The sequence below is a fragment of the Mesoplodon bidens genome (assembly GCF_964165515.1).
Source record: "Mesoplodon bidens genome assembly, chromosome: 16".
NCBI lineage: Eukaryota > Metazoa > Chordata > Mammalia > Artiodactyla > Ziphiidae > Mesoplodon > Mesoplodon bidens.
In genome coordinates, this window is record NC_138173.1 from 59,119,165 (window position 1) to 59,191,253 (window position 72,089).

At 41.3% G+C, this 72,089-nt stretch overlaps 1 protein-coding gene across 2 annotated transcripts; it reads left to right on the forward strand.

Moving 5' to 3' along the window:
- Window positions 1-18,672: 18,672 nt before the first annotated feature.
- MAL2 (mal, T cell differentiation protein 2) lies at window positions 18,673-45,678 on the forward strand. 2 transcript variants are annotated; one of them, XM_081258724.1, is made up of 4 exons: window positions 18,673-19,020; window positions 32,742-32,912; window positions 40,653-40,808; window positions 43,433-45,678. In XM_081258724.1, exons 1-4 carry the CDS (start codon window positions 18,889-18,891, stop codon window positions 43,502-43,504), a joined length of 531 nt encoding a protein of 176 aa, XP_081114850.1. In that variant the 5' UTR covers window positions 18,673-18,888; the 3' UTR covers window positions 43,505-45,678. The 2 variants fall into 2 exon arrangements, with proteins under 2 accessions (XP_081114850.1, XP_081114849.1); XM_081258723.1 differs by lacking the exon at window positions 43,433-45,678 and adding an exon at window positions 41,889-42,404.
- Window positions 45,679-72,089: the final 26,411 nt, after the last annotated feature.

Sequence of the window (72,089 nt, forward strand, 5' to 3'; positions counted from 1 at the left end):
CTCAGACATTAGCCTGTACCTGAGTACTTGTTAAAATGCAGATCACTGGGTCTCAGTCCCACAGTTTCTGATTCAGTAGGTCCAGAGTGGGCCTAAGATTTTGCATTACAAATAAGATGATGCCCATGTTGCTAGTCCAAGGGACCACACTATGATAATGACTAGGGCATTCAGTGGAGACTCCAGAAGGGTCATATCTGAGTTGTAAGATTAAAGTAGGACTAGAGTAAAGGCTACTCTAGACTCACTCTAGCAAGACTTATGAATATCCCTGAAAAGTAACAAGTCCATCCACAATTAACAGAATTACCTGTCGCAAAACAAAGGAGAAAAACAAAATGTAGACGATGATATAACATTGACAATGTTCACCAACCAGGCAAAAATTACTAGCCACACCAAGAAGCAGAAAAATGTAACCCATAAGCTAGTGTCTCTCAACTGAAACAAGCACAGAAATGAAAAAGATGATGAAATTAGCAGAGAAGAGTATTACAATAGCTATTGTAGATATGTTCAGTATGCTCAAGGACTAAAGGAAAAAACATAAATGTAAAAGAAGAAAAATGGGAAATATATTAAAGAACTAAATGGAATTTCTAGAGATGAAAGATACAAATGAAAAATCACCAAAACTCAAGAGAATTAAAAATATATATCCAGGGCTTCCCTGGTGGTGCAGTGGTTGAGAGTCTGCCTGCTGATGCAGGGGACATGGGTTCATGCCCCGGTCTGGGAAGATCCCACATGCCGCGGAGCAGCTGGGCCCGTGAGCCATGGCTGCTGAGCCTGTGCGTCCGGAGCCTGTGCTCCGCAACGGGAGAGGACACAACAGTGAGAGGCCCGCATACCGCAAAAAAAAAAAAAAAAAAAAAAAAAAAAGATATAAGCAGTCAGTCAAATACGCATCAAGAAGAAAATCAAGTAATACCAGCCAAAATGCAAAGAGAAGAGGAAGACATTTTGTAATAACAAACAACAGTAACAAAAACTTTGGGCTACTGTCATTGACAAGGAATTTGGGATGAGACATCATTCTGCAGCAAAGAAAAATGTGACCTAGAAGAATAAATCTCTTGCTGTAAAAATCCTGTCCCACTTACATCAGGCATACTGTATTCAGTGAGATACTAACAAGGAGAAAATCTATCACTACCTCACAAGGTTACTGGAAAAAGAAAAAATAAAGAGCAGATATGTGTGGGCCGGATGCACCCGATACAAATAGGTGCAACCCTAAATACATCACTTCTTTAGCTTAAATAATCACTTAAAACTGTATCAGACTTTCTCTTAGGCAGATACAGCCATGAAATGTAAATGTTTCTAAAAACCTTGACCTCAAAATAGTTTAGAAATCAGTATAATTTTAATTTTTGTTACTAATAAGGGTGAATACTTTTCATCTGTTTATTAGACCTTTTGTCCTTATTTTATGAATCATTTCTTCATACCCTTTGCCATTCATCTATTTAAAATACCATTTTGACTATCAAGCAGTTTTTTAAAATGGCATCATGTAATACTAGTTAGCAAGCAGTGAAACTGGCATTCTCATCCAAGATTGTGAGAGTACATAACACTTTGGGAAGCAATCTGATTTATGTATCAAGACAGTTTCATATCCTTTTACTTAATAATATCACTTTTAGGAATATATACTAAGAAACTCACCTGAAGCACATAAAAATATTTAATGAACAGAGGTATTCAAAATATGAAGTATTTACAATAATGCAATACTGAAAACAGCCTACAAAGCCACAACAGGCAAACTAACCTCCCATGAGTTTTCTAAATACTATGAGAAATGCTTATATTTTCTAAAAGAAGAAAGAAGTTCTTTAGATGCTATTATCACCACTGTGCAAATAAGCATAGGAATGTGACTGGGAAGAAAAAATACAAGCAGTGGCTGATAGGATTATGGATGACTTTTTTTCCTCTTTAATGTGTTTTCCATATTGCCTATAAATGAATGTGCATCATTTTTTTTTACTCTTCATAAGTTTCTTTAATTGGCAAAATGTACACCACATAAAATTTGCCATTTTAACAATTTTTAAATGTACAGTTAAGTATCATTAAGTATATTCACATTGTTGTACAACCATCACCACTATCCATGTCCAGAACTTTTTCATTATCCCATACTGAAAATCTGTACTCATTAAACACTAACTCCCCATTCCCTTCTTTTTTTTAAACATCTTTATTTAAGTATAATTGCTGTACAATGGTGTGTCAGTTTCTGCTTTATAACAAAGTGAATCAGTTTTATGTGTACATACATCCCCATATCTCCTCCCTCTTGCATCTCCTTCCCACCCTCCCTATCCCACCCCTCTAGGTGGTCACAAAGCACCAAACTGAGCTCCCTGTGCTATGTGGCTGCTTCACACCAGCTATCTATTTTACATTTGGTGGTGTATAAATGTCCATACCACACTCTCACTTCATCCCAGCTTACCCTTCCCCCTTCCCGTTCCTCAAGTCCATTCTCTACATCTGCGTCTTTATTCCTGTCCTGCCCCTAGGTTCTTCAGAACCATTTATGTGTATCATTTTTACTGAAACACATTTTCTATCATGAAACCTGAGATGCCATCATTAGAATTGCATTTCTTTAGATCTTGAAGTATTAGATAACCAACTCCCATATACAGATGGCTTAGTGATTGATGGATGGATGCCTGACTAATATCAATGGCAAGTGGAAAGTGGTAGGTAATAGGTTGGTTGTAGAAATTTTGTGTTAGAGGATGTATCAAGTAAGTATCCTGTGTGCAATTGAGAGAAACATACTTTGGCTCTTTTAAACTTAAAATGATTTTCTTAAAGGATACTGAGTAGCTCACTGAATCTCCAGGAGAACCCAAGAATAAAGGTAGTAAGTGATGCACCCAAAAATGACACTGAAAATCATTCTAAATCCCTGATGAAGACATCTCTGCTGCCTCCTCTGGGCTGCTTCACTGCCCTTTGCTTCACAGATAATGAAAGCTACCACTGCAGCCACTGCAAATTCAGTATTTATGCTACAGAGACAGTTACTCTCATCAGGATAGAGTCTGTATGGTCTCAGCTTCATTTTAACACTAGTTCTATGTCAAAGTTGGAAATGAGTGCATGTAATAGGTGGTACCTATGTAACTTGCTCCATCCCATCTACAAGGGAGATTAGAAAGTATCTAAGTACCACGTCTTCTTTATCCATTCATCTGTCAATGGACATTTAGGTTGCTTCCCTGTCCTGGCTATTGTAAATAGTGCTGCAATGAATATTGTGGTGCATGTGTCTTTTTGAATTATGGTTTTCTCAAAGTATATGAGTGCGATTTCTGGGTCATATGGTAGTTCTATTTTTAGTTTTTTAAGGAACCTCCATACTGTTCTCCATAGTGGCCAGCGGGAACTGGCTGTATAGCATAGGGAGCTCAGCTCGGTGCTCTGTGGTGACCTCGATGGGTGGAATGGGGGGTGTGGGGGAGGGAGATCCAAGAGGGAGGGGGTATATGTATACATATAGCTGATTCACTTCATTTTATAGCAGCAACTAACACAACATTGTAAAGCAACTATTCCCCAATTTAAAAAAAAGAAAAGAAAGAAAAAAAGAAAGTATCTAGCATTTTTAGCTTATACAATGGGAGGTGGGCTCTTTCTCAATGAGGGATGAAGTCCTGAAACTTAGGAAGGCGATTTCTGTACTGTTGACAAAAATGAGAACAAATGTCCACAGCAGTGACGTATCGCTCAGGACTTATGAGGGAACAGCTCCATCATGGTGCCCTAGAGACCTAGCATGCATCCATAGAGGCAAAGGCTTGAACCACAGCTTATCTGAGTCTTAGCAGAAGAACATGTGGTTCCCCAGGTACACGAGGAGATGAAAGGTCTCTAAGAAACAGCTACTAGGGCATCGACCATTTGCCTTCCCATCTCCCTCCTTGCCTCCTGGGTTTCTAATGAAGTGTAGGACTTTTGCTCCACCCTCCTCAGAACTGAGATGCAGAATAGAAAACTCATTAGCTGTCACCTAGACCTGGCTCTTCAGCAGCAGTGTATTTCACAGCGTGGGTTTCTTTCATCTGCTCCTTTTGTTTTGATGTCATCCTTTTTGGTGTGTGGGACAAAGATCTGGGGAGCTGACACCTTTGGCTTACTCTTCTGATTGTTCTCTGTGTAAGTAATAAACTGTCTAAATCTAAAAGTGGTTTATTGTATCTTTACGTGTCATATCAGTTAGTCACCGTCCCTGGCTTTCCCTTGTATTATATGTGTGCCCAACCCAAACCTACTCAAAGAAGAGGAAATGAATTGACCCTTTTAACTGAAAACTGGATCCCAGTGTTCAAATTAAATTATGATGCATTCTCTCTCCTCATTACAGACTGTTTACCTCTGTTTGTTATTGCTTTTACACTATCTAGTGCCACAAGATGGTCCCAGGGACATCCAGGTTCACAAAATCTTTAGAGGTAATAATCCAGTGGAAACAGAATTTCTCTTTCCCAAACATTCCAATAGGGGCCACAAGACTGAACCTCACAGGACTGATTTGAATTATGAATGAAATATGAAGATAGGCTAAGCCTCTGCCATGTTCTTACCCTTGTAGGCAAGAATGGTATTTTCCCTGCCCAAGCTACATGGACTGAGATTGGGGAAGTATAGCTCATTAAAGGAAATGTAATTGCCTATTACCAGAGGGGGAAAGGGATGCTAAAGGGATCTAGGTGGCAAGCAGCACTATTTACAATAGCCAAGATATGGAAACAACCTAAATGTCCATTGACAGAGGAATGGATAAAGATGATGTGGTATATATATATATGTATATATATATATATATATATATATATATATATATATATACATATATGTATATATATACAATGGAATATTACTCAGCCATAAAAAGGAATGAAATAATGCCATTTGCAGCAACGTGGATGGACCTAGAGATTTTCATACTAAGCGAAGTAAATCAGAAAGAGAAAGACAAATGCCATATGATATCCTTTATATGTGGAATTTGGAATACAAGACAAATCAACATGTCTGTGAAACAAAAACATACTCACAGTTATAGAGAACAGACTTGTAGTTGCCAAGGGGTGGGGGGGAGAGGGGAGGGAAGGACTGGGAGTTTGAGATTAGCAGAGGCAAACTATTATATATAGGATGGATAAACAACAAGGTCCTACTGTATAACACTGGGAACTATATTCAATATTCTGTGAAAAACAATAATGGAAAAGAATTTGAAAAAGAGTATATATGTATATATGTATAACTGAGTCACTTTGCTGTACAGAAGTTAACACAACATTGTAAATCAACTATACTTCAATAAAATTTTTAAAAAAAAGGATCTAGGTGGCAGAAAATTATGATGGTCTAGTCATAGCTTCACTGACGATGGAAATCAAATCCTGATTTTGTTGCTGGTTTTGGTCTCTATGCCAGGGAGCACATATCTGATTGGGCAATCGTGGATCACATGGTCACTCCTTAGCCAAGGAACATTAACCTTTGTATCAATGAGGGAAAGGCAGTTCCTTAAAAGCAAAATTAGGCTGCTGGTACCAGGAGGAGGGACAACGGATGCTGAATGGTCCTGCAAAGACCTAGGTAGTAAGGTGCTCAGGTAGAATCTGTCTCTGCCACAGCTGTCCGGGATCCCCATACCTAGGGTGATGTATGTAAAACAGTGCTGCACAACCTCTTCACAGCCTATTTTCAAACACTTCTGTTTGCATTGAAAGGATTAAAAGGCACAAACCAAGGTTAAAGTGTCCAGAAGTCATTACAACGCAAACACTACGACAGGATCAGAGGTACCACACACTTTCCTGGCCTGTCCCTCAGGCCCCGGCCCCCATCTGGGTGAGACTGTTTACTTCCCCGAGAGAGTGCCCTTTTATTCTCACAAGATAAAGTTGACTTTTGTCCCAGTACAGAAACTTTTTGTGAGTTTAATCCTACGCTACACCTCCTCCCTCTTACAGCTCTTCATCAAATCCCACGACCCTCTCAACCCAAGGTTCCACTTGGCAGAATTGCTAAGACAAAAACAACACTAGGGAATGATTCCTTGTATTCCTTGTGTGTATTATGTGTAGGTGCTGCTCTAAGACTTCACGTGTATTATCTCATTTACTGCACAATGTGGGATTTTGTGCTGGTCAATTTTAGCTAAGCTGGAACTTCATTTCCTGGAGTCCTTTGCTTATAGAGTTCCAGGTCAAGATTGGCCACAAGAAAGATTTGGGTGAGATTTGGTGAGGTCCAAGTGAAGCAGCAGCCACTGTGCTCTGTCATCATTGATTAAAGGTGATGAGGGTTAGAGGCAGAGGTGCTGGTGGATTCCAGTCTATTCTTGAGTTTTCCTCTTCCATGCCAGCTCTCCATCCCAACTGCTGACCCTGCTGACCAAAAGAGACCACAGGCTAGGGTTGCCAGATTTAGCAAATAAAAATACAGGGAGGTCAAGCTACATTTGGATTTCATATAAGCAGCAATTTTTAAAAAAGGTTTAAGTATTGATATGTCCCATACAATATTTGGGACATACTTATACCAAAAAGTTATTTGTTGCTTATCTGAAATTCAAATTTAACTGGGCATCCTGAAGTTTACCTGGTAAACTGTCATAGGCCTACCTCAAGCGTCACTCCTAGAACTCATAGAGGCAGCAACCACAAAGAGTCAACAACCTCCCATAGACTTTTTTTTGCGGTACGCGGGCCTCTCACTGTTGTGGCCTCTCCCACTGCAGAGCACAGGCTCCGGACGCGCAGGCCCAGCGGCCATGGCTCACGAGCCCAGCCGCTCCACGGCGTGTGGGATCTTCCCGGACCGGGGCACGAACCCGTGTCCCCTGCATCGGCAGGCGGACTCTCAACCACTGCACCACCAGGGAAGCCCCTCCCATAGACTTTTATCAGCTGGAGGTGCCCAGCTTCTGGAAAACTCCTCCTCATTCACCCAAGCTGGGGAAGCTGGTTAACAACTTTTTTCTGATCTTTTCCGACATTTATTCCCCTAATTCTTCCCACGGCGTGTAACAGTTCCTGCAGTGCAGTCTTTATTCCATAGCACTCACTGGAATCTACTCCCTGATTAAATGCTAACACTCATTCTGACATTAGGAGGAAGGTGCTATTATTATTCCTTTTCGACAGGAAGAGAAACTGTGACATGACACAAAGAGGTAAAGGTACTTGCCCAAAGTCACACACCTGCTGAGCGGTGGAAGTGGGATTTAAACCCAGGCATTTTGATTGACTAGCTGCCTTAATTACCATAATTTATTGTCATAGCAGAATTTTTATATAGAGAGAAGTATTATATAATTTCCTTAAAGGTATGTATAGACAGATACAATATATATTATGCACATTTAGTATACATCATATATACATACAAAATATAGAATATATAGCCTATATGACAGATAGCATGCATTTCAAATATTATATTTCACATGCATACAAACTATGTAACTAATTAGATATAGATACAGATATTCAGCTTATATATAGAATTTAGCTCCAAAACTTCATAGAAACTGATTTTTCAACTCTTTTCACTGGTGGATATCAAAATGCCACCTGTGTGTAATTGAAAACATACATACACACGTACATACTGTCAACTGTATACATTTGGTATTTTGACATCCATTAGTAATGACAGTTGAAAAACCAGTTTCTATAAAATTGTAGAGCTACACTGTCACTTTTTGTTTAACAAAAAGGAATGAGTGAAACTGGTTTTTTGGGTAATACTGGTGACTACTGGTGACTCCAAAAAAGAAAGAAAAAGACTGAGCTCGTTAATGTTCAAATTAGGATGCGTTGGAATTGAGGTTAATACGTACTTGGTGTGGGAGGATCCCTGAGACAGTTTCAGGCTGTGAAACAAATCCAGTGTTTAGAAGAAAATGATAGATAATTCTACTTAATGAGTACACAGACTAATTATTGTAATGAAATATGTTTAATTAAAAAGAAGTCTGGGGCTTCCCTGGTGGCGCAGTGGTTGAGAGTCTGCCTACCGATGCAGGGGACACGGGTTCGTGCCCCAGTCCGGGAGGATCCCACGTGCCGCGGAGTGGCTGGGCCCGTGAGCCATGGCCGCGGGGCCTGCGCATCCGGAGCCTGTGCTCCGCAACGGGAGAGGCCACAACAGTGAGAGGCCCGCGTACCGCAAAAAAAAGAAGAAGAAGAAGAAGAAGTCTGCTTTCTAATAATTATACTGACTGTACACCACTTTGGAAAACCACAAAGATTGATAAAGACAATACACATAAAGGTTGCAGGGAAAGTTTACACAAGGAGGGTAAATAAGTGTGTTTATAACTGTCATTTAAAGTTAGCATTCTATATAACACTCCTAGGCTCTTTTAATATACTTTAAGGCAATGCTCAGTTGAACAGAGAAAAGAGTACTTGGAAATAAAAGAAAGTTGTACAAATATCATTTTAATACACTTTAATGTGACTTTGGAGAAAATACATTTTCATACACATTTGTAGAAAAGTGTGAAATTCTAAGACTTTTCATCCAGGATACTGGTGCTAAAATCCATTCATGGAATCAAAAGATCAACCAAGCCCTTACAGCTCCAATTTGCGGTGGGACTTAGGAATAAGGTATAAGCACATTTTCATGCCTACTTCAGTCCCAGCACCACTGATGGCTCAGTGGACAGAGTGTACTTACTTAAAGCAGCTGGAGGAGAGTAGAACTGGGAGTTTTGATCCAGGGCTACAGAAATGTGACCCCTTCCACCTCTGATTCCTATGAGTATATAATAGTGTGCATGTCTGAGTGTTGGAGTATGGGTAGTGTTATCAGACATAGCTTCAAGAAAATTTTAACCTGGAGGATAATCCATCATGATTCATGTCCTGGGCATTTTCTGCCCTTGAACCACCCACTTCTCTTGCCTCTTCCTGAATGGTGGGATAGAAGCAGTATTGTTCTGGAATCAGTGGTGTGCTGGGGCCAGCCTATACCTGCTCATCAGAGCTGACTGCCAATTTTTGAAGAAACTTGCAGGCTGCTTATTACATATAGCCATAATTAAAATTTAACTTATGTAAACTTACAGGTAGATAAATTATGCTAGAAATACAGGTAACAAATACTCAACAATTCCTAATTATTTTGCTATTTTTTATTATCTGTGCTCCTGAGATTACCTCCACCTATCATACCTGTACAGTGAATATACAATGTGCTGCTGCACACCTCTTTATAACTCCACTTTCAGTGACTTCACGTTGGTAATTTGAAGTTGACCCCGGCAGAAATATTTGCACCATGGAAATCAGCATGTGCTACAAATCAGAGCTCCCCTCTGCCCTGGATGGTTGTTAAACACTTACCAGCACACTGGCTAGAGGCCATTCTGGGAACTAAGTCATGATGAAAAAAGCCTGCATTTGGAGGGTGGCACTTGAGCTCTGGTTGCTGTGTGGAGAGGAAGAAAGTGATAACAGGTGAGTCTGCAGAAGAAACCAGATGTGATCTAAATCTGTTGTCATTCTGCAGAAGCTAGGCCGAGAGAAATCAGAATCCTGGCTAGGAGCTGTTGAAATGAGAACTTAGAAAAGCAAAAAAAGCAAGAAGGTCTAAAGAATTGGGTGGGTGGTGAAACCACAGAAAAATGATTGAACTAAGTAGATTAGCAGGTTTTATAAGGTGGATCCTAGGCACAGACAGGGAGGAAGCATTAAAAGGCAGGGAACAGTGATCTCCACATTTACCCTACATCATTTCGAACAAAACCCTATTTTTCTGAAGTTCTCTCTTCCTTCTCTATTCAAAGCTCTTAAACCTTCAGTGTTTGACCTCACATTAAAAAAGAAAGAAGCCAGATTAAAACAATTTACATGAAGGTGTCATTAACATTCTTCAATACTAGAGCAGATGTTACACACACACACTCATGAATACACACCTCTGTACTCACACACACCCCACATACAGGTCAGCTAGAAAGCATTCACTGGGAAAAACTATTGGATATAGAATTAGTGGCATATAGTTAGGTTCCCAGTTGTTTATTCATTACAACAAGCCCAGATATGACTCAGATGACTCTAAACCTTGAGCCGTGAACTTGTAAGCTGCATGAATATCACTGGCTTTTATACATTTTTAACTTTTAAGCACTGATTCTTCCCTGGTATGTTTCCCCGCTGCAGTGGTGCAGAAACTTAGCTTCAACTGTATCCTGCCTGTTTAGTATTTATGGGGGGTGGGAAACAGTCTCTGCTCCGGGTGCTGGGGTCCAGACCTTACAGTTCCAGGTATATGATACACCAAACTAACAGTAGGAGTTTCAATATCAGGTTTATGCCTGGGAAAGCATCAGTCAATCCTTCAACCAAAGGTTGAAGCCCAAGCCTTGCATTTGACTAGGATTGCTCACCCTAAGAACTGAGGTGTCACCAGCTACTATGGAGTTTGCAGGGGGCCAGCTCCTTTCCTGGGAGGCTAGTCTGCAGAGTACTGTTCTTAGACTCATTTATCCTTATTTCTCATTGCCATATAGCCTGGAATATAAGAGATTCTGGGAATGTAAAAGATGAGTTCATCAACACATTAATTAGTCTCTATTGTACGGAAACTCAAGGATTTTTTTTAAAGAAATGTCTTCTGCTGCCTATTTCCTAGTCATTTTAGAATATCCCATCCTCCTACCAGAACGATTATTAGCAAATTAATACCCTTTTATGAACACCTAGAACAAGAATAAAAGATTTTTTTCCCCAAGTGCCAACTTTTGATTTATCACTGATGTCTGTCATGGGTACCAGGTAGTAGGTAGTATAACACGTGCCAAATATTTGTCATGTTACCTAACTTTTCTGTCAATTGTTTTTCCTCACTTCAAAAAAGGCATCTGTTTGTCTCCTTAAAAACCGCAAGCTACAGATTTCTGCTATAATCTTTCAAAGGGCTATGCCTTCATATGTACAATAATTAGAGGAAAATTAGCTTAATAGGCTATATCTATCCTTGGATAATTTTTTAGTAAGGTCAGATCTGATTATGTCTAAGATTTGAAGAACACTGATGGCACAAATTCGCTGGGGAAATATTTCTTTCCCACTTCCGTGTGTTGAGTTGCTCAATGCAAAACTGGCCGTTCAAAATGGTTTTATTGGTTTTTTTTTTCTCTAAAATATTGGCAACCCTGTTCTCTCTTGTCTTTGTAAACATTAACCCATTTCTCTACTTTATGGACTGTAAAGTCATTTTCTATTGGAGAAATTTAAACAGTTACCAAAATGAAGAACCAACATTATATATATATATATTTCGGGAATAATTTCTATGATGCATACATTATTACTAATGATGTTTAGTACTTAATAGCGGCTTACTATGTGTCAAGTACTACAATAAATGCTGTACATATATCAGTCAATCTGCAGAATAATACTGTCGCCCTATAGAAGTGTAGTTAAAAACATAGAGACCAGGGACTAATGATAATAAATGACATTCTGTAAAATATAAAATTAGAATATTTTCCCATAAGTTTAATAAATTTGTATACCCTCCACCATGCTTAGCAAAATAATTGAGTGCTCACTACATATTTATTAGATCACCATATTTGTAAGCATTCTACAATTAGAAGTCATATCTTCTATTTCATTTTACCTCACAATAACCTCAAAGGTAGATAAATACAGGAAAATAACCCACATTTTATGGATGAGGAATGAGCCTCAGGAAAGTTAATTGATTTGTCCAAGATAAGCAAGTCTTTTCACTCCAAAGTTTTCTAATTTTACTTCCTCACCCCACTGCTTGCCCATTTATTGTTGGATGGTTTCAGCATTTGAGTGTCAATTTATTCTTCACCTAGAACCCTGAGTTACGTCTTTAAAGCTTGTGCTTCATAAGTTTAGTCCTGTGCTCTAACCTTGCACTGTCCTTATAGAGTTATTAGGATAAAGTTCATAGACTTAAGCATGGCCTAGAAGGCCCTGGAAAGAAACCAGACCTTTCCCTAACTCCCTGGCTTCATCTCAAAGTCTGTGGATTTCACTCAGTTTCTGAACCCCAGCTCCTTCTCTCCTTCTTGAAGGAAGGTCTTCACATATGCTCTTCCCTTTGTTTCTAACAACACTTTTCTCCTCCACCCTTAGGTCAAGCCAGCTTTTATTCAGCTTTCAGGTTTATGATTAAGTCACTTACTCATCAAAGGTTTCCCCAACTTCCCACATTAGAAGACTCTATAATTTACTTGCATACACTCAATATATAAAGAAAACATCTGTCAAGGTCTTTTGGGCTGTGCTGTAGATGAACCAATTCCCTATTTGGTCAATTTCCTGAAGTATGAGTTATAGTGAGAGAGAGAGCCCGCCTCCCATTATGGAACCCTCACGTTCTTAGATTTCCTTTCAGCTAGAGTGCAGATGGATGGACTAGGTTTAGCAAATTATATACATCTGCTTCCAGGTTCAGATGAGAAGCTAGTAACTCAAAGAAGCCTAAACCAAAGAGGATTTATTCCAAAGTGGCGAGAGTGGCTATGCTGACATCCAGTTTTGAGGGTTCACAGAGGCATCCATAGCATTGGTGCTGATGGTAGAATCCTTGATCCAGTTCTGCCAATGTAAGGCGTGCCAAGTCATGGATTCCAGTGATTAATGGGGTCGCAAGTAGTGCCCTCACTGGACTAGGTCTGCAGCTTAATTGGGGGCATGGCTTTGGCTATGCCTCCACCTTTGTTGCCATCCACTGTCTGAGAGCGGTTTCCCAAGCTTCCCGCCAGACCTGTAGACTATCACTTCTTGTCGATAAATAGGTTCATTGTCTGTTGCTTGCAGCTTAGGACCCTGAAAAAACGTTCTTGTACTTTATAGCCTTATGATTTAAAATAAATACTTATTTCAGCGATGTCCGCCTCCTCCACTGAACTCTAAGTTTGAAGAAGACTTGTATTCCATCTATTGTATGTGTCACTGCATCTCTAGTGCCTAGCATGGGTTGGTCACACAGTAAATAGACAATACATGTGCTGAAGGAAAGAGTGAATTAACATGTGCAAAGCACTGTGCCTAAATGATAGAGAGGGTAGGAGACTAGGGCATACAAAGGAAAATCACAAACATGACCCTCGATAGGAAAGATATATTTAGAATGAATTAATGTGTGTGCATACACAGACATCTATCTATGAATGTGCATGTGTGCATAGGTATATGTATATGAACTAATGAATGATGAGTACATAAGATAGAACATGAAAGATGTTGGAAAGATGGGTCAAAAGGAGAACTGAAGGCATTGTGAAAGATCTGACTTTCCGGAAGAAGCTTGAAGCATAGATTCAAATGTTGTAGGAGGGATTATTCAAGGAACTGGACAATCGGAGGTGTGAACAAAGGCACAGAGGTTGGAATATACAGAGTTATAAGCAATTTGCCATTTACCTAGAATTTCCATCACTTATTTTTAAAACTTTGTTATACAGTGCACAAATATTTAGGAGTTTTAAGTCCTCAGGATAAATTGACCCTTCTATCATTATGAAATAACCCTCTTTAGTTCTGATAACTTTTTTGGCATTGAAACCTATTTAATCTGATATTAAAATAGCCCCTCAGGTTTTCTTCTGATTACTCTTACCATGGTGTGCTTATTATACAATATTATTGAAAAGCATTTTTACTGCAAATAGAATTTTAGGTTGACAGTTTGTTGTTTTTTTTCCCTATCTCTTTTTTTTTTTCTTTTAGTAGCTTATGGGTGGTGTTCTATTCTCTTCTTGCTTGCATTGCTTCCAATGAGAAGTCTGAAAGTTTCCATTCTTTGTTTCTCTGTACGTCATGTGTCTTTTATTCTGGTTACTTGGAAGATTTTCTTTTTTAAAAAAATTTATTTATTTTTATTTTATTTATTTTTGGCTGCGTTGGGTCTTTGTTGTTGCACTTGGGCTTTCTCTAGTGGCGGTGAACGGTCCTGCTCTTCGTTGAGCAGGCTTCTCATTGTGGTGGCTTCTCTTGTTGCGGAGCACGGGCTGTAGGTACACAAACTTCAGTAGTTGCGGCACGTGGGCTCAGTAGCTGTGGCTCTCGGGCTCTGGAGTGCAGGCTCATTTGTTGTGGCGCATGGGCTTAGTTGCTCTGCGGCATGTGGGATCTTCCCAGACCAGGGCTCGAACCTGTGTCCCCTGCATTGGTAGGTGGATTCTTAACCACTGTGCCACTAGGGAAGGCCTGAAGATTTTCTCTTTATTATTGTTTTTAAGAAATTTGATTATTATTTTTTGTAGATTTTTTCATGTTTCTAATTCCTGGGGTTCACTGAATTTATTAGATTGAATTTACTAGATCTGAAACTAATTACAAATATATTAAAACTTTTGAGAATATCACACTGCTCACTATGCTGTTCATTTTTTAGTCTTTTTATTTTACTCAGTGTGTTTCATTTTATGTTCTATTTCTACGTCTTCATATTAACTGATATTCCCTTCTGTGTCCAAACTGCTGCTAATCCTCTGCAAAGTATTTTTCATCACAGACACTGTAGTTACCATATCTAGAAGTTCAGTTTGGGTCCTTTTTACATGACATGCTCAATCTCACTCTATTTTTTTTTTTTTTTTTTTTTTTTTGTGGTACGCGGGCCTCTCACTGCTGTGGCCTCTCCCATTGTGGAGCACAGGCTCCGGACGCGCAGGCTCAGCGGCCATGGTTCATGGGCCCAGCCGCTCCGCGGCATGTGGGATCTTCCCGGACAGGGGCACGAACCTGTGTCCCCTGCATCGGCAGGTGGACTCTCAACCACTGTGCCACCAGGGAAGCCCTCACTCTATTTTTTTAAGTATGGAATACATTTATAATAATTGTCATAATGTTCTTTCTACTAATATAATCATCTGTATCATTTCTTGGTCTGTTTATCTGTTTATCTATGGTGGATTCTTATCCTAGAATGTAGCTAAGGGGTATGAGACAAGTGAAGATATAATATCAATTTAGTGAAGCAAGTGTTCTACGTGGAGTGAGCACATCAAGTTAGGGAAACATGCTGGGTGGGAGGGGACCCTACATAATCTTCAGTAGCCAGAGAAATGCTGCCATAATGAATTTGCCTTTAAGACCCAAAGGAATTATCCAGAAAATAGATATGGGGTAGCATGGTAAGAAGAAAGCATGTTCCATTAGAGGGAAGACAATGTGTAAAGGTCTGGAGGCAGGAGAGTTATTGGAACTGGAGGTGGATTAACAGGTCTGGTGGAGGTAAGACAGTGCATCAGAAGCTATACCCCAGAAATACCTTGAATGCATTCCAGGGTGTTTGAAATGGATCCTGGGACAGTAGGGAATCCTAGAGGAGTTTTAAGTAGAGGTGTGATTGCAATCAACTTTGTGTTTAGAAATCATTCTGATAACAGTGTAGAAAATACAAGAGAGGGAAACAAGACTGCTAAAGTATTCATCATGAGAAGGAATAGCATCCTGAGGTAGAGTGAGAACATGGGAATGGAGAGATCCCAATGGATATATCCTGGAGAATAAGATGGTAGGACTGCCAGACCTTATAACTGGTTAAATACGTGACCATCAAGGGAAACACCCCGATGTTTGTGTGGGATAACTGGATTCATGGTCCTGTTTTCAATGAAACAGGATTACTGTTAGATATCCTAAAACTCCTTGTAAAGTAAGAGAAAGTAGGGAAGGTTGGAATGGCTTAGATTTGTTTTCATACATTGAACATATTGTCTGCTTGTGCCAAGCACAAAGACAGGCACAGTGAAAGAAGGTATGGGTTAATAAGTGAGAAAAATAGCGGGGAGGGATGATGGAGGAAATTGATACCTCAGAATCCCTAAGTCAAGATTAGGTAACATGAATTAATAATGGAAACAAAAGTCTTAATTATGACATTTTTTCAGCCCCCCTGGGCAGTGTGAGAGTAGAATCAAAGAGCAGATGCAGATGATGGATTGAATCCATGATGCAGAATATGGGGCAGTGTGGATACATTTATAGTAAAGTATAAAATGGGAGGCAATATCTGGGACTATTACAGTGTGGATAAATTTATAGTAAAGTATAAAATGGGAGGCAATATCTGGGACTATTATACGTATCTCTAAAATGCATTCTCATAAGCACAGGATGGATAGAAACCAGAAAAGCCAGAATGGGGCCAATGAGAGAATTAGGAGGGAATGAAAGGCTGGAGGCCAAGGGACTGAGAAAGGAAGAAGAGTTACATGGACAGATGTCAGCATTCAAGGGAATAGTGCTGGTGAAGTGCCAAGCAATAAGGTGGGTCCAGATGTGATTTCAGCTCATTGAAGGAAGCAAGTGGTTGTAAGGCAAAATTGTTGAAAGTGTCATGAATAGGAATGATGACATTCCAAAAAATGGGGTCCAAAGGAAGTCTGTGAGCAAGGTAAAGGTCATGTTGAAAGTCAGTAAACCATGGAAACAGGATGGGGAAAGAGCAGAAAAGTGAAACTGTGAAGAGCTCACAGTCGACTGTGTGGAGGAAGAGAGAGATATGGGATGAGTGCTTTTCTTTGTTTGATTCCAGAGCTGTTGCCGTCCATTAGAAGGAAATTGGTATCATCAAGAGTAAACAGGTTTTGGGGGCTTCCCTGGTGGCGCAGTGGTTGAGAATCTGCCTGCCAATGCAGGCGACACGGGTTTCAGCCCTGGCCTGGGAAGATCCCACATGTCGCGGAGCAACTGGGTCCGTAAGCCACAACTACTGAGCCTGCGTGTCTGGAGCCTGTGCTCCGCAACAAGAGAGGCCGCAATAGTGAGAGGCCCGCGTACAGCAATGAAGAGTGGCCCCCGCTCGCCGCAACTAGAGAAAGCCCTCGCACAGAAACGAAGACCCAACACAGCTTAAAGAAAAAAAAAAGAGTTAAACAGGTTTTGGTAGTGGTCATGAGAGTGGAAAATCATTCTAGAGAGGAATGCATTTTTATTATTGTAACATTTTAAAATAATATGTTACAATAACAGGAGAGGCCTCAACGATATTTTTTTTAATCCACTGGTCATCGTGGAAGCAGGTAGAAAGCAGGTAGAGTCGGGGATGTTGGGGGATGCATGGTGCAGCAAGGAGGGTGCTGGAAGGGACACAGTGAAGTTTTCCCCTTGGTGGTAATTTTTAAGACAAGCACAGTTGAGGCTTTTCTGAGTCACTGAGCACTTCTGGGAACTTCAAAGTCATTGTAGGCTTATTCATTGACATTCTGGGGGTCCATCAGTATAGCTGCGCATCTTCAGGGTAAAGAACTTGAAGAGGTCTTCCTTTTGGATGTACTTTGTTTATTGAGAGCTGTTGGGCAGAAAATAAAATAAAATAAAACAATCATGAAAGATCATTCCCTGACAATCTGGATCGAAACACAGAGAGGGTTCATTGATCAACAAATGAAATTTCCTATTAAATAAATACCACACATTAAATGTCAAGAAGGAGTGATTTTTAGAGGTGGGGAAGATCAGAGACTTACACAAAACGTTTCACTCACACCCTGTTTTGTGGTATCTACCCCGATGCTGCCACCACACCTATGAGTTTCGCTTATTAAAATAATAAAGAGATAGAAAGACTAAAATCTGATGACCAACGCGTCCAGCTAAACACAGTTCTTCAAAGGCTAAACCTGACAGACAAGATTAGTATTCAACTTGGAGAATGTCTGGTGATGTTGCCTAATACTTTTTCCAACCTGCTCTACATGTGTATGCTGCTGGGTGTAGTTTTGCTTATTTTCAGCTGATCTTTGAGAAAATTAATCTCATCTCCTTTATTTCACTTATTAAATGTGGACGTTAAAACCAAACATAAAATGGGGATAAACTGGGGCAGGGAATCCAAACGATACACAGAATCCTTAAAAAAAAAATCTGCCTTTTAAGCGTTTAAAAGACAACAGCAATTCGTAAGTTTCAGACAGGTGAAATCAATAAGTAAAGTTTTATGTGGAAAATATAACCTATGCAACATCATGTGTACACAACAGTGTGATGTGTGCATGTGTAAAAATTAGAAAAACAGTAGTCATCATATCAGCTGCCATTTGAGGAGCACTGACTATGAGTTTCCCCTTTTTATGTTATATCATGTAATTCGGGTATCCATACGGAGTAGCTAACCTCAGCCCCATTTCACAGATGAGCACACCACTGGCGCGCACAGCATTTGGTTACCTGCCCGGCATACACTGCCACTAGATGTTGGAGCTGACCCATCCGACTTCAGTAGGCGACACTGTTCTAGTGGTGTTTTTAAAATCCCACAAGAGTCCCATTTTAAGCTGATCCACTCCACTTTTTAGGTGTGACTGATGACCTTGATTTCACCTTCTGAGTCACAGCTCCAAGACCAGTCTTGCAGTTAAATTGAGGGAAGTAGGGTATGGGAGCTGTGAGAGTTGCGGGGAGGACAGGTGGAAGAGAATAGGTGGAAACCAGGGGAGGGAAAGAAGGAACAAATAAAGAGCGAAGCGGTGAGCCGGGCGTCGAGACGCTCCAGGAGCGCTGGCCGCTGGCCGGCAAAGGGCACCAGAAGAGCAGAGCAGGAAAAACCGGGCCAGGTGGCCGCCGCACCTGTGCACGTGACCCGCGCGGGCGCCGGGGCGGAGGCGCGCTCACCTGGGCCCACGTGACGGGGCGGGGCCCCGCCTGGCCGAGGACAGCGCTGCCACGCCCCCCTCCCGGGCGGCGCTCCCGGAGCCCGCGGACCCGAGCAGCGGCGGCGGCAGCAGCGGCGGCGGGAGCCCGGGAGGCGGAGGCGGGCGGAGGCGGGCGGAGGCGGGCGGAGGGAGGTGGCGGCGGCGCGCGGAGACGCAGTAGCGACAGCGGCAGCATGTCGGCCGGCGGAGCGCCCGTCCCGCCGCCCCCGAACCCCGCCGTGTCCTTCCCGGCGCCACGGGTCACCCTGCCCGCCGGCCCCGCCATCCTGCGGACCTACTCGGGCGCCTTCGTCTGCCTGGAGATTGTAAGTGGGGCAGCCTGGGCGAGGGTCGCGCCCCGGGTGGCGAGAACTAGCAGCGGCATCCCGCCCCCAGGCTGCGTCCTTCTGCGCGGCCCCCAGCTCCCGTCCCCCCGGCGTGGCCTTCTCCTGCGCCCCTCCCGGGGTCCTCCCGATGCCCAGCGCAGCCCGCACCCGGGCGACGGCGCCACAGCCCTGGCCCTCTCGCCTGGCACCTGTTACGCTGGCACCTGCTCCTCCGCTGGCGACAGAAATGGTCCCGGGAGAGCGAGCAGGAGGCCCCGCGGGGCCGAGGATTGGGGACTTTGAGAGGAGAAGGCTCTTTGGAGTTGGGGTACTGTCAGAGACCCCCGGCGGTTTGGCCGGGGGCCGCGCTGGGCTGGAGCGGGTGCCGGCGCTCTCGGCCTCGCCTGATGCTACCTGCCATTTTGTTGGGTGCTGCAAGGTGGAGCCAACGACCGGGTGACCAGGAGGCCGCCAGGATGTGCAAAGAGGGGGCAGGAGGTACCAGGAAGAGGAGGAGGAGGGCTAGAAGACGTGGGCTTTTTTTTTTTTTTTCCCTTTTGCCATTATGAGCGCCCTTTGGATTGGGGAGAGAAGCAGGGCTCAGGAGGCAGGACAGGGAAAAGGTGAAGCCCATACGGTGCCCTGGGCAGTGTCTAATCAAGTGGGCTGAGAATGGTAGGGTAAAAGTACAAACGTGGCTGTCAAGCTCCTCGCCGCCTGCGTGTGCGCCTTCTCCCTTCCGAGTCTACCTGTGCAACTCCAAACCCTCTCAGCGCACTGGTCACCCGGCCTGTCGTGCAGGCTTCTTGGGCTGCAGACGTGAACTTTTTAAAAGGCACTTTAATGGAGTTGGGAGGTTGTGAAGCTCGCTGGGGAAAATGTGCAAATATAAATTGGGCAACCTGAGGTTGCATCATGCCCTGAGAATGGCAAATACAGAGCGAAACGTTTGCCAGTCAGTGACTTGCCTGCAGGCTGGCTTTGCTCGGTTTGGGGTTTTCATATCGTCCCCCTCACCCACACCTTTGAGTTTGCATAACCTGGATTTGGGTCGCTTCGGTTTCACTTTTGTGCTTGTGGGGCTGGAACGCCTTGTGAGCATTGGTTTTCCGCCCTATTATGCTCAGGCACCCTAAGTTAAGTTTAGCTCAGATTTGAATCTGAAAAAGGAGACAAGTGAGTTACAGGCTATGACATCAGTAATCGGATCGTGACTGCGAGGCTAGGAGAAACTGGTTTGAGTCTGATCCCAGTTCGGAAGCATCTGAATGCTTGGGCTGAGGTGCGGGCATCCAGGTGAGAAGAGCGGGGAGAGGGTGGCCTTGGGTGGGCAGCCCCACTGTGGGGAGGGAGACGGCCTGAGACCAGTGAAGCCTGGGAAGAAAGATTTTATAGGTTCTGGGCTCCCTTAGTTCCGTGTTCCTCAGACTCCAGTTGTTTGCCTACCTCTGTTAGAAGTTTTTGCCTGCCGTATTCACCTGTTCTAGAATTTACAGATTGTGCACTTTAAATGCATTCACCTTCTGAGCTTCAGTACCTTACCTTAGCCTCATCCTAAGCAATAAAAACATGAATTCTCAAATTTGATATACTGGTCATATTTTTCTAATATTTATTCAAATAGATACTTATATGTTTACATATATATGTACATATGTAAAAACTGTGACATACATATATGTATATATATGCAAAGAAGGCCTAGCCATGTGCTATCAAACCAAATGCCATCTCAAGAGCCACCGGTGATCATGTGACACTTTTGGAAACTCCACCTAATTCTGAGAAAAAAAGCGGAAAGTGGTTTATTCTATTTCCTCCCTCCCACCCCCATATCTCTTTATTTATCTAGCCCATTGGTTAGTTCTCAACTCCTGCTATACTTAATTGCTTGGGCAGATTTTTAAAATACTGTGGCTAGGCCAAACTAATTAAATCAGACTCTCTGGGGGAGCATCCGAGTCCATTAGGTTTTTTAAAAAGCTCCCCGGAGGTTCTAATGTACGGTCATGTCTGGGAACCACCAAGGGAGGCCTTTTCGGGGCTCTGTGGACAAGACAGCTCTCTTGCAAATGTGAATCCTCTCCCTCTGCTAGAACTTCTGCCACTCCCCATCCCAGGGGAAACCCCAGGCTCACAGAAGTATCCAATCCCTTCCTCTCGTCTCTTCATTTCCTCTGGCTTCTTAGCCCCAGAACACTTCTAGGATCCTTATCTAGATAGAACAGCATCACTTCTGAAAGCCATTTCCGTTTAATTTTCACTTTTTTTGGCCAAATATCTCGATAGGTTTCAATCATAGGCCTCCATTACCTTTTACTTGATATCAACCTCCTTCCTTCCCAACCCAACCTGCAAAAAATAAAAGGCCCAGAATATTCCAGTGAAACTGGTGACCTTAGAGAAACAAGAGACCACATTAGAGCCACACTATAGCTCCTTCTTGGCCCTCATCCTGCTGTGCCACTTAGAGCTATTGGATCATGTGCTTTAAGAGAGCAGAGGTGGAGGCCACCTTGGTCCCCTCTCTCTACCTAGAACATCCACACGGAGGAGATGCGCAGAGATATAAGCAAAGTAGACAGTTTTGAAGCACTTTGGTCCCGGATTTCTTAATATCCCTCTAATTTTCTGATCCCTTGAAATTGTTCAGTCTCCCATGGCTCCTCTTCAGAAATTTCTCTCTAAATTAAACGTGAGAATTCACCAGAAGCAGTTCTAAGTTCTGGGTGATGTCCTTTCTGGGGACCCCTTTGTTTTAGCCTCTGCCAGTGTTTCTGAATATGCCCAAACTCCTTAATTTTGACTTTCTATAGAATCCATTTGTCCTCGCAATTTCTTTATGTCCCATTGCTGTCTAAAACTGAACACCTGAAAACTGCATCTGACAAAGATGCTGGGCTATCTATAGTTGACTAAGCTAATGAAACCATGATCTTGGAATTCACTTCTCGCACTAACCAGTAACTTTGCTCAATAATTTAGTTTCAATTTGCCTTGTTGTACCACATTCACAATCTCTCAAGTGTCCGGCATTTGTTGGGGAGATAATTCAAAAGATACAGATATTGCCGGCCTCCAAACACCAGGTAAAGTAGTTTATAGCACTGGCTTTATAGGTGGAGATATTGCAACTTCACATGCATGGTGTGGTTTTCTTGAGACAGGTATGTTGTACTGCTAGACACCTAAGTTGTCTACCTCTGGGTTTTTGCACTCAGCTATACTTACCAATATGTGCTTGCTATGAAGAGTTTAATACTAAGTTAGTTTTGCAAAGTGAAACCTTTTAGTTTAAGATGGAAAACATTGCCTTCAAAAGTTATCATTTTCAAAATCTAATGTTTTGATTCAGTGTTTCCTGAATTAATGTTTTGTAAATCATTCATCAGGTGTTTATTGAATACCTGTTGGGCGCCAGACACTATTCTGGGAACAAAGATACTTAAACTCTGCCTCGCTTGAAAGAGCTTATAACCTAGTTGAGAGGATAAGCCCCCAAGATAACTACCATTCAGGGAATAAAGACACAACAATGGAAAGTGAACTATAGCTAAAGCACTTTCCAGGCAGGTGTATTATAAGAAAATGACATTGGAACATCTGTGCTATTGGGCTAAACAAGCTATTTCTGGTCCTTGACCTCAATGAGTATTATGCACAAGAAGGTTGGAAGTAACAGTATTAAACATGGAAAAGAATAAAGGTCATTATTGAATTCAGTGTGTTTCACAGTTTCAGTATTTAGGAAACTGTCTACATCCCCCATGATATTCCTGAACATTTCTCTTTGTGGGAGATGGTCTAGGACTCTTATTCACAGGCTTCTAACTGCAGTGTTTTGGATGCGACAATCATTTTCATCTTTTCAACAAATAATTAATAACCTGCTATGCATCAGGCCTTATCTTATGCCCTGGAAATAGGATAATTAACATAACTCCTGCCCTTAAAAGAAAGTCCTATACAGTAAAGTATAAATCCAAGAAAGAATTACAGTGCTGCATTTGAAGTGATAAAATTGGTTTATGGGCTTCCCTGGTGGCGCAGTGGTTGAGAGTCCGCCTGCCGATACAGGGGATGCGGGTTTGTGCCCCGGTCCGGGAAGATCCCACATGCCCCGGAGCGGCTGGGCCCATGAGCCATGGCCACTGAGCCTGCGCGTCTGGAGCCTGTGCTCCGCAACGGGAGAGGCCACAGCAGTGAGAGGCCCGTGTACCGCAAAAAAAAAAATAATAATAATAAATTGGTTTATGAAAAGTACTATTGAAAAACAGGGTGGAGTACATCTGGCCACTGGGAAGGCCAGGACAGGCAGCTTTAATGGGATGGTGACATTTGAATTTAGCCTGAAATGATGAGTAGAGGTTCATTAGACAAAAGTGGGAAAGAGAATTCCAGGTAGAAACAAGGGCATGTGCAAACCCCAGAGACAAGAAAGACCATGGTATGAAGTTCTGGCAATGGTTGGTGTTTTTCTGTGTGTGTTTTTCTACATGACTTATGGGAAGGTGGCAGGTGGAGGAAAAAGATCAGGTAGGGTTCAAGGTGTGGTTTGCTGAGAAACGATAGGCCAAGGCATAGCATTTGTTTTTGTCTGTGATGGGGAGCTGCTGAAGGACAGGGATAACTTGATCAGACTTGCAGAAATCTTTGAGTAATGAAGTTTGCTTATGAAACAGAGAGATTGAAGGCAGGAAGATCAGCCAAAGGGCTTATTGCAGTGCTTTGGATGAGGGGTGTTGAGAACTAGAAGCAGGACAAAGAAAAGAAGCAGAGAAGAGGCACAGAGGTGATATTTAGAAGGTCAACCGCATGTGTAAAGTTTTGACATGGCCTGAAATGATCGTAGACCAAACTTAAGTATAAGATGTAACACAGAGGACTTACACCAGAAAAACAAAATGTTAATGAAAGGATGATGGGGAAGGAGGGGCTGTGCAGCAGGCTTGTGCAGTCATGCAGATAATTCTATGGAAGGGATTTCAGGTTATTTTCAACCTGCAGCTTTGACTGTAGATGGACTAACACGTAAGTGTTCAGCTGCATAGAGTTCTCTCTTCTCACCCAGAAAATAGATTTCGGTTGCAAAGGGACATTGTGTGTCTGCAGTGGTGAAGAGGGGCCATCTGTGGGTATGTTTTCCCTGCTTCAAAGGGGTTTTAATTCTATAGGTAAAATTTTTACTTTGCGTCTGGGTTAAAAATCTCCATCCATGTGAAAAAAAGTCTTTAAAACTTCATAAGGAAAAAAGTGCCCCTGCCAAAGATTATTTTCAGCAATCATTTTCCCTGGCTGGCAGTTCCGTAAGAAATAGAAAGAACTGAAACATGGAAAACTTCAAACCAAGTTGTTGAAAACCTTGACCTTGAGCTCCAAAGCAGAAGGTTAAGGAGAGGAGATTTGTCTTGTGGCGCCTGATAGAAATGTCGTACCTGGTGGTAGGAGCCATGGATGTGGCATATCTGCATTGATATAGCTGAATAGGAAAGACTGTGTAATGACATGGGACAGGAACCAGGCAGGTGTAGCCAATCCCATGCACGTTCAGTACTTAACAAATGCTGTGTGATTGTTCTGTAGGACAAACTGAACAGTGTGAAAATATTCTAGAGAAACTGACTGGAGCCGGGAAGAGCAGCTTTGGAGTACGCCCTCTTAAATCTTGCCCAACTTTTTTTTTTCTTCTAGCATTTTATTTTATTTTTTAACTTTTTATTGAAATATAGTTGATTTGCAGTGTTGTGTTAGTTTCACATGTACAGCAGAGTTCATTCATTTACAGCAGATTCAATTATACATATATATGTATATATATATGTATTCTTTTTTTTACATTCTCTTCCATTATACGTTATTACATGATACTGAGTATAGTTCCCTCTGCTATACAGTAGGTCCTTGCTGGTTCTCTATTTTTTTATTTTTTTATTTTTTGCTATACGCGGGCCTCTCACTGTTGTGGCCTCTCCCATTGCGGAGCACAGGCTCCGGACGCGCAGGCTCAGCAGCCACGGCTCATGGGCCCAGCCGCTCCGCGGCATGTGGGATCTTCCTGGACCGGGGCACGAACCCATGTCCCCTGCATTGGCAGGCGGACCTGCAACCACTGTGCCACCCGGGAGGCCCAGGTTCTCTATTTTATATACAGTGTGTATATATTTTAATCCCAAACTCCTAATTTATCCCTCTGCCCTTTCCCCTTTGGTAAACATAAGTTTATATCCTATTTCTGTGAGTCTATTTCTGTTTTATAAATAAGTTCATTTGTATCATTTTTAGATTAGACGTATAAGCTGTATCATATAATATTTGTCTTTGTCTGGCTTACCTCACTTAGTATGATAATCTCTGGGTCCATCCATGTTGCTGCAGATGGCATTATTTCATTCTTTTTTTATGGCTGAGTAATATTCCATGTGTGTATATACTACATCTTCTTTATCCATTCATCTGTCAGTGGACACAGGTGGCTTCCATGTCTTAGCTATTGTAAATAGTGCTGGTATGAACATCGGGGTGCATATATCTTTTCAAATTATGCATTATGTATTATGTATCTTTTCTCTGGATATATGCCCAGGAGTGGGATTGCTGGATTTTTTGTAGCTCTATTTATTTTTTTTAAAGAACCTCCATATTGTTCTCCATAGTGGTTATACCAATTTACATTCCCACCAACAGTGAGGAGGGTTCCTTTTTCTCCACACCCTCTTCAGCATTTATTATTGCCCAACTTTTAAAATGTCATGACTCCTCTCCAGGAGTTTAAAGTTTGACCTGAATTTCCTGTGTCCTATTTTATATGAAAAGGGCCATGCCCTTTCGTAGTTGCCATAGATGACATTCCTAACTTTTGTATAATAGCTTTCAGAAGAAGTAAGGTAAAAAGAAAGAAAAGAGGCAATGACTTGTACAGTCCTTGTTGATACTGAAGCATGGGCACGCGTGAACATTTTTAACCTAGGTGATAACTAGTTACCTATAAACATGAAAAGAGGATTTTAAACATCAAGGGAAACTATAAATAAGAATAAACAAGGGCCAGAGCGTACTTCTCCCTTATAATATGGGCTTTCCATTTTAAGATTAATATCAGCTTGGTGGCCATGGAAGCACCAAGAGATGGCATCCAGCCAGAGAAGTCTTTCTGGAAGACACAGTACTGGAGTTTAGTTATCCAGCGAAAATTCTGATGGCAGCATGCTGAGCAGAAGCATGGGCCGGTGTAATCGACACACTGTGTGCAGAGGATGAGGGACAGAGGCTGCAGTGCAGAGACAGGGTGGCAGGGAAAGGAGCATTGCAGGGGAGAGGGTGAGCTCGGAGAGGCGGGCAGGAGTATTCACCAGTGCTCTAACCACTGGACTGTGGTCACATCATGAGTGACTTTACACTTCTGAGGGCTGCCTTGCAAACACATCTGTCAGCTCTTGTGTCTGTTGACTGAAGTATGTTCCCACTTAAAAACGTTCTTTGGAATACAAGTTGTGTGTAAAATGGAGTTATAGGTAATCTATTCACTAGAAGATAAATTCTCTGAGCATGTTTGACACCCTTTAATCCTATTGTTTCATTTGTAGCACCCATTGAAACAGGAGGGGTTATCAAGAAGATAAGGTATTCTGAACTTCTGGAGGGCCACAAACCCCTTTGTGATTCCGATGAATATTGTAGACCGTGCCCTCAGAAAAATGTATATGCACTTATCTACCCAATTTGATATGATTTTGGAGAATCAACCCTCAACCCTGCCCCTGCCCCAAGCCAATCCATGGCAAAAGCATAGAAACCCTGCTCTAGAATAAACACGAGACTTTGATGGGGACGAACTAACATAATGTTAAGAGCATAAGCTCTGGTAGCCAGTTGCCGGGTTCAAATCCCAGGTCTAACATTTATTAACTGTATAACTTAGAGCAATTTATTAATGGCTCTCTACCTTGATTAACTTCTCTATAAAATGGTAATAATAATAGTACTTAGCCCTCAGTGTTAATCTCTCAGTGTTAATCTCAGAGGATTAAAGTGGTACAAATAAAACCCTTAGAATAGTGCTTGAACACAAGACCTAGATAAATGCTAGCTCGTATTTCTGTTACCCTCACCAGCTTCGACCTCTTACTCAGATTAACTCTGTAAGCCAGGTTGGGAGACATTTTTTCCTCTAGTCTTTCTGATTTGTTCGTCCTCACTGATTTAAAGTGATGAAAAGCCCAATATGTAAGCAGTAGGAGAATTGGAAAGAGAGGGTCATTATGTTATACACAGAAAGTTCTAAGTATTGAAATGTTTCTCCTTAGGGCAGTCTAACCAGTCCTTTATACCTTCAGCTTCACTTACCTTTCCCTGGTTTCATTCCAAACACTGACTGAAAATAGGTCAGAGTAGGAATTGGCCTGTTTACTTAGTGAATAATAAGAGTATACTAAGATGAAGGTGTCCAAGTGGTTTGAAAATTATTAGCCAAGATGTCGGAGGGCATGTTTTAAAAGCACGCCATTAGGAAATAAGTGACATTTGAAGAGAAAAAGGGGGTTTGCAAAAGGAATCCTTTGGGGACATAGGAAGACCATCCAAATAGGACTCAATCTGAGAAGTCTGTAATCCACGCAGCCAGAATCGCTGCTTGCTCAAGACCATGGTTTCCCATGGGGTTACATATTTTTGCCAGTCCACAGTGTCTAGTGAAAACATGTTTTAGCTCCAGCTCTGAGGGTTCAGTTCGGTGTGATATGTGGATGGATAATACTTCCATGGCTTTCTTATGGGAAGGCTTCAGCCAAGGTACACCCTTCCGCCCTGCAGGAGCCAAACTGAAGGGATGAGCATACGCTACAGTAAGCCACAAAGGAGACCCGTGGGTTTTGGAATGGGTAGCAACTTAATCACGGCAACTCGGGATATATTTGAGCACTTGAGGTGTGTGCCAGGTTCACCTAAATTTGAGCTCAGGAGGTGAGGGGTCACAGGGGAAGACTGATATCTACTTGAAGACGTGTTTGCCTTTGCATTACCTGGAAGTTGGGTTGTCTTTTTGTCAGAGCTTGAGATTCAAAGTCATGAGCCCTGACTTGGTTCCTTACAAAATTTCAAAAGGTGGTGCATTTGGGAGTTTTGTGTGTAATTATCAGACTTTTTAGGACACCAGAGAGTGGTGGAAGGCCGTGATAGACAAGGGGTCAGAATGTGGATTCAGTTCACCGTGGCTGAACAGGAATTCCAGCCTTCTTCAGGGTGTGTGCACTCTGCAGTTGCTATGAAACGTTATCAACTATTCTCCCTCAGATTTTAACCATTTTTGTGCTCTGCGTTTCACTTCTAAAAACAGGCTACCTCCAGAGCCACCTCTACTGAACAGGGATGCTGATAATTAACATGAGTGGTAAATACTCTGAGCTTCGTAATGTGCAGAATTAGGTGAAGGGAATATACTAAGCATTGGTAATGTTATTAAAAGCTCAGTTTTTAAAGTTGTAGCTAGATTGGGAAGCTCAGGAGAAAAGGTAGCTCTTGGCCAAAAGAAAAGGTAGCTTATCGTGAAGTAAGGAGAAATAACTGTGTCAAGGCCCTAGGGACCCATTCACCAATGTGACAGTCTTGCGACGAGGAAGGTGGCTCTCCAGCGTGGGATTATCTCTCTTCCCTGGGCCATCCTCTATGTTCCAAAGCTCCTGTGGTAAGGACGACTTAAATCTGTATTTCACGGCATCTCTGATCTAGGGGTGTAGTGTGTGTGTGTGTGTATTTGGGGCGGGGGAGGCATCCATACACCTTCCTGCCTCCCCTGCCCCCTTTCCAGCCACACACACACCACAAATGGGGAGGCAAGTCTGTTCTCTTTTCATATACACACTTAGTTCCCTTTCCAAGCCTTTGAGGTTTGGGAAGGGCTGTAGTTTTGAGTCCGACAAGAAGAGTTCATCTCTACTGTTTCACATTAGCATCCGTTGTCACAGCCCTCATCTGCCTTGAAAGCCTGCTTCAGAAAAATAAATAAATAAAAGTTCATGAAGAACCTAGGGGTAAGACGGGAATAAAGACCACAGACCTACTAGAGAATGGACTTGAGGATACGGGGAGGGGGAAGGGTAAGCTGGGACAAAGTGAGAGAGTGGCATGGATATATATACACTACCAAACGTAAAATAGATAGCTAGTGGGAAGCAGCCGCAGAGCACAGGGAGATCAGCTCGGTGCTTTGTGACCACCTAGAGGGGTGGGATACGGAGGGTGGGAGGGAGACGCAAGAGGGAGGAGATTTGGGGATATATGTATACGTATAGCTGATTCACTTTGATAGAAAGGAGAAACTAACACACCATTGTAAAGCAATTATACTCCAATAAAGATGTTAAAAAAACAAAACAAAACCTGCCTCCCCTGCCTTCCTCCCGTTCTGTTTCTTCTTCCCTCTCGCAGCCTCTCGGAGCACACAGTGTTGAGCCCTTTTTATAGCACTCGCCACAATCTGCTCCTGAATCAGATTTGATGGTGTCTATTTCTCCCTTATTAGAGCTCCTGGAGATAGAACCTTGCCTTTTTTTTTTTTTTTTCTCAGTGTCCTTCTGCAGTGCCTGGCAGCAGATGTGAGGCTGACCAGTTTGGGGTCCAGTCCAGGTTTATTACATGTTATGTTTAATTCCAAGGGATCATATAGCCTCTTCTTCAGAGGTGTGAAATTATCATAATCTCGATGTCATATAATTATGCTTATCTATCTGAGTCTGCCTGTCCCTAATAAACTGTGGCCAATTGTTCTTTATTATTCTTTATACTGGCACCTAGAGTTTCAATGAATGATTCTTGAATTAATAGATATATAATAATGATGTATATTTCTTAAACAGTATGTAATGTAGCTTATTTGTGATGGGAGAGTAAGAAAAGTCTACCAAGAAGAGGCTGAGAAAAAAAGAAAAAATGGAAGATCTTATCACCTTCAAATATTTATTAAACAGTATGAAAGAGTATAGAATCTTTGACCAGGGACACTGTTTCTTTCATAAGCTACTAATAAGGTTGTGGTTACATTTTTTTTTAATATGCATTATTACCCATGACTTAGATTTCCTTCCTAAAACTTTCTGGGTTGATTGTTCATATTTGATTTAGAATAAGGACTTGAGATATACCACCACTATTATCAATTTATTAGATTGGTGCTTCTGTTATCATTGCTCAAGTGATAATTTATTAGGCTTTCCAAAATGTTTTTCAAAGTACTAATGAATTGTATGGGCCTTTTTGAAAGAAACAAATTAGTACTTGTATTTTTAACTTTTAGTGACTTACACAGTTTGGATATTATCTAGCAAGAGTCACATGATTATTGGTTTTTAATATTTGGTGCTCCAACTGTTCTCACATGGGAACTAGGAGTTTGTTCACTCAGCAAATACCTGAGCACCTTCCATATGCCAGGCGTACCTGCTTCTGTGATATCGCCTATATTGTGTGGGAGGCTGGGGGCCGGGGGGAATTGATTCCCATTTGCCTGTCGGTGTCTCCAGGCAGGTGTACCATAGCCTAGGTTTTTGTGTTGCCAAATGTAGCACAGTGCCTGACTGAGAGTTAGGAAAGAATTATTATGTAGATTAATAAATGAAATGGGATGCAAGCCATTAGAAGGCAGCATGCTGCCAAGAAGACCTAATAGTACAGTTGGACTGAAAGCCAGGGGCATCAGTTACAGTGTTTCCCATCAACGTAACAAATCCGTAGTAGGGAGCTTGCCCAGAGGGCAGAGGGGGGCGGCCTGAGCCTGGGGCGGAGCTCAGGAAGGACCTTTAGGTTGACGTGCACTTCAGGAAGAGCTGTGCATGGGAGTTTCTCAGATACACATGGGGAGGGAATGACGTTCTGGGCCAGCATCTGTCAGGCCACTCAGATGTGAAAGAGCTTTGTCTCCGGACTGTTAATTTCTTTTTCTATAATGTGAGATGTGAGGGGTTTAGTGGCAAGAGGCAAGTATGCAAAAGGCAGGTTTGCTCATAAAGGTCCTGGAATGCCATGCAGAGGGTGTGTAGCCTTTATCTCTCTAGTGGTAGTATGGACGAGGCTGTTGCTGTCAGGTTCGTAAAACTGCCTGTCTTCACCCCTGACCACTTCTCCTCCTGTGTCTTCTCGCTCACTCCCAGCTGTGTCCCAGCCAGAAATCTGGGTATTTTCCTCCTCTGTTCTTTTGCTGTCATGTCCCACATCTGATCAGCCACCAACCACCCTCACGTCTACTTCACAGTTTCTCTCTGAGCCACTCACTTCTGTCTGTCCTCAGCTCCTTGAGTCTACTTTACACTCTGTTATCGTGACAGTCTCCGCTGTGGTCCCTCAGTCCTTCGCCTGTTCCCCTCCAACCCATTGTCACACTCCAGCCAGAGAGAAACTCCTAAATACAAACCTGATCATGCTCATTCCTGCTCAAGGTGATCTGAGGCTTCCCATTGCCCTTGGGTGAAGTTCCTCTCCTTGACCTGACCTTCAGGACCCCCCACAGCGGCGTGTCCAGCTCACACCTCTGGCCATTCTGCACATGGTGCCCGCTGTTCCTGTCACCCTGAGCTCTGCCAGGCTGTTTCTCAGCTTCCCCAAACCATCTTAAGACTCACCCCCCTGCCCTGGAACAGCCTTCTTTGCCCTCTGCTGCTCTCCCTGGCCCTGTCTTTCGGGTTGTTGCTTCTAGGGAGTGTTTCCTGACTTTTCAAATGTGGATTTAGAGCCCTCATTGTGTGGACTTTGCCCAGTGTTTGCCCAATTGTGACTTGTGTGAAGCAGCGTTTTAGTGACTTGCTTAATTTTCTCTTTTCTGTAAGAGACCGTGAATTATGTGATGGTCGAGACCATTGTTTACCGTTTTATTCCTAGCACCTGGCACAATGCCCGACAGTAGGTATTTGTTGACTGTTAGATCTGTGAATATCTCAAGTATCTCTTCTCATGCCCAGTACATAGAAGAGTGTCACTACATGATGGAAGATTTTATTGTTTACTGTCATGTACAATAGCTGCTATTCTATATGTAGGCAATAATCTCACCTGTACAAATAGGTCATGATAAGGACTGAAACGTGGCCATGAGAAGTGACAAGTTAGGAAGTTATGGCTGATCTTTGTTAATAGCCTCTCTGAGAAATGGTGAGAGCAGAAGCCAGTGGACAGTGGTTTGAAGAGTAACAGGAAGGAGAGGAGGTGGAGGCCCAGCAAAGATGAATTTGTAAACATGGTGTCTGAAAAGGGAAACCCTCAGAGAGGGCAGTAGTTAGGGAGGCAGCAGGATCAACAGAAAATACTTTCCCTTATTTATTTTTTTACTTTTTATTTTATATTAGAGCACAGTTGATTAACAGTGTTGTGTTAGTTTCAGGTGTACAGCAAAGTGATTCAGTTATACGTATACACGTATCTATTCTTTTTCAAGTTCTTTTAAAGGAAAATACCTTTAGATGGTGAAAGAATACTGAGCCTGGTCATAGGCTGAGGATGAGAGTCCAACAGGAAGGCACGTGCAGAAATAGGCGTGGAGTCAGATCAGGTCCCAGAGTAGAGGTGCTGGCCTGCACCTGAGAGAAGAAAGCTCTCCAGTAGAGATAGAGACAAGTCGCTGGCCGGGTTGCAGGAACACGTGCAGGAGTCTGGGGGGGAGCAAAGGCGGTGGTAAGCCTGATGCAAGCATGTTCAGTTCTATGGCCCAAACCTATTCCCGTGTTTCGTTTTCCCTTTAGGTGTTTGGGGGACTCGTGTGGATCCTGGTCGCCTCCTCCAATGTTCCTCTACCTCTGCTGCAAGGATGGGTCATGTTCGTGTCTGTGACGGCTTTCGTCTGTTCCCTCCTCTTCCTGGGCGTGTTCCTCTCTGGCGTGGTGACTCAGATTAATGCCAACTGGAACTTCCTGGTAAGGGATAGTTAAGTCTCTTTCAGGAAAATGTGAGAAACATAAATATCTCATTCTGTCCTGAAATGCTGATGCCCTGTTCTATCTGTTGCCTCTAGTGGGAGGGAAAAGGTCAGAGCACCGAGGCTGCTGTGCTGCCATGTGGCCGGCCTTGCTGGACAGCAGGGTCCCAGCTTGTTCAGTTCCTGTGGTGACAGAGCTGAGCCATCTCTCTGTTATTCCTTTATGAGTTAGGTGACCTTTCCGCAAAGACTGTTTTAGTTCATACGACAAATGAATCACATTGCAGTTATTGAACTATTGAACAGATGCCTTTGGGAGATGGATGCTGTGCCATACATCTTAAGATTTTCCATTGATTCCTGCTTCAGAGATTAAATACATATATTCTTTTCAGAAAACAAGTAGCTCTGTATTTTACTCTCCAAATACTTAGAAAAGGAAAGGGGATATTTTATATTTATTTTCCATGCCTGTCCTAGACTAGCAAGAATTGATACGTTTTGAGAAATGAATTTCCGATCGACACCGTTTTAAAAATTATGACACCATTAAATTGGGTCAACTTACTTTCCCTTTTTCTCATATAAGATAGGGAGCCTCTTTCATGTTCGTGGTTCTTCATTCTCTGGGACTGTCTCAAAATGGTCCCCAGTGGAGCATGAATTCCAGTGCATGGTGGACAGGGCTTTAATGAAGTTCATGAAGAACCACCATTAGGTTTCCTTCACACTTTGGTGGTTAGGAGCTTAAATCAGACCTTTAGTCGGGCTTTACATGTGTTCCTTTCCGGTGTGGTAGTATTTTATTCAGCAGCAAGGAAAATATTTGTTCTTGTCTTATTTATAGACCATAAAGAGAACCATCACCCAAATGTTATCAGCAGTGAAGTCTAAGCACGTGTGGCTGTCCATTCAGTCAGCCCGGGGCAGATGGCACGGGTTAGTGTAAAGCTAAGGAGGAAGAGTGTAGTGTGGTGCTTATAATAATGCACAGGCTTTGAGATTCGTCTGGTTTGCTTACTAACCATGTAGCCTTGGGCAACATATTGAACCTCCTTTCTTCCTCTGTAAAAACAGTAATAATAATACCAACCTCACCAGATGCTGTCAAGGAATAATGGAATTCATGTAGTATAAAGTGCTCAGCTTTGTGTCTGATTTATAGTAAGTGATCAGTAATCATCATAAGTCCTTAAACACGCTGAGGCTTGCAGTTTGAAACTTTGAAAGTCCTATTTCTTAGGTTGCTGATACAACGTATTTCTGCATTTTTGCCTTGATTTCTCATTAACGATGAGAAAATATTTCTAATAATTACTCAAGTGACGAAGATCAAAAATCCCTATTTAAGTGACATAAGATGCTTAATCTCCTTCTTCTAAATGCCTGGCTTTCCTAAAATAACGCATGAATGAATCACTCAGTCCCTAATGTTGGTGAGTGCCACCAGGCTCTTTTAATATCAGGCTTGAAGATGGTATTTGGCCAGTATGTACCAGTAGTAGTATAGCCCTACTGGTACTTTGGTACTGGTTAATACATAGCCATTTCCCCAATCGACTGCCTCTTCCTAAGTGCTGTGCTCTCTCTCACCCTGGCCCTTTCTTTGAGACCTTCCTGGACCTCCTAATAGCCCAGCAACTAAAGAGTTAATATCTGGAAAAGTAGTGAGTCTCCAGGATCCTGCAGCGCTCAGCGTTCTGTCTAACTGGTTGATGCACACGCCTTACCAATGTTTAAACATTTTTCCAGTATCACTCCTGGTTTTATTAGACATACGTCCATGCCCTCTTCTTTCCTTTTGCTTACATTGAGTCTTATCTTCGGTATTGAGTATAAGCATTAATATTAGGTTTCCTAAATTTATTAGGTTTAATTAGGTTTTCTAAATTTGTATTTCTTTCCAATTTGTAGCATTGTATCTGATGTTCAGGCAATAAAACGTTGGTGTTTTTTTTTTTTAATTAAACCACTTTATGAAAGGGACAATTGAAACTGCCAATCTGTTCCATAGGTCACCTGCAAAGTTTATCTTACAGCTTTCTAGCTGGAGTAGTCCACTCTTACTGAGGGAAAAATGGGGACAGCGACACACAGGACACAGTACAGTGGTTGTTATACCAATCTTGTCATATGGTGGACATACTTTGTGATTTTCTACATACTTAGTCATTTTCGACCGCATGGCTGCTTTTGATAGATTTTTAAATTTATCTTGTATACTCCCAGCCAGGTACATTTATGAGCCATGGAGTTGTCACCAGATGGTAACAATTTTTAATTGCTGCATTCTGGAATTGTTTGACATTAATTGCTCAAAAAATTATTGCTCCACACCCACCCCGTGATAACAGTTTAATGTCGCCTGTATGCCGTGCATGAAGGAAGAATGCGTGTTGATAAAGAATTTATTTTCTCTAAGTATTCATTGTGAGATATTACCTACAGTATGTATAGCTTCTAGTTTTTATTGATCATGAGATTAAATTAGTATTCATGGCTGATGTCCTCAATATTTTTTCCCAAGCTTTCTAGTGTTGGTGTAAATGGTGAAATAAAACTATGATATGTAATAACATATATTAAGTGCTAAAAACTTGCCCCCTTCTAATTTGAGGAAAGCAGCAGATTTTAATTTTGAGATGCTTTTTCTTCATTGTTTTTATATGGGCTGGCAATAATACCATTTCACCTAACTTTAAACTGATGTCATATTTATTTTTCCCTTTTTGGAAGATGGAGTGTTAAGGAAAGGTATATGTTAGAGAAATAAAAGATACCAAAAAAAAAAAAAAAGGGCCTTGTACAATTAAACATGTTTCTTCCCTTTCTTCCCCAAAAGTGTAGCTGGCACACGTGACCATCTGCCTAGTGTGGAAATCACTTAATATTTTTAAAATGTCCTGAGCTATGTTTTCTGTCCCCACATTCATTTACCTATTTGACCTTACAGAAAATGATCGTTGTCCTCATTTTTACAAATGAGAAAACTACAGCTCAGCATGACTATTGTCCCTTTTTCATGCTGCCATTGTGTAAAACGGGATCCCCCTATATACAGCGTGGCCTTTTTTTTTTTTTTTTTTTTAATAGTTAGTGAAAGTTTGACCTTGAGCTGAGAAGCAGAACATGGGCTGGAGATAAGAATGTGGGAAAGAGTTACCTGCTGCTGAAAATATTCAAGGCATGCTTGAGGCTGAGTTTACTTGAGGTGACGACAGGTGAGCTGCACTCTGGGGTGCAGGGAAGATTGGTGTTGGGAAGATTGGCAGAAAAGCAGGAGCATGTGACGGAGACTCAGAAAGGGGATGGGGTCCTCTGCTAACGGGGGAGGGCCAAGGGCTTCGGACAGGTGGTCCATAAAGGGTGGTCCCTGCCCTGCAGCACCAACATCGCCTGGGAACTTGTTAAGAATGCAGATTCTCAGATTCCACCCAGACACATAGAGTCAGAAACTCTGGGGTTGGTGCCCAGTAGTCTGTGTTGTAACAAGCTCTTCAGGTGCTTCTGATACACACTAACCTTTGAGAACCTCTGGCTTAGAGCAAATAATCTGCATTGTCCAAAACAATGAGTGAAATTGTGAGTGAGGAAGACCTTCGTGCACACATCCCACACATAGCAGGAATTAGAATAAGATGTCCAGGGTGGCCAAATATAAATGTGGGTGTAGCTCTCCAGTGGTGGGGGATATTTAATGAGCACCTAGTATATGCTTGATCCTATGTTAAGACCTAGAAATACAATGGTGTACAAGACAGGCCTGGTGGTGGCTCTCAAAGAGTTTGTTGGAGTAGACAGTGGCAGTGAGGAAACGATTACACAACTGACAGAACAATTACAATTATGTTAATGGCCAAGAAGGGAATAAGAAGAGTGTACGTATCCTCTCTGGGCCACTGGGAGGCAGACTCTAAGATGGATTTAGAAGTATAAGAGTTTTTTTTTTTTTTTTTTTTTTGAGGGAAAGGGGAGGAGATAACACCTGCAAAAGAGGGAGGCTGTAGGATAAAGCAGAAAACTCTTAGAGAGTGATAAAGTCTTGGCCAAATTAGTGAGAAGCTCCAGAGCACAGCCTTCCCTTTAAGACTCTTGTGTTGGGGGAGAGTGGCCAGGCACCAGTATCTGCTCTGGGCCATCACTGGCTGAGGGCGGCCCAGGAAGAATGTGACCTTAGTTTACACACAGCAGCAGATCTCAAATCCACCGAAGCCAAAGCTGTCAGCTAACCATGCTCCTCGCAGCAGAACTCAGGTTCTTTCTGGAAGGGACACGTGTGCAGCGCGTGCCGTGGATGCTCCAGACCTGTGCTTGCACCATGTGGTTCCACTTCTCCATACGTGTTTGGGGCCTCGCTCCTCCGGGGTTCCAGTGTGCCTGTCTTCCTGAAGCAGAACTTAAAAGGGGGAGGCTAGAGGGACAAACTGCAGCCCCTCTGACTGGAGTTGGTCTCAGAGCCACAGCTGGTCTTGGTCACCTCCCCCCTCCACTGACCATTTTAAACTCCCCTTGTTCAGCACTCAGGTCTGCTGGTCTCCAAGGTTTACCTGGTGGTGTAATGCAAACCCTCCCTCGTGAGAGAGTGTAAGCCCCGTGGTAACTTTATCCTTTCAGGCCAGTATTGCTGCAGTTCTCCATTTTAGTCGCAGTTGGGCAAGAGAGTTCTAACAGGGCCCCAAGTAGATCACCCGAGTTCCACATAGACTCCTTCCTGCCCTCCTGTGTGTCAGCAACCCTACCTTCTCTTGTCAAGATGGTGACGCCTCCTCTTGCCTTTTGATCCCTGAGCACAAAGAATCCAACGTACACAGGCAGCAGCCATAGCTCATAATGCAATGGGATGCTTGCTGTATCCTCTAGCAAGAGTACATGCCCTGGGGACCAGGACCTCTGGTCATGCAGAGCCCAGAGTTGTGGGGACAGCAGTCACAGTCTTTCATCAGGTCAGTGGGAGTGATGACCGTAAGAGGAGAAACTCCTTCCCCCCTTGGTTCTCACTCTTCCAATGAGGTCACACCACCATATTGAAAACTCTTTTTCACCATGTCTATCGCATTCCGAAAGATGGCCACACATCCTCACAGGGTAGTGCCTCCAGGTGTGCCTTCAGCCAGCCATCCTGTCGTGCTCTCAGGCCAGTGAGTTCTAGATGGTGCAGCATACAAGACAACTCATCGTCGTGGGCCCATTCCCACTCCTCCTCTGCTGAGAAGTTGGTCCCTTGGTCAGATGCTGTGTTGAGTAGATGCCTATAAATCAGGCATTCTGTAAGTCCCTGGATAGTCTTGGAGGCTGAGGTTCTGCAGGGAAGAAAAGCAAATCCATACTCAGAATGAGTGTCTGTTTTTTTTGAGAATGAACCATTATGTCTCCCAGGGAGGTAGGAACTGAGTTTCATCAATTTGGTACCAGGTGTGAATAGTGCCATATCAGGGTCTCAGAGTCAGTCTCTGTTGCTGGCAGTTTCAGCATTAAGAAAAGGCGGTAGCTGGGTCAGCTTTGGCAGTTGGGAGTCCGTGCTATTGGGCCTTGACATAGCCTCCTCCTCCCAGCCGTGACCACTCTGTTCTTGTACCCACAATGCCACTCACTGGGTAGCTAGTGGCAAAGGCTGGTTGCATCAGCTGGCCAGGTCATTTTCTCTACATGCCATCCCATGGTGGATACTTCTGGTGGGCGTGACCACGTAACAGAAAGGTCACACTTCACACTGTATGCTTAATCCCATATGTCCATCTTCCTGCTCCATACTTCCTTGTCTCTAAACTTGTAGCCTTTTATTCTCCACGGCCCTGACTACCCTGCCAGACCATTCACCACTGACCACAAGTCTCTGTATGTTCTTAAATTGGGCCGCTTTGCTTTCTTAACAAAGTGTATGACATGCTGCACCACTCATCGTTGCATCCATTCGGAAAATATCCCCTAACCTCTGTCTTTCAAAGCCAACCCTGAGTGTGGCTATGATGCACGTGTAATGCAGCTGCTGTACCTTTTCACCTTGCAACAGCATGGCGTGCCATCAGAAAAGGCACAGGTGTTTTCTTTCTCCTTCATCTGGACCTAAGGGCTCCCCTCCCCCATGTGGCCATAGGTGTGGGCTGAGGAAGGAGGGCGGTCCCATCCTGGTGGGTGACATGGGGGCCTGCGCTACCTGCTCACGCAGCAGACTTATGCCCTCTAGCCCAGCTCAGCTTGATCTCTGATGTGCCCTTCCCATCTGAAGAAGCAGTGTTCTGACTTTATGAGTTGGTGGCTTTGATAGAACTCCATTCTTAATGAGCAGTTCCAGATACTTAGTCACTTGGTGTCTCAAGATCAAGTGTTTCTTCTCTCCGATGGCCCAGGAGGACACCGGGAGCTGCTTTTCCAAGACGTGTAATTCCCCAGTACAACTTACATGCCTGACTTTAGAACCCCAGGAGCCTATGTAGTGATATTGTCACCACCATTGCCATGAGTTCCTTACTACGTCTTTTCCTCCATCACTCTAGAGTGCATAGGACCCAAAGGCTAGTACGGATAGCTGGATAGTATGACCCAAGCCATACAGAGTTGGGCGCGTAAGAAGTTTATCGGACGGTAACACCTATGAAAGCTGAAGGGGGAGGAAGCAGGACTGGGAAAAGGGAAAGCCTTCAGCACAACGCAGTTCTGATACTCCTGTATGATACTCCTGTAAAGGAGGAAGGAGGCAAAATTAAGCAGGAGTAGGAAGGTGGTATTATTGGGGGGGATGGTGTGGAGGGCTAGGGGACAGGCGCGAGTAATTGGTTGTGGGAAGCCTCTTTCCGGTCAGAGACGCTACCATGCGTAAAGAGTATCAACCCTGAGGTATAGAGTGATTTCTAGGGACCAAGATGAGACCAGAGTGGCTGATAGTCAAAGAGGAAAGAGGGTGGCATCAGATGAGGCTGGTGAAGAAGGCATATCATACCAAGAGTCGCCGGCCATGTCACCAAACGCTTCCCGTTCCTTTTAAGATGAAAGCTTCAAATGGAAACAACAAATGGTGATTGTAAGGTGTATACTAATAAATGGTAAGTACCTGCTGTAGGAACTGTTAACAAAAATACACAGCGGTGTGTTGATGGTATGTTAACTCACCTAAGACGATGTGAATTTTAAGAGTTGTGTGTCACATCAGTGCAGCGAGAGATAAATAACTTAATCACAACTGAGTTTTGTATGAAAATTTCCTCTGCTTTTTGTAGAAGTATATGTTTGTTTTGTTTTTTAGAATATCGGGAGATATGGTATTGAATTCAGTGATTTCATAGGCCCATAGTGTATGGGATGACAATCTAATGGGTAAAAACAGTGATTGCTCAAAAATAAAATGATTATAAAATGTGTATATCATTATATAACTATATAATATACATTAATAAAATATATTTATATAGTAACTCTAACAAGATGTAATTAAATGCTATCTTACTTGAATTTTAAGGATAAGAATTCTATGGTACCTTAATCGAAACTGAAATTATATATTTTATTCTAAAATTCAGTGGATCTGAAGGTTTGCCACTGGGCCAATTACAACGTGTCAGTCGATTTTCACTGGGATGCTAACAGCCTGACCTTGCTGAGGGAGCCAAAATACATGGCAAATGCAGTTAAAGACTGTTTACGTATTCTAATTTTCCTGAACATAAACTTCATTTGAAATAAGGAACGGAAGAAAAATCTCTTCTTTTCATTGTAGCTGTCTCCCCTTTCCACCCTCTTTCAGGATCTCGCTTACCATTTTACAGTGTTCGTCTTCTACTTTGGAGCCTTTTTGCTGGAAGCAGCTGCCACATCGCTACACGATCTACATTGCAATCGAACCATGGCTTTGCAGCCACTCTTGAACGATCACCAGTATAACATCAACGTGGCAGCCACAGTAAGTGTTTGATGAATACAGTTTACCAGCGCTTCCCCTCCCCTGTCAAGGTCTCCAAGAAAGCCCTTTGGTAACAATAGTTTTCTTTAATAATAACCATCAGCATTAGACATATAATAGCTGTTTATCTGTACAATAACCTTATGAGCCAAGTTGTTACCCCAGTGCTGTGGATGATGAAACGGAAGCACCAGGAGGCTGACATTCATGTAAGATCATACCTGTCAGTGGTAGTAGTTGACCTTGCACAACAAAGTCTACTTTGTGAATAGAATTAATTGTGCTTTCTACTTGGTGTAACTTCAGACATGGTTAGGGAGATTTGTCCTTCCCTTTCTCTCTCTAAGTGAAGCTGCCCTAGTAAACCTCTATATGCTTCAAGTTCTACATTAATCCCCATTTCATCCATCCACTCCAGTAGAAGTAAATCTTTAGTTTCTGAGTTTTAATGACAGAAACTAAATGCATGAGCCATTCATTTGTGACATTCCATTGAGTTCCTCACTTTTCTTTTTATTTCAATATACCTTAGAGAGAGGAAAACTCCTTTTCTCTAGTATTAGGTATCAAAAGTGGTCATTCATGCAGGGGCCAGGCAGCCCAGTGTGGGTGAGTGAAATAAGCTGAGCTGACTCACAACAGGGGAACAACCTCGCTGATCAGATCATCAGATGAACAAAAGCATAAGCGAATTCCTAGTCAAAACAGAAACTCTCTCCTTTCGGGTGTATACTCAACATATAATTAAAAATGCACCAGGCTTTCTTTTTCTTTTTTTGATGGGGATCATTAGAGATAGAATTTATCAGAATTCCTGTGCTTATAAGGCACAAACAAGAGCAGTACTATAAACAGAACTGGGGGGAGCCACATGTATGCAGCCCCCCAGGATTCTGATATCAATGAGGATAACATAAATTCATAATCTGCCACTGCAAAGAAGACATGGAGGACAAATGTAACTACATGTGAGCAACTCAGAGTGTAGTTAAGATTTACACTTTGAGATTTATCATTTAAGAGTATCATTGCTGGGCTTCCCTGGTGGCGCAGTGGTTGAGAATCTGCCTGCTAATGCAGGGGACACGGGTTCGAGCCCTGGTCTGGGAAGATCCCACATGCCGTGGAGCAACTAGGCCCGTGAGCCACAGCTACTGAGCCTGCGCATCTGGAGCCTGTGCTCCGCAACAAGAGAGGCCGCGATAGTGAGAGGCCCGCGTACCACGATGAAGAGTGGCCCGCATTCGCCACAACTAGAGAAAGCCCTCGCGCAGAAACGAAGACCCAACAGGCCAAAAAAAAAAAAAAAAAAGTAACAAATGTTCAAGTACAATTGGTGTCTTAAAAAAAAAAAAAAGAGTAGCATTGCTCAAGAAATTTTGAAATGTCCTGAAATTTTATAAATCGTGTATGAAATTTGATAGGGGGTTTCCCAAATTTGACAAACCTACACTGTTTGCATGTCATTACAAATATGGTATAAAACTGAAATGAACTTTTCTAAGTTATTGAAATAAAAATTTTGATCAACCACGGAAGAGGAAATACTAGATTTTCTCCAAGATTACAAAATCTCTCTAATGCCGTTGTCTTATGAAGAGCACACTGTCTTGTGAAAAGGATATCAAAGAAAGTGGGTTTCCAAAAATAAGATGTATCAGGCAGGTAATAAAACAAAAATATTGTTGTTTTAGATTTGGGAATACTTGTGACATTTGTCAGCTTTTCAGAATTCATGGTTGTTGTGATTTCTTGTTCTAATTAAATATTCACATTTGTACTTTAAAATAAAGTGGTCATTCTCATTCAACAGAAAATGCCTAGATCAGAGATGTGTCAGAGAGACAACCAGCAGAAGAAGGGTGGGGAAAATAGCAGAATGGTAATTATGCTGTAAAAATGTTCTGTAGGTGGATCTGATATTCCTTCTCAGAGCTCTGGTTTCCTTGTAAAGGATTCCTGTACTACATATAATGTTTTACCATATTTAACTGCTTTGGTAGTTTTCTATGAATCATAAACCCCAAAAGGGTGAGGACAATACCTATCACTTGTTTATATGTACCAAATGTACTGATGTATGCATAGTTGGTGCTAAAGAAATCCTTGTTGAATACAAAGGACAGTGATTCAGAGCTAAATACAGACTTGAGGACTATCTCCCACACCAATCTGATGATTCATTTCTGTGGGTTTTCTCTCTTCAGCTCTAAGGTCACTTTCCATTGTCACAGAAATGATTTGCTACATCCTCAAGTCCTGATAGCTGCACTTTGCTTGGCTGTGAGATCACTGTGCAAATAGACACCTCATCGTGAAGTTTTGAATATATACCATGTTAGGGGTTTCACCACTGCTTAACAAGTGAGTCCAGTATGTGAAAAAAGGCTCAACCTAAGGCTGTCCACAAATGAGAAAATTATTAGAGGCTAGAATGTTTAAAAGAAAGGTTAATGGTGTGAGGGGATAAAATCATCAAGAAAAGAGAGGAATATAAACGATTTTCATTAGCGTTGAAGTATCTTTAAGTAGGCCGGTCAGTCTTCAGACAGTTGTTCCTTTGGACGAATGTTTTCTTCAAGTCAGAGTTATGAATCTGATGTGAATTGTTTCTTTTTTCTTAGATTTTTGCCTTTGTGACGACAGCTTGTTACGGTTGCAGTTTGGGTCTGGCTTTACGACGATGGCGACCGTAACACCCCTTACAAACTCCCTGCCTGTGTGTTAGTTTCATTTGTGTACTTTTTATGTCTCATCAATTTGGATACCGTTTTGTCCAGCTATAACAGCATCCCCAAAGTAATTTGTTTAGTATATGGAGAGAATCTAAGTATAAGTTTTGGTTCATTTCATGGATGGAATTTTAGTATGATGTTAAACAGAGAAATAGCCTTTAGTTTTACAACTGTGTCTTTCTCTTTTTTTTTCTTATTTTAAAGAAAATTTCCCTTTACATCCATAAAATACACAGATATCGTTCATGAAAAAAGGGGTATCTCTTGTGTTTAGGTACTGAGTCACCTGAACCTTAATTTTAATAGGTAACTAAAACTCCTGAAGAAAAACACATTTCAAATAAACTTCCCACTGAACTCTGTGTTTTAGTGTCGGAGATCGACACTCTTTAAAGGCCCAGATAGTAAATATTTTAGGCTTTGTGGGCCATTCAGTCTCTGTCACAACTACTCACCTCTGCTGTTACTACATGAAAGCAGCCATAGACAGTAAGTAAACGAGTAAGTGTAGCTGTGTTCCAATAAATTTTTTTATTTACAAAAACCGGCAGCAGGCTGTATTTGGCCTGTGGGCTGCAGGCTATCGTTTGCAGACCTCTGGTGTAAAACCTTGGTTATGGGTTCTGTATTTTATTGAACTGATCCTGAAAGGTATAAAGCGAGTTAGAGAAGCCACATAGTATTTAGTCTCATGCAGTAATTACATTGCCTTTAGGTCAGCGGTCAAATACTTACCCTTGAAGGGGCTATAGTTTCTCAAGCTAATTCAAGCAGAGTCTTGGGTACAGGAAAAAGTAATTTATGAAGTGAACCCTAGTTGCTTAATCCACCTAAGAGTTTCCTAACAACTGAGCAAACTGCTCATCTGGCATCCTTAAAATGAGGGCCCCAGAGACCACTAACCACTCCTGGAACTGGTATCTAGCTCCTGATGTCTTACTTTGGGTTTATTTATGCTTCCAATACAGCTGTTTACCCTGTGCGTGAATATACAAATATTTATGTGTGGATATATGTAAGGCCTTACCCAGTAGAGCTCTCCAAAGGGTGAACTTTTTACTTCTAATTCTTTTACATGACTCTGAGTTAAATTTGAATAGAGTACGAAATATAACTTGAAGTTGTAGATCCTCACATGTTTAGAGAACCGTCCTGACATCTACTGAATATGAATAGCACAGAAAAGTATTTTAACCCGCCTCAGAGACCCTGGTTGTGGTAACATGCCAAAATGGCTTGAAGGGGAGAACAAGTTAGAGTTGGGCCCCCAGCTCACACCACCCGCCCAAACAGGATACTTATCTCTTGCCTCAAGAGGGCTACCTCTGGGAAAAGAGGGCTTTTGAATATTTTATACTTTCAACCCTTTGCTTTTTGGCTGAATCATCCACTACAAGTGCCATGTATAAGCTGGGCTGTTAGATTTCATGGAACATAGAACAATCCTGAATGAGTAGCATCATCAATGCTCAATGATCAAATCCTGTTTATGTGATAATCCCTTAGAAAGAAGAATCTGATTAGGGTTTGGTTTGTGTTGTAATTACAGAGATAAAAGGTATATTTACTATGTGGCAAGAGGATATCAGTCTTGTGACTTTGTACTGATGTCATAGCTTTTCTATAATATCCAACTTCCTTGGTTTTTCTAGCTCCATGCCACACTCTTAACCCTGAATTATGAATTGTATATTACAGAGTCATATATGTGCCATAAGGATATATTGTCCATTCCGGCTGGAATTGTTAAAAGTTAGTCTGCTAGATTTAGTTGTGAGATTGTATTTTTGTTTCCAAGGTATAACAGGTCCATGCTTGGTGGCATTAAATTAAATGATTTCATGAAACTGCTTTGGTGACACTTCTGTAAACGGATTGCTTCTAGAACATTAAGAACCAAGCCTAAAACTCGATCTAACTGTGAATACTTAGAATTGTAAATTAATCACGATCTAGATTTGTGAGTTGACTGACAAAGCACTTGAACAAAAATTATGGCATTTGAGAATTTCTTTATATATCTTAGCTGTAAAAATGAGGAAGTGTTGGTTGGTTTTAAAATCTGGTAACTCCATGATGAAAAGAAATTTATTTTATAAGTGTTATGACTCTAATAAAGTATTCATTTGATAATCTTTTGGGGTCATCTATTTTTTATACAGTTTACTTTGAAATTCAGTTAAAGGTTTGATATGAACTTGACAGATTTGGAGCTTCTAGACTCATAATATATAAGAGTTCTGCTTTAAACATTTCTATGTAAAAAGACAGTCTCTCAGGAAATGCCAGTAAATCTTTTTTCTTTGGTGAAGGTTCAGGAGGTGAGTCTTTGGAGGTAATATTATAAAGGAAGTTTAAATTTACTCTATTTTATTTAAAAAGCATTTATATAGGTATAATATATGCCAGGCAGTGTTCTAAGCATTTTTTCAAATATTAACTCATTTAATCGTCATCGTGACAACGCTATGGAATAGATATTATTGTTGCATTTTAAAGACGAGGGAACCAAAACAGAGACCTTAAGAACACCCAGGGTCACATTCCTAGCAAGTAGGAAAGCTGGGATTTAGACCTCAGCAGTCTGGCTGCAAAGTCCAGGCTCTTCATGGTTGTGTATCACTCAGTTCTCCCGGATTTTACGTATATTATATATCCAAAAATATAACCCTTTTCTCCCAAAGAAGTTTTTAGAAGAATGTTGAATTTACAAAACTGTTTACGACAGATGTCATCTTTTAGAATTTCTTTTTTGTCACAGCCAAGGGCTCATGAGTTTAGCTGTGAGAACTTAGGCGAAACCTGCATGATAGGGAAAAAGTTAGGCCGCTTTGGTCTGCAAAGTTCTCCAGAGCGCTTAGCTGCCTGGATTATTTTTCTGGTCCATTAATTTTGGTTATGGACTATGCGGCTTCAGTCTGCTCCATTGCCTTGCGCCAAGTCAGTCCTTTCCTGAATGGGCTTGGCTTTCTGATCACCCCCTGGAACTGACATCAGAAGGGTTCTCTAGTCTGAGATATACCATTAGACCTTTACACATAGAGTATGAATTTACACCTCTGCCTAGGTCAGAATCTGGAATTCTGGGTCATAATCACAAAGGTTCTATCCTCAACATCATGTTTCAAGTTTGTGACTAAGTGAACCAGTGTCTTAGGTGGCAACTTAATGTATTCATGGGGGAGGGGTCCAGGGTTTTGGAGAGAGGTGATCATCTTTAGAACATACGTGTGTGTGTGTGTGTGCGTGTGTGTACGTGTGTATTTTAATGTTTTGAAAGCTCAGCTTTTTAGAGGGAGCATGTATTAAGCTGTGCCCCAGGCAGTAGGTCAATACAAGTTCCTCTCTCCAGAGCCCTGTTTTCTCGAGTTTTTCATGGCTTGCTTCCTCACCCTGTTTGGGTCTGAAGTCAGTTGTCACCGTTGCAGGGAGGCCCTCCCTGAGAACTGAGTTTAAACTTGAATCTCACACCAGCACTCCCTGTTCTTATTTTCTGCATTTTCTCCATGGCACTTATATATGTTCAATATAGCATGTATAACATATATATTTTGTTTATTTTGTTTCTCCTCCACTGGAGTGTAAGACTTACAGAAAGGAGTTATTTGTTTGGTTTACAGCTTTATGCTCAGTGCCTAGAATAGAGCATGGCAAATAGCAGGTACTCAGTAATTATATATTGAATCAGAGAATGAATGAATATTAACGAGAATACCTTACTCTTGTGTTCCAATCCATATATTCTATAAAAGTGGATCTTATCAGCACTTGAAAATTTCTGGTATGAAATGGCTAGGTGTTTTTCACCTAGCTCTGAATCTATTTCAAGTGAATCTTACCCTTATAGGTTGTCTACTAATTAAATATATATATCAATATATTACAAAAATGTTATATAATCAGTCTTCTATAGCAGAGAAAATAATAACATATAAAAGTGAAATATTCCATGTAAACTCACTAGGTCTTTATTCAAACATTTTCAAAGATGTCACTGTGCACTCAACTGACTTAGATAATCCTGAAAGCATCATCAGAACTAAGAACTAATTGTCAAAGACTGTCATTTTTCTATAATTATGATGGGAGTGGAGGGCCGTGGCTAGTAGTTTTGGCCAGAAATTATGATAGTTACTGTTGTAAACCTAACAAGAGGTGGAGGTATCTGTATAATGTGGCATTTTGATTTTTCATGTCTCCCAACCCCAAGCTTTATCCTTGGATATGTATGTATGAGAGATATTCTAGATGAAGGCTATTGTTGAATTCCCTGTATATTATTGTTTAATGTGCCATTCTAAATAGCCCTGATGTCCTGAGTCAATGTTCAGTTTAGCTGAAGCAATGACATTCTGATGCATCAGTATACTGGGCCGCATTGCTTTTTCATGAAATTATGCATGTTATTGATCGTTAAATATGCTATCTTGCTGAATACATTAAAACTTCTGTGTGGAAAGTTTTTGAAGTGTGAGTAAATTCATTTATTTATATACATAAGCATATAAAATATTTAACAGTGGTTGAATAAAGATTTGTTACTTTTAGGCAATTTATTTTAACAGTTGTCTCAATTTTTGAACATAATACCCTATTTATGTCTATGAAATGTATGAACTAGTGTCAACCTATATTAAATATTAGTAAAGCATTTTAATTTTAAATCATAAAACATAGTTAAAATATTTTCTTTCATCATTCTGTGTAAGATGTTATCTTCAATATTTCTTAAGGTGCATATGCTCATTTTAGAGGCCACAGAAATGGATCATTGATTTGGAGGTCAGGAAAGTGGATTTATCTCCTTTCCTAGTTTGACAGACGTGTTAAATAAATGTCTTATTTAGACACTTATTTAGATAAGAGAGAGAAGGTGTCTATTTTAGGGTCTGGCAGCCATAGGCATTGACTTTTATCAATACCTTTGCTTTGGTTTCCTGGTGAGATGATAGCTACTCCATTTCTTCTGAGTGGAAAAGTTGTCTAAATCTCAAAAATTAACTCTAGGCCAAATAAACTTTTATGGGACAAATAAATTCTCGGCACATGGGTATGCTACGTTCTCTCCCAATGCTAGTTGAGTATGAGTTGCCGCAGACAGTTTTTTTTATAGTTATGCTTTCAGTGTTGATTAGGAAAGTATAATTGGCACATCAAAGGCATAGTTTCATGGATATTATTCAGCATGAAACTAAATAAACATTCAAATAGGAAAAAATGTTCCATTAAGAGCTGTATGGTTTGAGGTGAGTCCATTTATCCAAGCCTACATTCTCATCGATCAATGGGGAGCATATTTACAGACCTGTGGCAGTTGGCCCTTTGGGAAGAAGAAGCCAAGACAGAGTCAAAAGTACAAGCAATTGTTGGAAGTAATGCCTATGAAAGATAAAGAGGAAAGGGAAAAGGAAGTAACAGTAGGCAGGAGGAGTTCCAGACTGGGTTCCAGCTCTGAGAAAGTCTCAACCAAACGCACTACGGAGCTCCAGCACCAAGGTTGCCCGTAGAGGAATCCCACACTAGCTAGAAGAGATGAGCCCTTGTACCTACTCCAGGCATGGGCTGTGGATTGCCCAGAAAGAGTAGGACCTCAGATCACTGCCTTAAAAGCTAGAGGAAGATTGAAGGCACCTGCAAGTGGAGGCTGTCAGAGACCTGCTCTCCCTGTGGATGGCTCTTTGTTGGAATTCTGAACTGCACCCTTGGTGACTGCCACTTTCCATTCCTTGTGCCAAATAAATCCACCTCTCCATGCATGTCACAGGAGCCACTTCTCCAGGGTTCCTGTGGGCCTCTTGTCCTAAGGGAAGAATTAGAGCAAGGAAGTCAGACAAACTACTAACCCCAGCACTGCAGGTGGTCTTGGGACCATAACCGATGCTCGTAATCTCTGTGATTATCCACCTTGAATTTCCCCCAGCAGCTATCACCTTCCTCTCCAGATCTTGGTCATCTCTCCAGTATTGGGACCCAAATCCTCATCTCTGAGGGGTCTGCACCATCCCCTGGGGTTAAGGGATTCTTTCTTATACAGTCTTATGTTCTTCTTTTCTTGATCAAGCATCCTTCAAATCCAGTGCCATTGGTACACTGGCTCTTGCTAACACATGCTAGTTAATTTTTGCAACTGCTTTGGGGTAAAAATCTCTTTATTCTTTATCAGACCCAACATGAATTCAGCTGGGCTACCCTGAAGGAGATGTCCAGGAGAAGGGTGGGGACATGTCCTCGGCCAGAGGTCTCTGCAGGGGAAAGTACTAACTCTAAATAAGGAGAGATGAGTCACCTCTGCAGCTCCAAGTATTTCAGGGAATTCCAGAGGCCCACAGTCTTTGACAGTATCTGTTCAAACATGCCCATCCCATGTTTCAGTGTCCCAGGCTTTCCTCACCAGGATGCTGACCTTAGTGTTACAGATTTGCCCTGGTGGAGCCTCCTTTGAAGTTCAGTAAACCTGTCAGATCTTGAGTGTGTGCCTTTAGCTGCGTTTTTCTCCCATTGTTTCATTCCATGTGTTATTTCCTCTGTGTTTTCAAAGGCCTGAATTATCATATCACCCAGAGTATTCCTCTCCATTGGGACATTCTCCTATGTTAGGGAGATTATATTTACCCAATAAGATGTTTGTGTTTTTATTTTATCAGTCTGACTATTCTTACAGAATTGAATATAAATGTATAATTGTGCTTGCTCCTAATCCAAAAAAGCACTATTTCACTCTAGGGTATCATTGCTAAATTTGCTAAGATTCCAATAACTAACCATAACATGTTTTTAGTCCAGAGATTTGAGTAGATTTGGTTTCCAAACATAGAAAAGAAATCCAGATGACTCACTAAAACAAAGTTGAGGAAAGATGTAAGGGCTTCCCCAAATTAGCATCAATCTCCTTCAGACAATTCTGTGTCACCTGAAACCATTCACTCTTAAATCTACTTATGGTATTTGTTCATTTTGTTTTGATAGTGAGCACACTCATCTTGATAAATTATAAAAGGTCTCCTCCTGCCTCTTTCTTCTCTCTTTTCTTTCTCCTCTTCCACTTTTGAATCTATTGGTTATTTCAGGTAAGTCTGACAAGGGTATTTAAATTGTTTAAATATTTTATGGTGGTTAATTCAGGGGAATGCAAATAAATTGTTAGTATATTGAATGCATTCACTAGCTTTTTAAAAGCTAACCTAGTTTGGTCATTTATGTCACTGACACTGGATTTCTTTTTTGTCACTTGTGTCAATGGAAAAAGTAGCAGCCTGATTTAAGAGACTATTCATTCATCCACTTATTCAACACATATTTATTGAATATCTTTACATGTCAGCTATGGTTCTAGAGGCTACAGAGACAGGGAAGAAAGCAATGTCCCTGTCCTCATAGGGTTTACATTTTATTTATTTATTTATTTTCTTTCTTTAAAATTTTTTTTAATTTAATTTTATTTATTTTTTTCTACAGCACATTTTAATGTGAGGAGAGAGACAATAAACAAATGCAAAGCACATATATGAAATGTTAAGATATTCATGAGTGCTACGGAGATAAACAAAACAAGGTAAAGAGTATAGGAGGGTCAGAGGAAGCAGAGTTATCATTTTAAATAAGTTGGGTAGGGAAAGCCTAGCTTAGAGGCAATGAGCAGAATCCTGACGCTAGGGGAGGGATACAAGCAGGTGTCTAAGGGAAAAGGCCTTAGAGATTTGAACACTCCCCCCAAAGGACTGAGTTCAGGGCACGTCTGGTGTGATCCAGACTCAGCAAGGAGGGTAGTGGGTCCAGAGAGAAGTGAACAGGAGGAGTGGGGTGAGATGAGGCAGGAAGCAGTGCTGGCGGATGCAGCTTATATAGGGTCTTGTATTCAAATGAAAAGACTCTACCTTTTTCTGTGTTGGTCGCGAAGCCATTGAAGGGTCATGAGCAGAAGGGTGGCATGATCTGACTTAAGTTTTAACAGGATCATGCTGGCTGCTGGGCTGAGAACGGGCTGTACCAGAACAAGGGTGGAAGCAGAGCCACTCGTTAAGGGACTATTGCAATAAACCAGGTGAGAGAGATGCTGATGGTCAGACCAGAGTGGCAGCAGTGGAGGTGGTGATAAGTGGCTGGACTCTAGGCACGCTGTGAAGGTAAAGGCAGCAGAGTGTGTTGATGGTTTGGGTTTGGAGTGTGAGCAAGAGAGGAAACAAAACTGAGATCAAGGATGAAGTTGCCATCTTCTGCTTTACAAGAGACTATGGGAGCCAGTGGTTTGGAAGAGAATGAAATGTTAGGTTTGGGCCACGGTATTCGTTTTCTAAGGCTGCTGTGTTAGAGTACCACAGACTGGTGGTTTAAGACAGCAGAAATGTATTCACTCACATTCTGGAGGCCAGAAGCTTGAAATCAAGATGTTGGCAGGACCCTGCCCTCTCTCAGACTCTGATAGAGTTCTTTCTTGCCTCTTCCTAGCTTCTGGTGGTGACTGGCAATCTTGAGGTTCCTTGGCTTGCAATTGCATCACTCCAATCTCTACCTCTGTCATCTCAAGGCATTCTCTCTGTATGTTTGTCTCTTCTTCTTAAAAAGACACAGTCACATACATACACTACCAAATATAAAATAGATAGCTAGTGGGAAGCAGCCACATAGCACAGGGAGATCAGCCCTGTGCTTTGTGACCACCTAGAGGGGTGGGATAAGGAGGGTGGGAGGGAGATGCAAGAGGGAGGGGCTATGGGGATATATGTATGCATATGGCTGATTCAGTTTGTTACACAGCAGAAACTAACGCACCATTGTAAAGCAATTAGACTCAAATAAAGATGTTAAAAAAAAAAGACACAGTCACATTGGATTCGGACCCACTTTAATGGCCTTGCTTCACTTGATCGCATCTGCAAAGACTCTGTTTCCAAATAAGGTCACATTCACAGATATACTGGAGGTTAGAACTTCAGCATAATTTTTTTCAGGGGGGAGGGACACAATTTAACCCATACAGACATGTCAAGTTTGTTTCTAAGTTTGAGATCCCTTAGGTATCCATGTTGAGAAGTGGTTGGATATACACGTCTGGAGTTCAGATGCAAGATCCAAGTTAGAGATGATAAGGGTTGTCAACTCTGGCACCCACTCATTTACAGAATAAGTCTGGGAAAACTGTACAGTAATCATAATTTCCTCCTCTATAAGATTGGAAAATACAATCCCTTCCTGTAAAAGGCTATTGTGAGAGTCTAATAGGACAGTGAATGTGAAGCTCTCTAAGACGTTTCAAGTACCGCCGAGCAAATGAATCAAAGCCCCTCGTATTTTGTAGATAGCTCTGCGTGCAGCTATCATTAGTTGGAACAAGTATTTTCAGAGTATAACATGCTTTAGTACATCACTGGTTGTATTTAAAGCTAAAATGTCAGCTTGCTTCAGGGCAGCTGTTGTATACAAATAATGATAAATTATACGTTGGTGGAGATTCTTAAAAATAAAAGAGAAGAATTCTAGAGCAGTTGCTGACGTCAGGGCTTTTAAAGTGTTGACATTTCCTTAAGCAATGCCCAAAGGGTGACCTCACCACTAAGGTAAAATCAACCACCAGATGAACCTCTCAAGTAGAAATTCTGGATTATTCCTAGGGAAAGTAAGAGAGTCTTTTCAACCATTCAAGATATACATTGAGAACCTATTTTAGGACAGGCATTGTACAAGAGATGAAACTATGATGAGTAGGACCCAGCAACTGTCCATAAGGAGGGGGGTCTATAAATAAATGTGCAATAAAGATAGAAAAAGCTAATTTTAGAGATAAGCACAGGATGCTGTGGAAGCACGAGAGAAGGCTAACTAACCTGGTTGCAAAGGGGAGAGGTGTTAGAATGCTTCTTGGTGGAAGTGATATGCAAGGGGTCTGAAGAATGAATTGAGTTAGTCGAGAAAGTATCAAGAGAATAAGGAGAAGGGCACTCCGGGCAGAAGGACCTGAAGCCAAATCTAGCTTCTGTACCCTGACACCGAATTAAATCTTGAAGACAGAGTTTTGGGTGAAGTAGAAAAGAATGGCTTTAATTGATTTGCCAGGCAAAGGGAGCCACAGCAGGCTAATGCCCTCAAAAACTGTGTGTCCCAACCTGGAGGGCGTAGTGAGGAGTTTTATAGTAAGGGTTCAAAAAGGGTGTGATCAGCTTGTGGACAGTCTTCTGATTGGTTGATGGTGAGGTAAGTGGGAGTCAGCATCATCAACCTTCTGGTTCCACCAGGTCTGGGGTCTACATGCTGGTGAGCACCATACCCTTAATTTCTCCCGCCTGGTGGAGGTTTCAGTACCTGGAAAACAGCTCAAAGATATTGCTATGTATATCCCTTGAGGGGGAACCAGGACCCTGACCCAAGGCTGCACTATTGTTTCTTTTGACTGTTCCTCCCCTTTTCTCTGCGTCTTCTCCCTTCCCTAGTTAGTGTCTGTTTGAACCTGCCCTTGGAACTCATGGAAGGTCATGGAGGCTGAATGAAGCCTATTTCCTGTAATCAAGAAATGGGGGATGGAGAAAGGCTTTTGTGCCCTGGAGCCCCACAGGGTCCTGCTCGGTATCAGACTCACTTGTGTAGAGGTCCAACAGAAAAAGAGATGCTGTGTTCAGGAAGCAAAGTGGTTCGGTGTGGAGGCAGCTTGGAATGTGAGATAGTGACGGGTGCAGGGATGATGCTGGAGCTGTTAGCAGGCTCCCATTATGAAGGTCCTGCCGTGTCATGCTAAGGAGTTTGGGCTTTGCCCCAAGAGGCTTAAGCCCACTCTAAACCAAATTGCACCTGCCCATCCACCTTGTCATAAAATTCTCTTTCTTCACACATAGAACTTTCTTCTGCCTCAAGCGAGTGCTGTTGAAATTTTCCCGGTTGCCCTGGAAGTTTGTCCAAAAGTCTTGGCTGTACCACGTTAGTCTGAGAATTTTAGTGCTTCATTTCGGGAACATACAGCGGTGCATCCTCTGGCAATCAGCGATAGCAGGTCCTATTTTTGAAGTCCATCTTCCTTTCTCTTTCTTCTAACTCACTCTCCTAACCCCCTGATTGGCTGCCAGCTGTCCGGTGTCCTGGTATTCTAACATGGCAACCTCACCTAGCACACAACTATCTTTTTTTTTGTTTCTGAAATGAAGAATGGCCAGAAATCCCTCTCCCTTTTCAATTTTTGCTAACAGATTCGAGAGCAAATGTGCACATCTGATATGTGGTATAGTCACGTGGCAAGTCTTCTTTAGTTTAAATGATTGGAATGATGCTAAGATGAAAGGCAAGCACATATGGGACCAACTTCCTGTCCATGTGTATAAGTGAAGCCCTTGAGGGGTACTTACCATTGCCTGGCCATTTTTTTTTTTTTTTTTTTTTTTGTGGTACGCGGGCCTCTCACTGTTGTGGCCTCTCCCGTTGTGGAGCACAGGCTCCAGACGCGCAGGCTCAGCGGCCATGGCTCACGGGCCCAGCCGCTCCGCGGCATGTGGGATCTTCCCGGACCGGGACACAAACCCGCGTCCCCTGCATCGGCAGGCGGACTCTCAACCACTGCGCCACCAGGGAAGCCCAACCTGGCCATTTTTTTAACGTTTTATTTTATACTGGCATATGGCCAATGAACAATGTTGTGATAGTTTCAGGTGCACAGGAAAGGGACTCAGCCATACGTATACATGTGTCCATTCTCCCCCAAACTCTGCCCTCATCCAGGCTGCCACATAACATTGAACGGCGTTCCCTGTGCTATACAGTATGTCCTTGTTGGTTATCCATTTTAAATATGGCAGTGTGTACCTGTCGATTCCTAACTCCCTAACTAGCCCTTCCCACCACCCGTCCCCCGTGGTAACCATAAGTTCATTCTCTAAGTCTGTGAGTCTGTTTCTGTTTTGTAAATAAGTTCATTTGTATCATTTCTTTTTAGATTCTGCATATAAGGGGTATCAGACAATGTTTCTCTTTGTCTGACTTACTTCACTCAGTATGACGATCTCTAGGTCCATCCATGTTGCTGCAAATGGCATTATTTCATTCTTTTTAATGGCTGAGTAATATTCCATTGTGTGTGTGTGTGTGTGTGTGTGTGTGTGTGTGTGTGTGTATATATATATATACATACCACATCTTCTTTATCTATTCTTCTGTTGATGAACATTTAGATTGTTTCCATGTCTTGGCTATTGTAAACAGTGCTGCAATGAACATTGGGGTGCATGTATCCTTTCGGACCATGTTTTTCTCCAGATACATGCCCAGGAGTGGGATTACAGGGTCATATGGTAGCTCTATTTTTAGTTTTTTAAGGAACCTCCATACTGTTCTTCATAGTGGCTGTACCAATTTGAATGTGCATTTTTCTTTTTTTTTTTTTTTTTTTGCTCTCTGAATATTAGACATGTTAATGTTAGGGAATGATTTTATGGCTCCTCTGTGAATGAAGCTTTTAACAGAAGTTCCCTCTCTTTCGACTGTAGAATAATATTAGCAGCTAACATTTATTGAACATTTACTATGTGCTAGTCACTGATCCAAGAATATTGGATGTATCATACTTAACCCTCCAAATAACCCAAGACATACCCTTATGACCACCATTTTCCAGATGTGGAAACTGAGTTCTCTGAAATTTGGGGACTTGTGTAAAGGCATGCAGTTAGGAGCACAGCCACACCTCCAACCCAAGCAATATGATCCAAGAAGCCAGAAAGTACTGGTACCTAAGACAGTTTACAATTCTGAATCTAGTGCAATGAGTTGAGTAAATTTATACTTTTTAGATCTTATCATGGCCATGAATTTGGTAGATAAACACTGGAGAAATGCAAGAGCATTTTACAGTCAAACACATAACATTTTCCATGGATCTTCAGCTACCTCTGTTTTTGCACTCCACCCCGATACCAACCTTTTCATCTGCCATCAGGGTTCAACAAAGGGCACCAGGCTATGAAGTGAAAAAATGAATGAAAACAAATGCAACATTGGTGTCCCGAGGCTCCATTGCAACCTGTCCTACAGTTTAGGGGACCTGGGAGAAATCTACTCAGAACTCAGATGAACTCTGGTCACTCACAGTCGATAGCTGTGGGACAACCTTACTGATCAAATGACCCTAAAGCAAGACTTCAGTCCAACATTGGGGTGCTTTTTCATGCAATTGGTTGAGTCTGGGTTTATATTTACACTGCAAAGTGACAAGTGAGAATGCTTTTTCTGTCCCATTGTTTTTCTCTCTTGACGACTTGGTAGTTTCCATTTCTATTAAATTCAGATTAATCAAAGAGCATTCAATGCTGAAACCAAGGTTCATCACTTTTCTTTTCGCTGTTCTCCCATCCAACCAGGAGAGGGCAGTCCGAGTACATTTTAGAGACGATAGGCAGCTGCTTAAGGGTGGGAAATTTCAGAAAGATTTTCCATTTTAATATGACCTACTCTTGAGTCCCTTGCCTCAAGGTAACATGTAAACCCACAGTTTCAGGCCATAGGTAACATGCTGTTCTAAGTAAGGGCTTAGAGAGTTAACGGCTCCTTTTAAGTCATTAAGCCAAAACTTAATCATTAAAAACATAGAGAGCAATAAATGTCATCATAATGCCTGTTTCCACTTGGTGGGGGTAGGGGTGTGAGGGGAGACGCTAAAAACATCAGTGCCTTTCATGTCCTTGAGACACTCACTGTATTACAATTACAAATCATCTTTTTCAACACCTTTCAATATTTTTCACGGTTAATCAAAATACGATTTGGGGACATAGTCCCTGGGCTCCCCGTTTGCAAATCTTGGCCATTCCTTCTACTGAGGATGGGCACTGCTCTGTCAGCCTTCACTTACAGCCTTAGCGGTGATTGAATTATTAATAACACATTTAAGGCCAACATGCGTGTTATGTAATAAGCAAAGTAAAAAGAAAAAATGCTGAATCTTGTAGTAACCTTCTACTTTTGTCTTTGCCCTCTTGATTGAAGTCACAGTTATTTTCACAATCAGCTTGGTTGGGTGGTGCCATGGAAGGAACACAGATCTGGGAGCCAGGTAGAACTTGTTTCATATTTTGGCTCAGTCGTGAGATTTGGGGCCAGTCTCGTAATTTCTGGGTCAGTTTTTTCTGCAGTCTGGAAGATGAGCAGTGCTCTGATTTTATTGAGCAGTAAGAATTGAAGCAGGGGCGGCTGCTGCTGATTTTGCCACTGTTATTTGACCAAACTAGATGGGTAAAGACCTGCGACGTCCCTCCAAGGGGTAGTGCAGCCTTTGCATTGTTCTAGTAACACAGACGTTAGCCCAAATAAATCTGGTTTTTATCAAACAAGTCAGTTTTCAATACAAAGGAGAAAAATTCAAATTTGTTTTCATGCACCCCAAAATAGTCATATTTCTCAAATTACCTCTTCTCTATAAAATTCCTTTCTTCCATATGCTTTCTTTCCCTTCAGGAATACCAACAGCAAAAGCAACAAGAAATAATAATGAAAAACGTTCTCCATACTTACTTGCAGTTGACTCTGAGTGTAATGGTTACTTACTTCTTAGAAAGGAACCTAATTTGGTCTTGAAGAAACAATGTTTTCAGCAAATACCACAAATATAAAGAAAATCTTTCTAACATGCTATGCATATTACACTATGTTTTATATGTGCAAATTTCAGACAGAAATCAAACTATCAATTTAAACAAGACATTTTCAAAAGTGTAATTTATTTACAACAGGCTTCTAAGAAGACAGGTATTATTCACATTCTACCAAGAAATAAACGGATGCTAATGGATCACACCATTAGCTCTACATAGTTCTCAGAAGACAGATTTTCAGATTCCTAGTCCAGTAGTCTTGCTTCAGTACAGCATTGTTTTTATAGCCTGATCTCAGGCAATTTAAAAAAAGGTACATTTATAAACAATGAACAAGCGTCCCACCCCTGTTCTCAGCAAGTGCACCAGTGTGACATCCTTGATCACCTTAATACTACACAGCATATCCAGCAATCCCACTCCTGGGCATATATCTGGAAAAGACAAAAACTCTAACTTGCAAAGATATATGTTCATATCAGCAATATTTACAATAGCCAAGACATGGAAGCAACCTAAATGTGCATCGACAGATGAATGAATAAAGAAGATGTGGTATAACTTCCCTGGCGGTCCAGAGGTTAAGATTCCAAGCTTCCACTACAGGGAGCACGGGTTTGATCCCTGGTCAGGAAACTAAGATCCGCATGCCAAGAGGCAAGAAAAAAAAATTATGATATCGCTTATATGTGGAATCTAAAAAAAGGGTACAAATGAACTTATCTACAAAAAGAAATAGAGTTACAGATGTAGACAACACACTTATGGTTACCAGGGGGTAAGGGGGGGATAAATTGGGAGATTGGGATTGACATATATATACATATCTATATGTAAAATAGATAACTAATAAGGACCTACTGTATACCATGGGGAACTCTACTCAATACTCTGTAATGGTCTATATAGGAAAACAATCTAAAAAAGAGTGGATATATGTATATGTATATGTATATGTATAACTGATTCACTTTGCCGTACACCTGAAACTAACATAACATTGTAAATCAACTATATTCCAATAAAAATTTTTAAAAATGTGCAGCTGCAGGTATGAAATAAATGTTAGCCATCCACCAAAAAAAAGAATATGTGGTTTTTAATATATATATATACACATATATATACGCATATATATAGGTGTGTGTGTGTATATATATATATATATATATATATATATATATATATATATATATATAAACATATACAATGGAATATTACTCAGCCATAAAAAAGAATGAAATAAGGCTATTTGCAACAACATGGGTGGACCTAGAGATGATCATACTAAGTGAAGTAAGTCAGACAAAGACAAATATCATATGATATCACTTATATGTGGAGTCTAATAAAATGATACAAATGAACTAATTTACAAAACAGAAATAGACCTACAGACATAGAAAATAAACTTATGGTTACTAAAGTGGGAAGGGGGGTAGGGATAAATTAGGCATTTTGTATTAACAGATAAATACCCTATATATAAAATAGATAAACAACAAGGTCCTACTGTCTAGCACAGGGAGTAACTATGGTCAATATCTTGTAATAACCTATAATGGATAAGAATCTCAAAAAGAATATATATGTGTATATATATATATACATATATGTATGTATAACTGAATCACTTTTCTGTACACCTGAAACATTGTAAATCAACTATACTTCTATTTTAAAAAATACTACACAACATAGTGGATTTATAACACCCCATCCCTGGTACCTAAAAAAGGGAAATTCTTTGATCTTCAAAATAATTGTAACTTTGAGTGGCTGCTTAACTGCTGGCAGTCAGAGCGAAGCTCCACAAGACTGAGGACTATATCATGCGTGCCATCATTTGAAAGATGAGACCTAGAATTATTACCACAAAGAACTAAGTTAGAACTATTTAGTTTTTCAATATGATTGATGGGCATGTGTGTGTTTGTTACAATGTTCTTTATGCTCAGGGTATCCTAATGAGTGAGGGATGACACTGGCACACTACACAGGCACTGATAATTAAAGAGAGATTGCTAATGAGAGCATCATAAAGGTGTCATGTTTTTGTTTTTGTTTTTGTTTTTGCGGTACGTGGGCCTCTCACTGTTGTGGCCTCTCCCGTTGTGGAGCACAGGCTCTGGACGCGCAGGCTCAGCGGCCATGGCTCACGGGCCCAGCCGCTCCGTGGCATGTGGGATCTTCCCGGACCGGGGCACGAACCCGTGTCCCCTGCATCGGCAGGCGGACTCTCAACCACTGCGCCACCAGGGAAGCCCTGTCATATGTATTTTTAACCATGTGCCACAATAACATCAAGAGCCCAAGCGTATGTCGGGCAGTGTGCTAGGGGCTTTTCATATAGTGTTTCATTCAATCTTAATGACAACCCTAAGAGATAAGGACTATCATTATTAAGCCAGGACAGATAAGACACAGAAGACTCAAGGAGGACCCCTTGGCACGAGCCAAAGGCTTTCACAGGGAGATAATGAGGTCACAGTGGAGGTCAGGGACAAAGGATAACAGGTCTTGGATACTAAGCTATAGCTTTAATATTTTATTCTGTAAACTCTGGAGAAACACTGACATGCAAAAGAGTGTTTTAACAGGATTATTCTAGCTGTAATGTGTAGAGACGGATTGAAGTAGGAGACATGGGATAGCCAGCAAGCTAGTGCTGTAATCCAGACACACAGAGGTGATGGTTAGGGGGATAGGAGCAGGGAGAGGAAGGAAGGAAGGATTCAGATGATGGGGTATGTGGTGGTCCCGGAAGGGATAGATTGGGAGTTTGGGATCGACATGTACACACTGCTATGTATAAAATAGATAACCAACAGGGACCTACTGTATAGCACAGGGAACTCTGCTCAGTATTCTGTAATAACCTAAATGGGAAAAGAATTTGAAAAAGAAGAGATATATGTATATGTATAACTGAATCACTTTGCTGTACACCTGAAACTAACACAACATTGTTAATCAACTGTACTCCAATATAAAATAAAAATTAAAATACAAAAACAAAACAAAACAAAACAAAAAGATGTAAAAACTGAGAGCATCAGGGCTTCTGATGCTGATGTAGAAGAAGTTGAATAAAATAAATTTATATTGATATAGAAGTTGCTTTATTAAAAAATCAACATGTGATATTAAACTGTATGCTTTTACTCATAAATCTGAAGTTCTAAGTGTGGAAAAACAAACTAAATGTCTTCATATCTAAAATTCTGCTGGTCCTCACATACTCCAGATGTTTCACGATTTGGGCACATGGTGGGCTTGTGCTGCTTAAGGCCCAGGTGGCCTCAAAGATTCCAGACTGCTTTTTACTGCAGAATAACCCCACCTACCCTGAACAATATACTAGTCATTTGAGTCATGAAAAGTCAAAAAACCATTTCCTAGATTTAATGGGCCAATATTTTACATTTTAGGAAAGTAAAAGGACATATTGAATGCCTTATAGGAGCCTTAATATGTGGGGTGTGAGTGTGTGTGTGTGTATGTGTGTGTATGTGTTCATTCATTCCTTCATTCAACAAAAATTTATTGAGGGATATTATGGGTCAGGCATTTTTCTACATAACAGGATATGAACTTCTTAGCCGCTGCTCACAAAAAGCTAACAATCCCATGAAAAACTATAGACATTATAAAGTATGTTGTAATAAGGTCATAAACAGAACATTATAGGTGTGCAGAGGAGGACCCTGGTCCCAGCTGGGCATGATCAGAACAGCTTCCTTGGAGGAACAGCTGTCTGAACTGAGTCTGAATCACAAATGTAAGTTAATCAGACATTTGAGGGGATGAGCGACTTAGAAAGTGAGGATATCCTGGACAAAGGAACAAGGCAAGATGGCTTGAGCATGTTGGAAGAACTATAAACAGTTCCTAGGATTGGGGCAAAATGTAGGAAACAGAAGGGAGTCTAGATATTAGAGGCTAGTTCATTTGGAGTATTTTCCATATAAAGAAGTTTGGACTTGATCTTGAGTGTGAGGAAAGCCACATGATTTGAAACAAGAGTCGTGGCTTGATAAGATTTTTTGCTTGAGAAGGATTTCTCTCATACTGATGGAAGTGGTAACTGGAAACAGGGAAGTGAGTTAAGAGACCCCTGAGTCATCTAGGCGGGAGACGATGAAGTTCAGAATTAAGACAGTGGCAGAGTAAATGATGGAGAAAAAGAAATATATAGGGAAGATATGAACTAGGTACACTTGATAACTTAATAGCTCTCAGGATTCTGTCTCAAGTACCTGCATGGATGGTGGTACCTTCACTAAAGCAAGTTGCATGCATGGAGGATATAAGGGGAGGCAAGGTTCCTGCTGAAACTCATCCCCACATTTAAATTTGGAAATACCTTCTCAACTACTGGTTCTGATCTCAGAAGAACCACAGGAACCAGAGACACAGCTTTGGAGATGTGAGCATCCAAGCGGTGGGCGATGCCTTGGGTAGGTGATCTATTAGCTCCCCATTGAGAACTTCGCAGAAGAAAAAGAAGGAGGAACACCAGTATGTAAGGGTGGGTGGAAGACAAATAGTCCAAGCAAGAAATCAAGGAGCATGAACCAGAGATTTAGATACAGTGTGGCTTGACACAAGTCAGTGAAAGATAGCACCAGGAAAAGTGATCAGCTTGTCAAATGCTGTAAGGGCATGAACCTGATGTGGTCCATTCAGCAGAGAAGTTGAGGTAATGGTAAGAAAACAGCCAGTGAATGGAGAGTATCCATTTCACAAAGAGTTACTGAACCCCTACCAGAGACTAGGCACAGATGAGAAAGACAAGGATGTAAATTCTATGTCCCTTGATTTTAATAAGGGAAAACAATTCAATTTACTCACTAATACTCCAGATTCCATCTCTTTTCTTTATCTTTTCCAAAATGATCTCAATCAACTCCAGTACTTATAGGTCCATATAGTTAGCCATAACTCCAAAATCCAAAAAACTCTGAAGACAGGTTTTGTTTCTTTTTTCAAAAATCTGACCTGACCTATTAAGAGACTATTTTTAGTCTTTATTTATCTCTCAGTGTGAACATTGATGTGTTTTACTGCAGAAATATTGATATAGATGCTTACAGAGTGCTACACTACATCCCTCTTTTGGTAATATATGGTACATGTTCTGTATCTGTTTTTCAAACAAAAAATTGGATTCCAAAACACATATGACTTCAAGGATTTTATATGAGAAATTGTGAACATCTAGAATCATAGCACTTTATTAAAACACCTCCAAAAATATACATTTTTTTCCTTTCCGGATTAGGAACTGCTGATGGGAGCCATATATAATATTTATTCTGAGAGTGAAACTTTCTGGCGGAAACCGAGTTATTGCACCAAACAACAGTCTATTTATCCCTTTCTATGGCAACTATCACCGCTGCTCCAGTGCGCTCACCCCCAGAGTACTCAGCAGAGACTGGAGGGTGCTCCTCAGCTTGCAGAGAGATGTCCTGTCCCACAGTTGACCCTGCTCCCCCGGGCATTCTCTTTGCTTCATTCACTCTATGGCCCAGGGTCTGCTGGCTTTTTTCTGCCCTGCACCTGGGCCTGCTTCCGTTTTCTTTTCCATGAAATTTTAGGCCAGAAGAATCTTCCCATTCTCATTTGGCAAGCTTGGGATCATTACCATTTCAGAGCTGGAAGAAAACTCAGAGAAAACATAAAGTTCAATCCCTTCCTTTTAGAAACGAGGATACTGAAGTGCAGAGAAGTGAAGGGACTTGGCGCCATCAGCAAGATAATTTATGGCAAAGCTAGGACTTGGATCCAGGCTGCTATTCTACTTTCCCAGTTCAAGGGATTCAAACATCAGATGAATGGGTGCAGAAGGTTCTAGTGTGGACATTTTTGTTTGGCTTTGTTTGTTGGAGTATTTGTTTTACTATCCAATTTTCCTCTGGAATATCACCTCCCCATCTCTATCTCTGTGGTTCAAGCAAAATTCACTCATATCCCTAGTTCCACATAACTGGAGCCAGGCCAATCAGAGAATCACACCCTTCAAGCACAGTGACTGGCTCAGAAATGAACTCCTGACCCAATCAGAGATCTGGGGAGTCTGGAAACTATTGCCAAAAAGTTCGTTAGGGTTTTTCCATAAGGTGTTACTGAAAAACCCAAATGAATTTTTTGGCCAACCCAATATAACTGAGAAAGGGGCATGTGTGTGTCTCTTTAATCCCCCATTGGACTTCAGTGGAACCTAGGAACATGTGGCTTCAAGCTACTTAAAGCCAGCTCGCTATCACAAGAAGCCAAGAGAGGAAGCCAAAGCTTAGAGGTGGAAGGACACAGAGTTCTGATGACATTGCTTGTTTCTAAATTCTCCCCTGCCTGAAACCCCCTTTACCTCTGACTTTTTCAGTTGTATAAGCTAATTAATTTCTTCTTTTGTTTAAGCCCAGTCTTGGGTGGATTATCTGTCACCTGCAATGTAGAATGACTTAACCAATAAAATGACCTTTTACAACGTCTCTCCAAACACTGTCAGTTTATGATTTGATAATTTTTTTCTAAAGGTCTGGTATTTCTGGAATCTCTGAAATTCAATAACTCACTGAACTGAGGTAAAGTGAGAAAATATGCAGAGTGAAAGTCTTGCATCTCAATAACATGTTATAGTTTTCTACTCTACATAAAAGACACCATTGCTCGTTTTACCAAAGTCTGATTTTCTCATTAAACCATGAATGTGTGAATCTATTTGCCTAATTTGAAACTTACACAAGCACCATCACTTTTTATGTTGCAAACTGAACTCTAGCAACAGGCTTTTCAGTTTGTTTCTAAACATCGTAATTTCCTGTCCTTAAGAACAAAGAGAGCTAAAAGGGCTTTTAAAAGTTAAATAGTTGTTATTCAAAATACATGTCTCAAGAGGTTTCTTAAACTTCAAACCACTGTAAAAGAATGCTATGCTAAATGTAAATGAATCAGAACCTTCCAGATTAAATTTGCCTTCAACTCCATATGAGGTTATAAACTAAAGAGAAACATTTTGATTTCCAAGAAACCCCATGGGAAGATGGATAAAATTTAACTTGTTTGTCTACACGACATTAGGACATTTTTATTGAATAATTATCTTAATTGCATATGGAAAGTGTCTCCCCACGGCCTCCCAAACAGGAGTTTTCCTGAGTAAAATCAACAGAAGAAGGTCTGAATTCGAGAAGACAACTCATATACCACTGCTCCGATGGGATGAGCCAAAGGTTATAAGGCAGTTTCAGGTTTAGGAGAAAAGGACATGGGTTACTTTAAAGACATCAAGAGTAACTGAAGAAAGGGGACTTCACCCCTCTCATTCAGTTGCTGGCTCATTTCTATTGTCACTCCTGGTTTTGGCCACTTGCTTCTCCAACTTTACTCCATGCCACACTCTGATTTTTACTCCTATTTAGCTATATATTATCCCCCTTTCTGTACCTTGAACTAACTTGTCAAGCTCTTTCATACCTCAGGGCTTTGCATTAGCCATTCCTGCTGCCCAAAAGACTCTTTCCATGGCTCTTTGCAAATGTGTCCATATGCTATTCTCAGAATGACCTCTGCTCATGCCATCTCACATAGCCCATACCCCGTCGTTCTCTCTTATATCATCCTGTTAACATTGTACGTAGCGGTTATAACGATTATACGCATCTTATTTATTTATTTGTTTTACTGTCTCTACTTTTAGAGTCTAAACACCTAAAATGCAGACATAATTTTCTTCTTGTTCACTTCTGTATCTCCAAAGCCTTGAATAGTGTCTGCCACGTAATGTACAAACAGTAAATATTTGTGGAGCAAATAACAGGGTAAAGGAATGAAGGATGAAACTGAACAAATATGCCTCTTTTCCATCTTTCTCCAACAACATTTCCCGTTCACCTAAGAAATTATTTGTAGAGGGGAAAGGTTACTGTACTTAGATAGGGTAGAAGGAAGAAGACTTTTCTTTACATGTTTAGCTTCCATTAAGTTCCATTAAGAAACGCAGCATGTACCATGATCTCTTGTCTCACAGCCTAATCTAAAAAGATTAAAACATCATAGTGAATTCTTTCACCAATGACCATGTACTGTTCAATTGCCTCTACAAGTTAGGAAAAATCAAATATCTAGAGTCCTAGGCTATTAGAATGAGTTCTGTAATTTTCCTCCTGGACTTTCACTTAGGGATGAACCAGTTTTAAGTTTACCCCTAGGTTTGAGGACAAATAACAGTTGCCCAGAGGAACAGTGACTCAGTAGCAATGGAAAACAGGAAAGGTATCATGCTGGATATTGTCCATGATGAGGTAAATCATTTATAAAACATATTAACTGACTTTTCCATCTATGTGCACTCACAAAATAAATTCAGCATAAACCACAATACATTGTTTCATTTGACTTTGTGATAACTCGAAGGACAAATGTAATAGTATTTCATATGCCCATTTTCCATAGGAGAAACTAACCTCTCCTAGGGTCCCAAGCCAGGAATCCTGATGACTTACAAAAAGGTTCCTACTAAGAGACCAGAACACTAATGATATCTGGAAGCCAAATGAAAAGAAAAGCCTAAAAGAAAGAGATAATAGGGAGCTATTCTTTCTATTTCTCATATAATTAAAAATCTATAACTTACTGTGTGTAAAGTTTATGCCAGCTTTGGTGGGTGATATAAGAGCATGTAAGACAAAAATTTCCTGACCAGGAGTTGTCAGCCTAGTTGGTAAGATCAGGCAGGTATGCATGCATAAAAAATTTTATAACACTACAGAGCATAATTGTATACTGTAGAAAGAGAGTCAGATCATCGGTGTTAAAGGAAGTGGGAGGAGGTGAGAAAGAAGGGCACCAACTCCAGACTAGAGTAGAAAATGAAAGCACTTCATGGAGAAGGAGGATATTCAGCTCAGCAGGATCATCTCAGACACAAAACTTTGATGGGTAAAGTCTCAGCATAAACAAACACAGTGACAAGGGGAAATTGTGCCATGCTTCAGGAAAGGAACTGACTTGGACAAAAGCCTACCTTGGTGGAGAGGAACTGGGTTATAAAGGACATTGAAGCCAAACGACAGAGGTCAAGTTTCCCGAGGGGTGAGCTTAGAGGAAAACGTGTATACAGCAGAGGAAGGGGAAAGTGAGAAAAAGGAAAAGCCATTGACAAGAAATGAAGGTAGGAGAAAAGAAGGGGTGGAAAAAAGGAGAAGGGAAAAGGAAGGCAGGTTTATGATGGAGGGTGAAGCTGATTTTTAGAAACCGCCATCTTTCTTCCAAGACATCCCATGTTTTCTAAACCAAAAACACGGGGACAGGTGACTGAACTGTTTTAGGAAACCCTGAGTACACAGCTACCATGTTCATAGGTCACACTTCTTAAGTGTGTAGCCTTCAAGGCATATGATTTTAGGTTAGAGCCTGGTGGAGTTTTTGTTGTTGTCATTGTTCTAATCGATACATGCATTCTTCAAGCAACTATAAATCTTAAACATATTTTCCAGTAAATCAGGCTGTTCTTGGAGACATCTACTTGTATGTATCCTGGCATTAAAGGAATGCAAAGTGGGGGTAGAGGCACCAGCAAACTGGGAATAGGATTAGAACCACCTAATTTGGAAAAATGGAGAGCTGACCATAGGAGGTGGACCTGGGCAGTGTGCTCTGGAGATGAAGGGATTGTTTGCCAGGGAAAGGGAAATCAGTTATTGAGGGCCTCATAGGATGAGTGCTGGGTGAACTTGTTCAAGATCACATGTGAAGTGGTAAGTCCAGTCTAAGTCTTAGTATTTGAGGAATCCATTCCTTCCTGCTCACTCCCCCGCCATCATCTTGTTCAACTCACTATCAGCTCTTGCCAGGATTTCTACAACTTTTCACCAAACAGTATTCCTGACTCCAGTCCTGTCCCTCTTCAATCTGTTCTCTATTCTACAGCCAGAGTGAAATTGTCAAACCAGAAATCAGATCACTTCACTGTTCTTCTGAAACCCTTTAAGGACAACATGTCTTTCTCTGACCAAAAGGGCAGACTTCTTGGCATTAGCTATAAGTGGGCCAATCATACAATGTATTACCCAACCATAAAATATATCATTTTTGAGAGTGAAAGGACAGTCTATTAAAATTCATCTGGGGCAACAGGTGTGAGCCAGGTTTGCCCCAGGTAAATTGTCACATGGAGTCACTCCACTATAGAGCTTTTTATGACATATTCTTAACTCTCCAGTCTTACCCCTCACCAATTTCCTCATGGCCTTCTTGTATTCCTGCTGTATTAAGCTACTGGAAATCTCTCCATCATGTTCTTTTTACTTCTGGGGTCTTGGCATACACTCTTTCATCATCTCATCCCTCTTTACCAATTTTTCTTCATGCATTTAATTGCTACTGTCCTTTAAAACCCAAGTCAGAATGTACTTCCTCTGAGCAATTTTCCCCAACTCCTCAAGGCTGGATTCAGTACTGTTTTTTATGGGTTCCATTTCACCATGTGCATGCCCTTAACATTATGTTCAATAGACTACAGCAAAATTGCCTATTTTCTTGTACATCTTCTCTAATTGGATGCCCTTTTAGACCGTGATTATATATTACTGTAATTATACACCTGGGCCATAGTTCTATTCCTAACATAGAGTAGGTGCTTATATAGGGAGATTTAATAAACATATATTGAATGGGCAGATGGGTGGATAGATAAATGAAAAGATGAATAAATGAAAGATATTTTCCAAACTTATGAACCTCTAGTATGATTCGGTCTTTGTATCCTTCAAGGCAATGCCTTCCTAGCCTGGCTATGTATCACTGAATTGGGGTATCAAATATTGGGGCTAAAGGACCTGTATTTTTAGCCTGATTGCTGGGTGATTCTTATGCAACCTTACTCCAGTTGGTCTGGATTTAAGAAACTACATCTCTGCAATGAGCATCTCATAGATTTTATTCATTCCTAAACACTTTGTTTTGATGGAAGGAAATTTTAACCTTTAATCTGAAAATTAGAAGGAATTTGCCTTAAAGTTATTAGGTTGCAACATCTGTAGTCTCAGAGTCCTTGGTACACTAATGTAGTTTTCTTAGAAGAGTTTGGTATACCCAATTGACATAAAATGAACAAAGGTAGGTCTATTCAGATACATATCCTAGGGTTTCCACTCTGAATATTCATCTCTTCAATCTGGAGCTAGGTCCTACTGGCACACTCCTAAGGTCAACTTTTTTGTTGTTGTTGTTGCGGTAAGCGGGCCTCTCACTGTTGTGGCCTCTCCCGTTGCGGAGCACAGGCTCAGCGGTCATGGCTCATGGGCCCAGCCGCTCCACGGCATGTGGGATCCTCCCGGACCGGGGCACGAACCCGTGTCCCCTGTATCAGCAGGCGGACTCTCAACAACTGTGCCACCAGGGAAACCCAAGGTCAACATTTTTTAAGATAAGAAAGAGTCCTTAGAATAAGTCAGCAGCTAAGAGTGGGAAGAAGGTAAGGGTTCTCCTTGGGGAATACACTAGCTGAATTTTTAAAAATCACCATATTTCCTATCCTTAGCATTTGAAAAATATTGACTGTACTAAAAAGTTTTAAATTTATGGCAGGTTACTAGGGATTTCTCAGTGTGGCCTGATCCAACTATTCCCTTTGAAATAGTGCCTATAATATAGTGCACTTCACCAAAGAAAAGAAAAATAGCCTGTCTCCTTGAGAACAAGAACAAACAGCTTCAAACATGAATGGAAATCCTACTTTCTGAGTAGAGGTACTGAGCTGTACAGAGCAAGTGACCAGCAAATCCATAACCTACCTCCGTCCCTCATTCAACGGCAGCTGGGAGACAAGGTGGGCCAAGACGTCTCTGCTGACTACTCAGAATCATGAGTCTCTGGTCTATCAACCTGCAGATAAGAAATCTCAAAAAAGGGATTTCCCGTCTTAATGACGGCAGGAAAATGAAGGTCAGAGGACAGACTACACCACCTGTCCGGCTGCCAGTTTGTTTTAAGTGTCAGATGAAACACTCGAGTTCTGGGCTCAGTATTTTATCCCTTCATAAAAATAAGCCTTACAATACTTGCCCAACATGCCAGGCCTAATTACCAGAACTCAATGCCATAAAATGCTTTGCATTCCTTGGTGAAAGTGCTATATCAACGGTCAAGATTCCAGCCTGGGCTTGTTTTGTTCTTGGGATGCAAATTTTGAGATTAAGAATCTGACATGATTATTTTTAAAAAACCTCTCATACAAGGCTAAAGATAGAGAAATAACCATCTGAGGCTTTGGTGATTTCACCCATAAGCACTTGGGTGGATCATGAGCAAGGATAATGACAGGCTTTGTGTCTCCATGTAGCAGGAGATTGGCTGTGTATAAATCAAAAGGGTCTCTCTGTAGAGTATAAATTAGAGGGCAATTGAAACATGAGAAGCTGTACATCAGAGAAAGAAGCATGGGTGGAAGTTAGAAAAAGCAGATGAGTGCATTTAAGTGGAAATTCTAGGCTAGAAAAGGGAAAAACTCTGATGTAGAGAACCTGAAAGAGATTTTAGGTATTTAAAGATGTTAGGCAAAATATCTTATTCATTGTTCTAATTAAAAGGACTTACTAAGCAGGTATCTTTTTCTTTCTCTTTTGAAACAATTTTAGATTTACAGAATAGTTACAAAAATAGTAGAGCAAATTCTCATATACCTGTCACCCAGCTTCTTCTAATGCTAATATCTTTCATAACTATAGTACAACTATTGAAACCAGGAAATTAACGCTGCTACCATACTATTAACTAACTGACAGACTTTATTTAAATGTCCTTGGTTTTCCCACAGTGTTCTTTTTCTGCTGTAGGATCCAATTTAGGATCTTATATTGAAATTCACTGTCAATCTCCTTCTCTAATCTATGACAGTCTTTCTTTCCTTTCATTACCTTGTCACCTTCAAAGAGTACTGGTCATTTATTTTGTAGAATACTCTACAATTTGAGTTTGTCTAATATTTCCCCATGTTAGACATGAAAGATAGAGAGTATTCATTTTGGGCAAGGATGTCACAGAAGTGATGCTGTGTCCTTCTCAATGTATCAGATGGGGTACATTATATTGATATGTCTGACTACTGGTGATATATAAACTTTGATGAATTGGTTACCATGGTGTCTTTCAGGTCTGTAAAGTTACTCTTTTCCCCATTGTAATTGATGAATCGATTATGAAGAAAGACTGTGAGATAATGCAAATATCCTTTTCTTTAAAAAAAAAACTTTGCGTTTTTAGAGCTGCTTTAGCTCACAGCAAAACAGAGATTTCCCATCTACACCCCCCCCCAAACACACACACAGATGCATAGTCTCTCTCATTGTCAACATCTCCACCAGAGTGGGACTTTTGTTACAGTCAATGAATCTACAATGACACATCTTAATCACCCAAAATCCATTAGGGTTCACTCCTGGTGTTGTAGATTCAATGGGTTTGGAGAAACCTATAATGACATGTATCTAACATTGTAGTATTACACAGACTATTTTCACTGCTCTTAACTTCCAGCATGCTCCACCAATTCACCCTTCCTCCACCTACCCCCTGACAACCACTGATCTTTTTACTGTCTCCGTAGTTTTGCCTTCTGCAGAATGCAGTTGGAATCATATAGTGTGTAACCTTTTCAGACTGGCTCTTTCACTTATTAATATGCATCTAATGTTCCTCCTTGTCTTTTCATGGCTTGATAGCTTATTTCTTCTTAGTACTGAATAATATTACATTGTCTTGATATACCACAGATTATTTATCTAGTCACCTACTGAAGGACATCTTGGTTGTTTCCAAGTTTTGGCAATTGTGAATAAAGCTGCTATAAACATTAGCATGTAGGGCTTTGTGTGGACATGAGTTTTCAACTTCTTTGGGTAAATACCAAGGAGATATTTACCAAGGGTAAATACCAAAACATGAGTTTTCAACTTCTTTGGGTAAATACTGGATCATAC

Excerpts from the sequence above, each read along its gene's own strand:
- MAL2 (XM_081258723.1), top strand. The coding sequence starts at position 18,889 with ATGTCGGCCGGCGGAGCGCCCGTCCCGCCGCCCCCGAACCCCGCCGTG. Across the intron at positions 19,021-32,741 it reads CCTTCGTCTGCCTGGAGATT|GTGTTTGGGGGACTCGTGTG; the intron begins GTAAGTGGGGCA and ends TTTTCCCTTTAG. Across the intron at positions 40,809-41,888 it reads ACATCAACGTGGCAGCCACA|GGGACACGGGTTCGAGCCCT; the intron begins GTAAGTGTTTGA and ends CTGCTAATGCAG.